The sequence below is a fragment of the Simochromis diagramma genome, unplaced genomic scaffold (genome assembly GCF_900408965.1).
Source record: "Simochromis diagramma unplaced genomic scaffold, fSimDia1.1 OVJJ01000293.1, whole genome shotgun sequence".
Classification (NCBI taxonomy): domain Eukaryota; kingdom Metazoa; phylum Chordata; class Actinopteri; order Cichliformes; family Cichlidae; genus Simochromis; species Simochromis diagramma.
Window position 1 is genome coordinate 20,444,766 of NW_024386801.1, and position 71,791 is coordinate 20,516,556.

At 39.2% G+C, this 71,791-nt stretch overlaps 4 protein-coding genes across 6 annotated transcripts in view; all 4 read right to left on the bottom strand.

Moving 5' to 3' along the window:
- Positions 1-943: 943 nt before the first annotated feature.
- borcs5 (BLOC-1 related complex subunit 5) lies at positions 944-6,226 on the bottom strand. The gene is made up of 4 exons (XM_040026473.1): positions 5,787-6,226; positions 5,357-5,500; positions 3,568-3,725; positions 944-2,698 (listed from the first exon to the last, which is right to left on the bottom strand). The coding sequence occupies exons 1-4, from the start codon at positions 5,842-5,844 to the stop codon at positions 2,465-2,467; spliced, it is 594 nt and encodes a 197-aa protein (XP_039882407.1). The 5' UTR covers positions 5,845-6,226; the 3' UTR covers positions 944-2,464.
- A 752-nt stretch (positions 6,227-6,978) lies between these two features.
- smc1b (structural maintenance of chromosomes 1B) lies at positions 6,979-22,584 on the bottom strand. Its single transcript, XM_040026471.1, has 25 exons — positions 22,382-22,584; positions 21,842-22,030; positions 20,986-21,098; positions 19,450-19,653; positions 17,752-17,990; positions 17,301-17,559; positions 16,697-16,837; positions 16,519-16,601; positions 16,163-16,370; positions 15,836-16,021; positions 15,484-15,675; positions 15,261-15,407; positions 14,558-14,695; positions 14,297-14,413; positions 13,806-13,912; positions 13,575-13,716; positions 12,963-13,108; positions 12,370-12,523; positions 12,116-12,214; positions 11,875-12,031; positions 11,035-11,189; positions 8,920-9,071; positions 8,544-8,613; positions 7,796-7,906; positions 6,979-7,701 (listed from the first exon to the last, which is right to left on the bottom strand). Exons 1-25 carry the CDS (start codon positions 22,488-22,490, stop codon positions 7,582-7,584), a joined length of 3,738 nt encoding a protein of 1,245 aa, XP_039882405.1. The 5' UTR covers positions 22,491-22,584; the 3' UTR covers positions 6,979-7,581.
- Positions 22,585-25,522: 2,938 nt separating this feature from the next.
- cpa4 (carboxypeptidase A4) lies at positions 25,523-30,758 on the bottom strand. The gene is made up of 11 exons (XM_040026472.1): positions 30,626-30,758; positions 29,790-29,871; positions 29,193-29,327; positions 28,987-29,085; positions 28,792-28,893; positions 28,437-28,538; positions 27,983-28,093; positions 27,708-27,798; positions 27,140-27,339; positions 26,167-26,251; positions 25,523-25,834 (listed from the first exon to the last, which is right to left on the bottom strand). The coding sequence occupies exons 1-11, from the start codon at positions 30,688-30,690 to the stop codon at positions 25,647-25,649; spliced, it is 1,260 nt and encodes a 419-aa protein (XP_039882406.1). The 5' UTR covers positions 30,691-30,758; the 3' UTR covers positions 25,523-25,646.
- Positions 30,759-48,144: 17,386 nt separating this feature from the next.
- Positions 48,145-71,791, bottom strand: part of LOC120730232 (copine-8-like) — a 90,574-nt gene continuing 66,927 nt past the window's right edge. For 2 of the 3 annotated variants that reach the window (XM_040026474.1, XM_040026477.1), the window contains 11 exons: positions 71,630-71,671; positions 70,720-70,795; positions 67,823-67,879; positions 66,226-66,287; positions 65,893-65,939; positions 62,732-62,913; positions 57,140-57,267; positions 53,790-53,892; positions 52,602-52,659; positions 51,790-51,863; positions 48,145-50,319 (listed from right to left, as the gene is read on the bottom strand). In XM_040026474.1, the coding sequence (XP_039882408.1) occupies positions 50,107-50,319; positions 51,790-51,863; positions 52,602-52,659; positions 53,790-53,892; positions 57,140-57,267; positions 62,732-62,913; positions 65,893-65,939; positions 66,226-66,287; positions 67,823-67,879; positions 70,720-70,795; positions 71,630-71,671 (1,042 nt within the window). In that variant the 3' untranslated portion in view covers positions 48,145-50,106. Of the gene's footprint in view, positions 51,470-51,789; positions 51,864-52,601; positions 52,660-53,789; positions 53,893-57,139; positions 57,268-62,731; positions 62,914-65,892; positions 65,940-66,225; positions 66,288-67,822; positions 67,880-70,719; positions 70,796-71,629; positions 71,672-71,791 lie in introns of all 3 variants that reach the window. The other variant, XM_040026476.1, reaches the window with a different exon arrangement.

Genomic DNA, 71,791 nt, shown 5'->3' on the forward strand with positions numbered 1-71,791 from the left:
TGCATACCTCAGTTGTAACAAGTGGCTATGTGAGTTACTTTTGCCTTCTCATAAGCTCGAAGCAGTCAGGCCAAACTCTTTTCATTTCTGACATTAATGCATTTTCACCCAGGTAAAATGCGTGAGCTTAGAGCATAAATTACCAGACTTTTGCCCATTTTCCTAGAAATGTTTTCTCTTCCTCAGAGAAATATAAACAGGAAATGGGTACACTCGCCCACTAGCTTTGGTCCAGCTCAAAATTGAAACAGCACTAATCAAAAATCTCCAAAGCAGCAGGTTATTGGAAGCTGTTATTGTTTCTGAGATTTTTTTATACAATAAAGAAGATTAAAAGTCAGATATTAAAACACAGGAAAGAAGTAGCATCCATTAAAGCTGGTCGATTGAGCATTTATGCAACAGCCTCTGTTAGTGATTGGTGTAACATATGTTTTGTTTATTATTATTATTATTATTATTATTGAAGTTCCTGCCCTTATAACACTTAATTCATTATTTTGCCTAATGCTTTCCTGCCCATGCAGGATTAGGATTATCATTGATTAAATGTAAAAAATTAAATTAAATTAAAGTTGTGAAAAACAGACATTAGAGTCCAAAGTGGTGTCTTTAAGTGCTTAATGTACTTTATCAGCAGTCTTCAGTACAGTCGATTTATTATCAGACACAACAAACTTCGAAATTATTAAGACAATTTCACATTCCCTTTTAAAAAGTGATTAACAGATTCAACTAATGCTATCGCTCTAAAGCACTACAAATGTTGATCAGGATAAATAAAACACTAGGGCTGCACAGTGAGGGCAGCTAAGCTTTAATCTTAACTTGAGGTTTTCATTGCTGTTAGACATGAGCATCCATCACTGTTAAAAAGGATATGACATAAATCAGTGTGTTATAAACTCTGTTCTAACCACAAATGAAGCTCTGACACAAGGAATGAAAAATAAAAACAGGTGGCCTCGCAGGAGCAGGCTGCTTTATTTATTTTTACAGTGACAGTGAGCATGTACAAGCTAACAATCATTCACTCTCAAGTCCTAACATCCACACTCAAACAGCTGTTTATGGGCAATGAGACACTCAGCCAGTGAAATGTGTTATACATGCACCACCTAGTGGACCAACATGTCCTCACTACAGCTGCTGCAAAGTGCTCAGGGCCACCTTAAAGCCAATTTCTAAATTAGTTTTACTGGCATTTACACACACACAAAGGTCAGTGATGCATCAACAAGAGAAAAAGTGTCTATTTTCTACCTAAAAGAAAATAAACTGTTGAGAGCATGTTACACGGGCACGTCTTCTTGACAGCTTTTTTCTCTGCTTTCTCTTCTTAAAAAAAATAGAGGCAGTGAACATGAAACCACATAAAATCCCAAATCCATCCCCTGTAAGGGTAGCGAACATGGCAACTACTCAGTAGATGAAGCCATCAAGTTAACCTGATCAGTTTCCCCAAAGAGATCAAAATATAGCAAACTGTTATTACATTTCTGCTTATTAACAGGTCAGCATGTAAACCTTTGGTGTGCAGACCAACAGTCAAAGTTAATGCTGACATTTGGTGCAGTGATCTGAAAGCCTTTTTTGTAACAGAAGTCAGAATCCAAATGTTTTGTGTGCACCTCAATTTACGTGTTTTTATCCTTCCTTACGAAACCTGAGCTATCAGCGTCTATATACAGTCCACAGTTTCTATTTTTCACATATTTTGATTGTGAACAGGCTTGTCACAGCTGCTCAAGCAAAAGCATCCATTTAAAGTCTCCCTTCCCACAAAAACCCAAGTACACAAGATTTCTGATTTTACTTCCACTGCACAATTTCAATGCTCATTATGCAATAATACTTCTTTTTGCTCTTTATATCCCAAAATGAAATTTTAACATTGCAAAGAATGCACACAAGCACTTCCGGGATGGGATATGATGACAAAGTAACTCAAACATCATGATTACAAACACACATTTGTAACGATCCAAAACTAACGCATCACAAATTATGGAGCAGGTGGCAAGTGTTAGGAGGCTGTCCACAAACCTCCAGATCAGCAGCTTTAGATGTTTTTAAGTTGCTCACATTCATATCAGAATCTTTAAAACATGCAAAACATCTCAACAACTCCCAGCTTGATTCCCTTGGGTCACGTGTACCTATGAATGCACCCAGAAGGTTATTGATCAGGATAGCTTGCAGGTGTGAAAATATATTTGCTGATCTATTGATTACTGGCATGTGTGTTCAGCAAACCCGGCTGCAATAAATAAAAGAATACACATAATTGTTTGTGACTTGGAGAACGAACCCAAGCAGCTGCAATCACACACAGCCAAGCTGCAGGCCTCTTTAAATGTTACAAGTCTTAGATTCTCTCCAGCTGGACAGAGCTGCTGTTCCTCCTGGATGGAGAGTTGCATGGAGACTCAGGTAGGAAGCAGCTGTGTTTATTTTCAAGAGTCTACTTGGTGGCAGATTCCCCATCAGGCCTCATGCTGAAGGGCTCCAGGCGTTCACTCTCAGGCAGCATGTTGTTGAGGCGCTCCATCAGCGGCACCGTCTGGTCGATTCCCATCTGGATGCGTCTCAGGATCATGGACATCTCATTGACCTTCTGGATCTGCTCGGCGTACTTGGCATACCGTTTCTGGCGTTCCTGCATTATACTGAACAAGGTTTCCACCGACATGTCCATCTGCAGAAAAACAGAGTAAACAGAGGTGAAAAAAACCAAAGTGTCCTTTTAATTTGATTATTTATTTATATTCTTTTAACTTTTCTTCTACGATATGTAACGATTTTAGATTGATAAGGAGGCCCAATTTTATTTTAATGCAAAGACTTGTACATGTTTATTGTTTTTGTGAGCAGCTGTGTGCTTGCACCGAATTGTGGTTCAGCATTACTGTTTATCTATTCATTAAGAACATTCCACTGTGTCTTTAGTTAAAGGAGGTAATAAAGAAAGCACAGAGGCTCCTTTCCCGAGTATTTAGGGAATCTGTCCAGCTCTTAATACAGCTGCCCTGTGGACATTTGGGTCACTTCTCTCAGTTAGGAAGCTTTCTAAGTAAAACAGACTATTCCCACCCACAACTGAGTTAATGGAGATTATATGGCTATAGGTCAAATCTGCAGAATGGCCTCATTCTCCTCACCTGGTCTTCTCCCTGACCTTTTCTTAGTGCTTTCTGTTTTACACCCTCCACACCTACCATTTAGCAAGTGCACACCCTGCAGACTTGTTCCATCTAACTGTATATTGTACATTTAATTGGGATATTTTGAGTTTATTTAAACATGTATGTGGTCTTTGTGAGTGGCTCCATAGTGTAGTGGTTTACACATGCACCCAACAAGCAAGAGATAAACGGCTCAGTCCTGGGAGGAGACGGAAATCCCTTTGGTGCTGCATCACAAAGAGCATCCGGAGTAAAAATCTGCCCTTGTAGAGAGAGCAGCCAGCCTGTGACAACAGCCAGCAGTGCTTATGGTACTGGTACAAAATATGTTTACATCCCATGTAGTTAATATAGTTATTTAAGGACTTAAAAACAGTCTTACCTCTTTGATCCTCTTTACAAGAGCATTCTGGTCGAAAGCCACAGCCTCAGCACACTGGTGTAGGTGGTCCTGGTACCGGATGCAGAGCTGCAGAACCTGAGCGGTGTCCAACCTTTCAAGACACACACTGCTGGGTGACGTCTGGCCACTCAGCACTCCTGTGGAGAGAAAAAGCAAAAAAACCCGACTTACTTGAACATGCAGGAACACGGTAACACTTGACAACAGTGTAACACTTGGTAATTACAGTAATTAGCAATGCACAGGATGTGACAGAGCTTTGCAGGCTGCTATTTCAGGAGTGTGCCTACACAGGAACTTTGGTTCATTATCAGCCTTCTAACACAGTGCTAATAGGTTGCAGCGGCATTCAGCTCCACTACACAGAATTTTAAAATGAACTGATTGGAATCAAGATGAAAACTCAGCACATGTGAAAGCTGAAAAGAAGGATGCCAGACAAAACGTCTGAAGAGAATAATGAAGGCGTACCTCAGGTGATCACAGAAATCCAAACACTGTTACACTGCCTTTACAGCTAATGTTGCAGTGCGAAGTTATTTAGTTTTCTATTTTTCAATCAAGCAAAAAATAAATAACTAAATAAAAACTGTGGTCACTATGCAGTCTATGTATTTCAGCTAATGTGTACGTTGCACCAAATTGGATTTGCTGCCACAGTGCCACTTGATAAATGTAAAAATACAACATAGGTCATATATTGTGCTACGGATGCATTTAAATGCATATTCTGTTATTTACATCAATTATTTCCAGGACCCAGTGCACCAGCATAGGGTCTGACAGTGAGTCCAAGGATTTTATTCCGATACCCAATGGGAGTGAGGTTGCTGTCACATGCACTCGGAGTGTACCTGCTCTCATCTTTTCACAGATGAGAGCAGGTACGCTACGAGATGGACCTGCCAATTCGGGTATTTAATGGCCAACGGTGCCAAGCAGTAAGCACAGGGCCCGCTAGAACATGCTGGGCCCTCAGGCTACCATCATGAAGTATGTTTCGCATTGTTTTTTCAGAGACATTCACATCAGTGGCCTGCTGGAGGTTATTTTGCAGCTCTGGCAGTAATGATTGGTTATGGACCTTCTACAACCCTGTCCAGTTCTCCTAGAGTAAGTGTCTGTCTCCCGGAATCTCCTCCATGCTCTTGAGACTGTGCTGGGAAACATAGCAAACCCTCTGGCAAAGGCACGTATTGACGAACCAACGTGGAGGAGTTGGACCACCTGTGCAACCTCTATATCTATCTATATATTTTTAAGAGAGAGAAATTGTAACAAATATATCATTATAGTTCTTTAAACTTACTTTGGGTCACCAAAAAGAACTAGATTAACTACAATGTAGTAAAATAAGGTAACATACTTGCAAAACAGGTCACTTCTGTCACATACTTGCAAAACAGTTCACATTCTGTTCACTACTGTGTATTTACCAATATAAGTCAAGATATAAGAAACACAGAAATCACTTTTTTGGCACAACATCAGTCCTTGTAAATAGGTATGCAAAGATCTGGTACTGTATTTTTATTTCATTTCATTGAAATCGGTCCAAAACTGACTTGGGTATGGGACATGAGTCAATCTTGCCCTGTGTTTACTCCACCATGCAGCAGCACACCGGGTGGTATACTGCTTGTTTTAAACTCTGGCCATATTTAATATGAGCACCCGCCACTAAAACCCTATACCCAGATCCTCTTTTACAGTCTCTTAAAGTGCCAAACAAAAATCCGTGACAGCACTCCGGAGACTTAAACGTTACCTTTCAAAAGCGGCTGAAATGTAGGTATCTCCTGAAGCTTGATGACATCTGGGTCGTTGTGGATATTTCGCATTGACTGAGTCCCCTGAGCCACAACCACAATATCATCCATCTTTGCCTTCTGTTTTGCTGGAGATGGCACCACTGCAACGACAGAAATGTAATGAAAACCAAATCTGAAGCACAGCACATGTGGAATATGTGTAACTTTTAAAAAGTTCAGTACCCACACAATTTGACAGCAGGACTTTCATTATTATATGTATACTACTAGTAGTGGTGCTACTACTGGAGGGTGCATGCAAATAGGATTTGTAATACCGATGACTGTTGGTGCAGGTGGCTTGACATTTAATCCTAACCTCAGCTCGGTTTACTTTTCATTAAAACTAACCTTAACACAGAAAACCACCACGGCAGACAGCCTTACCTGATGAGCTGTAATCGGAATGTTTGTGCTCCGCATCTCCGCTCTGTTCCGCTCCCATGGTGCTGACGTTAGGTTAGCAAACTAGCAGTTAGCTTCAGTTAACGTTTTCAAAAACTGGAGTTTCCTGCTAAAAACCAGTTTGTGCAGAGTTCATACGGTCTACAAACGGACCCTAAACAACTACTGGACTAAGTATGTAGGACCAGAGGAAGTAAAAGGGCTGTGGGCTCACCGGTTTAGGCTAGCTACTAATTGCCAGCTAGGATGTGTTACAAACGGGGTTACCGGAAGCTCGTTTGATAAATGAATCCCGAGCGAATGTTTTTCAATGTAGCGATTTAGCTCTGAATAATTAAGAAATATCTGCATGACAGCACAACAAAAATGCCTGTGAGCAGACTTCAATTCGAAACGAGGATACACTTCCGTAAATAGTGATCACGGGGTCTGCTTCTTAGCTGTAAAGTGCTCAATATTACCGCCCCCTACTGGTGGCCAGGTCGCATATACAGCCTTATTGTACGTATATTTATGTCTAAGGCTCTGCGTAAACAAGACTGTATCTCAACAAAAAATGTCAGTGGAGCCCCTACAAAGTGATATTTTTTATTTCAAGTTATTTATTTTGTAGTTTACTGTGAATACTTTCAGATGCAAACAGCCATCACAGAAATAACTCAGCTACTCAGCTACAACTTTTACTGTCACCTCACTATTATTAAGATCTTTTTATAACCAGGTCTCATTGCTTTTCAAGCTATGCAGTATGGAGTCTTTAACACTTTGCTACTTTTTAATATCTACAGTAAATTATATCTTAATGTTGAATCAGCAAGAATTTCAGTGAATCACAAAAATATAAATCACATTGCTGTGTTCTCAATTATATGGTAGCTGTGTGCATCCTAAATTCAATTTAGGATGCACACTCATAGATACACTCATAAAATTATGTTATGAGTGTATCTATCCTGTGCATACATAGTAAGTTATTTGCATATTAATGCGACAGATGGTCAGGAGGTTGATATCACAGTATCTTCTACACTACATCTTATTAGCACAAATAATTTGTCTGCAGTAGACAAAATATCACCTTATGCACCTTCATGGGCTCTGTAATTTGTACATGGCAAATAATATAAAACAACGATATTATGCTTTTAATATCATAACTCAATCCACAATGGTACTGGGTAATGGGTAGTAAAGCAGAATTTGTTGCATTTAAATGGGAAACACTTTTTTAAAAAGGCTGAAAATATAACAGCAACACATCACACTTATTAAACTTAGTGGATTTAATGAACAGAGCTTTTTCCAACTTCAGTGGCAACATTTACACCAATAACTTCAAAGTGCCTAATGGGAGAACAAGCACATAAACAGAGTCCTTCAAAGGCTGTAATGTGTGGTTGCTACATTTTATATGAAGGGTTTTTTCTTCTTCTTTCATTTTTCACCTCAGTTAAAAACAATTTGATTTGTAAGCAAATTAAAACACACAACCTTCTCATAAACATAACTTGAGGTCAAAATTTATCTGAAAAAAAAAAAAAAACTTCAGTGAATTGCAATTACTTTAAAGAACAAGAACTACTCTAAAACAGTCAAACATAAAGATCATCATTTGATATCCAAGATAACTCCACTGCCTGCACATTTAGTCTGGACAGTTCCTCTGTGTAGTCAAAATAGAAGAACACTAAGAAACAACCACATCCATTAAACAACGCAACAGGCCACTAGACAAGAAGAAAACATAATGGCTTCATGCAGCTGATTCCTGTAAAGCTCAATCCTGCCTTTTGTCGGAGCTGGGCTCTTTGTCAGTCTGCTTCCCATTGTCATCTTCAACCAGAGGATAGGGACGCAGGTCTAGGGTCAGAACGCAGCTGAACATGCATTCATCAAACTGCCAAACACAAAAGAACAATGACTCTATTGCCTGGCATTGTAGGAATTTAAACTTCTTCACTAATTTTCATAATTAATGAAAGCTATGTTACATCTGAATAGACGCCCAGCAGAGCGTCTGCCTTGGAGAAAAACTCCTCCTTGAGAGAGATGATGATGATCTGCATGTTCTCCCTGGACTCCTCTCTGATGAAACTGGTCACCTGGAGACAGTGAATATTTGCACTTGATATATCGCCCACAAAAGTTTCCTTTCAGAATGCAGTAGGCAAAATGTATTTGGTAAATATACAAAAATAATATAATCTGAATAATAATACATGGTTCTCCTGCTGCAGTGCATCCCTTTCTATTAGAAGCCCCCAATCCAACACCAGCTTATGTCACTGCTTCTTACAACTAAGAATAAGTTATTAGCATAATTATGTCCCATCCACAGTGCAGGTCAAACAGTTCTGCATTAAGGTGCTTCTGTGCCAAACTGAATAGTCCTTTAAATCTAGTCTTCAGTCTGACAGGCTACTATTCAAAGAGTACCAGTAGTGTGTATCTGTGGGTCAAGTTCCGTACCCACAACCACAATCATGGAGAAGACTGCTGACACTTTTTCCTGAGGTTGATCAATGGATATAATCAATATATTAATAGTTTCCAGCCAACTCCAAATCACGCCTAAACATGTAATATACACACTGGTCCACCGTGTCGATTTCACGTCTTGAAAGGCAAAGCGTGAAATAGACACGGTGGACTGGTGTGTCTATTACACGTTTTGCCGGGATACTGGGTTGTCCCAGTGGTGGATATTAATAGTGAATGTTTATGCAGCTTGACTCTTACCTTTCCAATGTTAGTGTTGTCCAGGGCTGCATCCACCTCATCCAAGATTAAGAAAGGAGCAGGCCGGAAGCTGAGAGAAGGAAACAGAACAGACACAGTATACTAGAAACGTGGGTCAGGAATATGGCATCACTTTGTGTCAGTCAACATAATCAAATACTGATCACTAGGGCTGCTCAAAAACCATAATCACATTATTTTGGTCAATAGTAGTTTATTATTTAACATGATTATTCTGCAGCTTAACAAGCGACATACATTTATTAAAATAAAAAAACAGGGTTTTCTTTGACCTTAAACTATAATTCACTGAAAAGAATACATTTAATATATGTAACACATTTTTCATGTATTCTACCATGGGGTGACTTGTTACCTGTGTATGGCGAATATGAAAGCAAGGGCTGCGATGGCTTTTTCTCCACCAGACAGGTTGTCCATGGACATGAAGCGTTTCCCTGGTGCTACACAGTTGTAGTTGATGCCACCCAAGTACGGCTCTTCTGGATTTTCTGCACTCAAAATGGCCTGGAGCACAAATCACAGACAGCCTAAATTTTTAATGAGGTTATATTATTTAAGGTAACAGCTTCTAAAATGCTCAAGTTAACGTTATGCCAGTAGATATACAGCGGCTTGCAAAAGTATTCGGCCCTCTTGAACTTTTCCACATTTTGTCACATTACAGCCACAAACATGAATCAATTGTATTGGAATTCCACGTGAAAGACCAACACAAAGTGGTGTACACGTGAGAAGTGGAATGAAAATCATACATGATTCCAAACATTTTTTACAAATAAATAACTGAAAAGTGGGGTGTGCGTAATTATTCAGCCCCCTGAGTCAATACTTTGTAGAACCACTTTTTGCTGCAGTTACAGCTGCCAGTCTTTTAGGGTATGTCTCTACCAGCTTTGCACATCTAGAGACTGAAATTCTTGCCCATTCTTCTTTGCAAACAGCTCCAGCTCAGTAAGATTAGATGGACAGCGTTTGTGAACAGCAGTTTTCAGATCTTGCCACAGATTCTCGATTGGATTTAGATCTGGACTTTGACTGGGCCATTCTAACACATGGATGTGTTTTGTTTTAAACCTTTCCATTGTTGCCCTGGCTTTATGTTTAGGGTTGTTGTCCTGCTGGAAGGTGAACCTCAGCCCCAGTCTCGAGTCTTTTGCAGACTCCAAGAGGTTTTCTTCCAAGATTGCCCTGTATTTGGTTCCATCCATCGTCCCATCAACTCTGACCAGCTTCCCTGTCCCTGCTGAAGAGAAGCACCCCCAGAGCATGATGCTGCCACCACCATATTTGACAGAGGGGATGGTGTGTTCAGAGTGATGTGCAGTGTTTGTTTTCCACCACACATAGCGTTTTGCATTTTGGCCAAAAAGTTCCATTTTGGTCTCATCTGACCAGAGCACCTTCTTCCACATGTTTACTGTGTCCCCCACATGGCTTGTGGCAAACTGCAAACGGCACTTCTTATGGTTTTCTGTTAACAATGGCTTTCTTCTTGCCACTTTTCCATAAAGGCCAACTTTGTGCAGTGCACGACTAATAGTTATCCTATGGAAAGATTCCCCCACCTCAGCTGTAGATCTCTGCAGCTCGTCCAGAGTCACCATGGGCCTCTTGGCTGCATTTCTGATCAGCGCTCTCCTTGTTCGGCCTGTGAGTTTAGGTGGACGGCCTTGTTTACAGTTGTGCCATACTCCTTCCATTTCTGAATGATTGCTTGAACAGTGCTCCGTGGGATGTTCAAGGCTTGGGAAATCTTTTTGTAGCCTAAACCTGCTTTAAATGTCTCAATAACTTTATCCCTGACCAGTCTGGTGTCTAAATCCAATCAAGAATCTGTGGCAAGATCTGAAAACTGCTGTTCACAAACGCTGTCCATCTAATCTGACTGAGCTGGAGCTGTTTTGCAAAGAAGAATGGGCAAGGATTTCAGTCTCTAGATGTGCAAAGCTGGTAGAGACAGACCCTAAAAGACTGGCAGCTGTAATTGCAGCAAAAGGTGGTTCTACAAAGTATTGACTCAGGGGGCTGAATAATTACGCACACCCCACTTTTCAGTTATTTATTTGTAAAAAATGTTTGGAATCATGTATGATTTTCGTTCAATTTCTCACGTGTTTACCACTTTGTGTTGGTCTTTCACGTGGAATTCCAATAAAATCGATTCATGTTTGTGGCTGTAATAGGACAAAATGTGGAAAAGTTCAAGGGGGCCGAATACTTTTGCAAGCCACTGTATTCTTATATATACTGTTTCCTGTATACAGTGTAATGTATAGTAAATCATCACTGAAGACTTATATACAATATAATACATATTCAATATGAATATATACAAAATTCACTGTTTTTGTTCCACATACGGAGAAGTAATTAAACACATTTTACAAACATAACTTTGAAGGAGAAAAGAACAACGAAAATGTAAAAATTGAAGAAAAAACATCAAAGTGAAGTTTGTCTGTCTCACCTGGGCGCTGTTGTTCCTGCAAATTCTTTTATAGACCTGATCGATTATGACAGACACGTGCTCAAAACACTGACTGAAGAGGTGCAGGCGCTGGGATCTGACTTGCTGAAACTCCTGATTACACTTCCTGGCTGCTTTAGTGCTGGCTTCAAAGGCTGAGTGACAGAAAGAGGAAGCTTAATCATCAGTCCAGGTGCTTCACTTAACACACTATAACATACAAAACGCACCCCTGTGATGAACTTCAACATGAAAAATCTGTCTGCTTAGACAGAAGCAGTCCTCTGTTCATTAATTAATCAAATAAACAGTTTGAATGTCTTATGAAAACAATATGAACGTATAGATAAACTGGTTCTGCTGATTGTAGAAATACACCAATCAGATATCACATTATGAGCACTTGCGTAATATTGTGTTGTTCTTTTTCTGCATGCAATGTAGCCCTAACCTGTCGAGGAATGAACTCCACTTGACCCCTGAAGTTGTGCTGTTGTACCACCAAGATGTGACCAAGAATCCTGACACCTTAAGGTTTTCAGCAATCACTGTTCCTTCTTTTGACCATAACCTGCTGACCACTACAGACGGGGAGGTTTGGAAATGCTCTGACCCAGTCGTCTGGCCATCACAACTGCTAAACTCGCTCAAATCTTTACACTTGTCCATTTTCCCTGCTTGTAACACGTCAACTTTGAGGACAAAATGTTCACTGCTCCCATTAGATAATCAGTTTTATTCAATTCACCTGTCAGTGATCATAATGTTATGCCTGATGGGTTTATATTGCACCAGCTGTTTCAGTTTGAGGTGAAAAACTCAACAGATTCATACAAATACCTTCCTTCACTCCCTGTAACTTGTCCTTCACCTCCCTCATTTTCTCCAGTGCTTTCAGGTTAGGGGCAGTGGTGCGCTGCAGCACTGCCTCTATGGAGGAAACTGACTCCCTCAGGTTCTCCAGGGAGGCCTCTACTTCCTGCTCAGCCTGCAAATTCTGACCATACACAATGGGTGATACTTGCTGGTTCTATAACCAAAGAACACCAATAGAGAATAAGTATGCTGCCCTGTTTTTCACCTTGAGCTCTGTCTCCAGCTCAGAGTAGTCAATGACTAGTCGTGCCTCTCTCTCATAGATGTCCATGGTGGCTGTAGTGCTTTCAGAATCTGTGTCCAGCTGCACAGACCGGACAAATCAATGATCATCTATACCAACACCACAGTACTTTAAACCTTTCTTTCAAATTATAATTTGAGCTGAATTTGATAAACAGTCCAGGACAGGAATGATCAGTCAAGTCAGAGTAGATACCAAACATCTCTGTGTCCTACCTGCACCTCGCTGATTTCATTCAGGCTGCCTGACAACAGGCTGATGGGCAGGTTCTGGATTTTGCAGGCCAGCAACAAGTTGTGTCTAGTCAAGCGCTTTTGCTCTATAGCCGTCTCTGTTGTCATCACCTCTCGCTGAAGCTTCGCCAAATCCCTATTTGGCGAAATAAAGAGAAATAAAGTCAGAGAACAGAGTCCATGACAAAACATGATACACAAGTCAAGTTTTGACATGGACTTATATGGTAACTCATGGCATTAGGTTGCTTAGGAAGAGTGATGGTGGAGAGAAAACAGCCAATTATAACACATTATTGTTACTGGAAACAAAGCTCAAAGAAACTCATTTCATGTATATTACTGATGGAAAAAATTACTTAAATGCATCAAAAACAGAATATTTTTTTAAATAACAGAAATAAAGGCATATCAGCAACTGTAGTGGGTTAGATGCAACTTTTCTGCTACCTAACAAACGGGAAACCTCACAGCAACACAACAATCAATACAATCAGCAGTGGTGCAAATGGTGACAGTAATAACTGCACAAAATGTCAAAAACAGTGGCACTAGAAGCATTGCAGAGATGTTACCTGTTCATCTCTTGAAGGACTTGAGTTTTTTGATCCAGCTCAGCCTTGGCAGCAGCCACCTCACTTTTCTTAGCTAAAAGCTTGTTCTTGTGCTCAAGTAGCTTATTCTGACCTTCCTCAACCACTGCCAACAACTTTTGCTCTTCCTGGAAGGGAACACAAGCGCTTGGTTGAAAAATCTGGAAAAATCGAACTTAAGATCCACAAAGGCAACAGCCAGAAATAACCACAAGTAACCAGCACTGTTGCCTCATAGCCAGAAGGTCCTGATATCAAGTCCACCATCACCCCGGGACCAATCTGTGTGGAGTTTGCATGTTCTCCCTGTGTTTGCGTGAGTTCTCTCCGGGTACTCTGGCTTCATCCCACAATCCAAAGACATGTAATTAGTGGGGTTAGGTTAACTGGTAACTCTGAATGTTGAGTGTGTAGGGTTGTCTGTTTGTATGTGTAAGCCCTGTGGCAGACTGGCGACCTTTTCAGGGTGTACCCTGCCTCTCGCAGGGATACCCCCCCCCCCAGGATAAGAAGGGGAGAATGGGATGGATGGAAAATATATTGCTATGAATGTTTGTCATTTGCTTTATAACAACATAAAAAACTGAGACTTACCTTTCTCTGCTCAGTCATAAATTTCTCTTCCTTACTGATGGTATCCTCCAGTTTTTGGACCTTCTTTCTCTGTTGCTCAAGCTGTTTTTGTTCATATTCAATGCATGTATTTAAGCGGGCATGTTGACTCTCAAACTCCAGCCTGAGTTGTTTATCATAAAAACCCATTAAAGATCTGGCTTTTAAAGTTCGTCATGTGACACAGAAAATACTGGTGTGTGACTGAAGTACCGTTTCTTATCAAGCTCTGTCTGCTGTTTCAAGCGCTCCTGCTCAAACTGTCTGATGCTGTCCACTCCGATCTCAGCGCAGAAGTCAGAAAACACCAAGTTTTCTATCTAAATACAGAGAATAGAGAGGATCCATACAACATCCGATATGTGCAAGTGTAACCAGCCACAAGACAAACACTGTATTTGGAAACCCACCATTCTAGCAGACCGTTAATAAAGTTACTCACTGAACACTTCAAATTCCATTTTGCTTTTGTAAAAGTCTGAATCACTTTACAGTGTTAAGAATTAAATGGGCCAACATTCATGAAGCCAGCACAAAACACTGCAAAAGTTATAAGTTCTGTCAATTGTTAGGATTTACTGATTAAAAATACTGAAAAACTGAAAATTCAGAGACAAAGAAATTTCTCCAACAATGAATTCACTTGCAACAGAAGTTCAATGGCAAACATTTCAATCTAAGTCATGATATGTTGAGAGCAGCACCTGGTCAAGCTTGTCTCTGATCTCCTTAATCTTTGCCTCTTTTGTCTTCACACTCTCCATCTGCATCTGAATCTGAGAGTCCAGGTTTGCCAATTCACTCTCCAGACAAGAAATGTCCTGAAAACATATGACAGAGTAAATACCAAGAAACTGTAAGCTCAGATCATTTCAACACCTGTGTGAAAAACACTTTTGCGCCCTATTAAGTCTCTAAACTTAGAATGATTGTGGCATTCCAGAACATTTTATATCAGATCATACCGCTTGGCATTTAGGGATATTTTTCTTCTGAAGGTTTTCCAAGTCATTTTTGGAGTATTTGAGGCGGGTTTGAGCACCCTGAGCCTGTGCAACGATCTGTTTCAGGTCCAGCTCTTTTCTCTTCAGCCTCATCAAATCCTGTTACATAACCAAAACACAACTTGATTCCTGTGCATAAAATACAGTGTGTATAAACCAAAACAACAACAAAAAATACAACAATTTATTATATTTCAGAGTTCTAATTTCCTTTTCTTTGCACTAACACATGCTCACAGATTTCAAACACATAGTGAGAGGAATGCCTACTTGTTAAGCTGGTAGTTTAGTATATTTATCAGTTCTCCTGGTTGTAATAGAATAATCCTTTATTCCCCCACAAGACGAAATTTGGTTGTATCAGCAACCAAATTTAATATCCCAGTGACTACTGAAATTATCATCTATCTTTAAATATTTAATTGCTCTGTTCTCTGGTTTTCATGTTCCAGTCCTAAAACATCTCTGCATGCTTGAAAAACGTCTGCAAAGGATATCAGAGTAGATTATTATTGCTGTGTTCACAGCTCCTCCAGCTAGCGTTCCCTCAATTAACATTGAGACATCCTTCAAATAATGGACTGAGACGTCAAAGGGAAGAGGACAAAGGAGGAGGAGAGGAGGCAGAAAACAGAGAATAAGGAGAGCACTTAGTGTGACTCACGCGTAACTCAGTGGTCAGCTGGGTCTTGCGCTCCTTCAGCTGCAACACGTCCTTCTCTTCCCAGCAGCGAGCTTTAGTTCGCAGGTTGCTGGAGCCTCCGGAGATTACGCCTGACTTTTCAAACATTGTCCCTTCAAGAGACACTGTCTAGAGTAGACGTGACAGATTAAATTTTTTTATGGTTCTCTCTCAAATTAGTGGATCTCAAAAGAGGAAAGTTTACCTTAAAGCGTTCCTGTCCATCAAAGGCCATACTCCTGGCTTCTTTGACTGTTTCACACACAAGAGTGTTACCACAGACAAACTGCACCACTTTCCTCAGCTGGGTAGCAACTGTGGTAGCAATAACCTGCACAACATCCACCACCATCTTGGCACCAGGCATCTCCCTCAGTCGCTCGTTCAGTGGACTCAGCTGTGCACACAGAAGTGATGTTAGGAACGACAAATTTATACTACTTGGTCTACTTGAACTGCACCATTATTTCTCAGGGCCTTTTATAAGGTTTTCCATTTTTAACAAACCCAAAAAGCCAAGCTATGATTTAGAAAGCACAGCTTGATTTTTCCCTTACAATCAAGTTGTCGATGGGAAGAAACGTCTCGCGTCCCCTCCGCTCCTCCTTGATGAAAGTGATACAGTCGCGGGCTACTTTTTCTGATGCTACGACGATGGCATTCATGTAGCGGCCAAACACCTTAGTGACAGCCAGCTGGTACTTCTTATGGATAGGGCTGCACAGGTCGGACAGACGGCCATACTGAAACAGCACGTGTCACAAATTAGTTAAGAAAATTGTACAGGCAGTGCTAGTGTTAAGAAAAACAAGGTACGTTAGGTGTTATGTCCCGAACCACAGTTTTGGGGAATTGCTGCAGCCTCACTATTTACTGCTTCTCACCACAGTTTCCGGGTAGAGTCTGCGGAGCTTTTCTAGCAGCTCTTTGTGCTGCAGCTGCCTTTTGTTCTCCTGTTTGTCCAAACAGGCATTCCCCAACTCCTCCATCACCTGATTCAGCTCCTGGTTCACCTCCTTAGTACGCTGGTGGCCCCGCTGAAGCTCTGCACTAAGGCTCTCCTCCTGCTGCCGGTACTCCTCAAGGGATGACCTGAGGCATACAGTGCTTTCAAAACAACATATATATCTAACGAACAACTATATAACATATATTAATACCTCGCTGAGAGTGAAAAAAAAAGAACAAAAACAGCACAATTTCCTTTTAGCGTTTAGTGGTTGAGCTAAACACAACATACTTGCAGGTCTTGGTGTACTCCTCTAGCTTCTCTGCTCTGCATGTCAAATCTTCCAGCTGTGTTTGGTTGTACTTGATAGCGTTCTGTGATGTGAAACAGAGGTAAGATTAGACTGAACAGCTATTTTATTTATTTAAATATATCAATGCTACAAAAAGAACTGTGTCATAGAAAGTACCTCAACTTCCTTCTTTCTGCGCTCGTCAAAGGCTATCTTTACCCAGTCTGCTTTCACCTCCCAGTGAAGCTTCTCTGCCTGCTGGCTGAGGACAGCCCCCTGCTTCAAGGCAAGCTCCTTCAGCTCTTTGTATCGCTCTGACTGTAGCATAAAAAAAAATAATAATCATAACAGAGTCCCTATATAACTATAACTTTTAAATGTTACTTCACCAGCCGGGCCCACATCCTCATTTTAGGTTTGACAGCATTTTTAGTAGATAAGGGCAGAAGACTTGAACATGAATTGAGGCTGCCGTTTGGGGAAGTGAGTCACCGCCAAAAGAGACTGGCGGTGGCTCTCGTGCTGGGCAGATCCCCCTGTACTAATGAGAAGTGAAAGAATTGAAAAAGGGAGGGTGGGGCATGAAAACGACAACAACAGCTTGTAGAGCCGGGGGGTCATATATAGATCGAGAACCGGAAGGGGCATGCTGGGAGGTATAGTCCCGCTCCTAAAATTCAGATAATTTATCTCCAGTTATCATTGTTTCTTTTAAGGCATGGTGTAGTGAAAAGTACCTGACACTTCAAACAAAAATTAGCAGGAATGAAATCTAACAGACCTGATCCATGTCGAGCTCAATGTCTCTTCCACGGGCAGCTCCCTGTTCCTGGACCTGCTTCTCATAGTTCCTCCAGGACCTCTTAAGTTGAGAAATCTCCTGCTGATGCTCTTCCAGCTCCTGCTCTTTGGTTGAAAACATCCTCTGACTCTTCTTCAGGGCATCACGGAGATCCTCAGCCTTCTTTACGTGATGAGACGTGTTCACTTTCGCTTTTATGTATTGGGACCGAGACTGGGACAGGATTTGCTCCTGTGTGCTGTGTGAAAGAAAGAAATGTTTCCAGTTTACTTAATTTAATAACAGATTTTTAATTATATCTGATTTGATTTGGATTAAAAAGGTGTCACAGTGGCTTTCCTGTAAATAAAAACAAAATTAGTGAAATGAAAATATAATGCATCCATTTATAGACCTTCAAATTTGAAGCCATATACGAAAAATAACACACCAGATCTCTTTGTCAATGTGTTGCTGCTCTCTTGTGAGCCGTCCGTGTTCTTTCTTTTGAGTTTTGACTGTCTGCTCCCCAATCAGCAGTTTACTGTTCATTGCAGCTGCAGCCTCCTGTCTCTTCTTCAGGGTGTCACTAAGAGCACTGATGCCCTGATCATTATGGTAGAGCTCAGCGAGGCTCAGCTGCAGGCGGCTTTGGTGAAGTTCATCCAACAGTGCCTGGTATTTCTGTGCCTGGAAATATGAGCAAAGATGAATAACGGCAACTCACTGTGAGGAGGAACCGCATTCTGACGCAAAGGCCCGCGGAACATCGCTAACCCTCTCATATATCGGATCGAAAAAACTGTTTATTGGCAACTATTCTCAGAAACATGGAGGTAGAGATTCTATCAACCACACCTGACTGTATTCATGGGGCCAGAGCAGGCTGGGTAAGGTTAAATGTGGATTTGGTAAGACTGTAGGGCCGTTCGATATAACGGTTGACGACATGAAAACGTCTATCGTTTCATTTTATGCTATCGCTTGTTTCATGGTGTCGCAAAATAAACTGTTTACAGCAACATTTTTTCATCGTTTTGATGGTCACTGTAGAATTTCTTAAACTTCTATCTTTCTCTTATATTTAATATAACCACACTACGGAAGGACAAGCGACTGTTTTTACGCATTGTCGTTGTTTATTTTCCACATAAACCTTTCACAATAAAGCTGATGATCCTTTTGAGATTTTTCAAAATAAATTGAATCACATGAAATAGTATGTAGAGTGTTTACAGACGAGAAGCTAAAAAGAACCGTCAGGTGCTAAAAAAAATAAACCTTAGAACAGGCTTTTCCCCGCAGCACGCCATGTAATACGTACTCACAAAGAAAATTGCGGCCGTTTCAACTTATTTAACACTCGACTCCAGGTACACAACGCCCAGCTGAAAACACTTCACGCAAGTCAAGTTGCCCGAGATTCACAGAATTTACAGAAGATGTAAAATTTTTGTGATCTATATTGTTGTCGGGACGATAAATGTCTTATATCCGGATATGAGATTTTGGTCATATCACACAGCACTACAAGACTGTAATTCACATTGGGAGTGATGACACACTGCATCAATCCAAGGTCACTAAAATTAGTCGGTGTGTAATTTTGCTAAATCATTGCCATACTCTGTAGTTTTCTCTAGTGACATCTTGAGCTCTATGCTCTCCTTATAACTGCCTTCTGAGTGGTGTCTAAATATGGGCTTCATGGATAACTGGAGAAATTTTGGGTAAAACCTGGTCATGTTAAATGGAGTGATTCAACAATTAGCTTTACTCCTCATTGTAATGTTGGCTTGGTAATGGTGACTATGAAGATGTTTCCAACGCAAATGAATTCACACAGGTAATACCAGGGAAAACGTGAATTTGCAAGGATGTGAACACCCCATTAGATCTCACAAGTTTAGACTGGGAGAGGAAAACTGTTCTTCAACATCATTTGTGACTTTTGGGGTGTTTGTGTTTTTTAAAGTAAAATAAGAATGCACATTTAAGCCCCTTATTCAAGAAGCAGCAATAGTGACATTATAATCTATCTGCTGTCAGGCACGCTTATGCCATTTGTAGGCGCATGTATCTAGAGACTCCACATTTGGGGATGTAGAAGCATGACAGAATAGAGAAAAATAATTTCTTGGTATGCTACCTCTATTTTTTCCTGAGACATCTGTTTCCTCTCGACAGTAGCAGATTTCTTCTTGTTAAAGTGAAACTGAGTGTCTTCTTTGGCCTTCAGCAGGGCCTCTTTCTTCTTGTTGTATTCTGTAGTGTATTCTTTGGACTGACTGATCGATTCCAGCATCTTGGTTCTCTCCTTTGGGTCCTTCAAAGCTATGGACTCCACTGCCCCCTGGTGAGAAGCAAGAGGAGTACAATCTTTGTAAGACATCTCTTACCAACAGTGCCAGTTTTAAAAAAAAACTCTCACATTTAGTTATTTATTAACAATTAGATGCAAATGGCCTGGTGAGCTTGTTTTCATGCAATGTCTACACATATCTACACATTCAGCATTCAGATAAGGATTCATTCCTTGTCTGAGTGTCACTGTGGATGAACAGCTTGTGCCATTCAGGGTTAGGTTCAAATTTCTACAGTATGCCAAACAAGCCCATTAAGTATAGCCTAATGATCTTCTGGGTTTATGATGCATGCATCCCCTGTGCAATACTTGGAATGGTTTACAAACAGGGGAAGAAGGTAAGAAGAATCTGAGGGGAAAACATTGTCCAGCACTTGTGCAGTAAATTGAAAAATACAAGAGACAACATCACCACAGATAACTGTTTCTCCAGTGTGCCTCTTCCACAGTGTCTGCTGCAGACACTATTGTGGGGACTCTACAATAGAACGAGGCAGACATCCTTCCTAAGATGAAGGTTTCCGAGTCCAGGGAGGTTTACAGCACAGAGTTTACACTCAAACCTTTGCATGGTCAGCTACATCACCAAGAAAGGAATGGCTGTATGGCTATGACTCCTCAGCATGATGCATCACAACAAAATGGTGGATGAAAATACCAGAAAGAGGAAAAACATAATTTATCACATTCTACAACAAGCCCAAAGGAGGTGTAGATACCAGTGCCTACACCTTTTTCATGGCTCAGCACCCTGAATTCAAGAACGGCATCACCACAGCATGGCAGGCCTTCCTCACTGAGCTCTCAAAGGAGCTTGTCACACCACATATGAGAAGTCAACTGGAAAGTTGCCCCCAACTGCAAACCCCGATCACTGAAGCAATGGGAAGGTGTGGGTGACAAAAGCCACAACTGAGCCACAGAAAAAAAGCAGACCCACTTATGGAAGAGTGTAGGGTCCAGTCTCTCATGCATCTAAGGATTAATGCAAGGGTTAATGTGACAGTTTACTGTTAGCAATCTTCTATGTTTGAGTAAGTATTTTTAGCGTGTTATATTTGACTGGTTATGTGTTAATTAACTTCTTATTGTTTGTAAATCACTGACCCTAATCCCTGCACCACAAAATATGCCATTATATGGTAAATACAAACACTTTGGGGCATATTTTTCAGTTTGTTGTACAATACTGCAGTCACCACAGCTATAATGTGAAAACTGACAAAAAAAAAACACTACAGCAAACAAATCTGGCAAAGTTATTTTTTTTTCATGTTGACTTTCAGTAAATCAGTGAAGTGCAAGCCTCTGGCACTTTACCTGGAACACCAGACAGTTTTGAGCTTTAGTCAAAATGCCAATCTTCTCAAGCTCCTCCACATACTTGGCAAAAGTGACACGTAGGCCATTAATGTGATACTCAGAGGAGTCCCCTGAAAAATACAACAGATATCAAATGAAAATGACTGGATTAAAAACTGTATCCTGAGGTAAAACATGAATCAGCCTTGGGTGCCAAAAACCTGATTACTTCTAAAAATCAAACAAAACACTTAACCTCCATAAATCACACAAAGAAAATTATCAACAGCCACGAATAAATTTTTTTTGTATTTTTAGGAAAAACTCGAATCATTCCTGTCTTAATGGTTCTTTAAGTTACATGTGAGAATAAAGTATAAATAATAATAAAATCACATCCAAATTATTGCTCATTATACCAAATTATGAAAAATGTAACCACTGTGAATCACAACTAAAGGAACACTTGGGATAATAAGTATTAGGTAAGATCACTAATCATGCTATGCTGGTGTATAATAGTTATAACTGTGTACTTTGTGCATGCTTATTATCTGATCATTGCCAGTACATAATAATAAAGGTGGTTGCTGCTTTATTAGCATTTTCCATATAAATCTGGCTTCTTTATGAGTCAGCACCCAGCTGTCAGTTTATATTATCTTTTTTTCTTAGATGATTCTCTTATCCTAGATAAATATTGAATGTTATTAATGTGGTAAACTTATATTAAAGGACCATCATTATATATGAAAACATGCATAAACAAATATACACATTATTCGCTATAATTTTAATTGAAGTTTTACAGTTGTTATTTTTGGCCTTGCATATGCTACCCCCAGTAAGAAAAAACTTGGCAGAGTCCACTGACCTGCAATGATCCTACAAAAGACCGTCTCTTCCTCTTTATCACTGCAGTACCTCATGGCCACCCTGGCAGTGTTGGAGACGGGCTTACCAACATGAGCTCCATAGATCAGGTCTTTCAAGTGCTTGACTCGGAGAGAAGAAACCCGCTCCCCCATGACAAAGCTTAGGGCATCCATCACATTAGATTTACCTAGTATGATTTAAAATCATTGACATAAAGTTTTCAATATGAATTTATTTTAAATAACCCAGCTCTGGTAGGATGACCATACAGCTAGCCTGACTTTTTAGGCAAAGTCTGTTAACATAACAGGCAGGATTTAGAGGTTGTTCAACTATTTTCTGTATTCCTTACATGAAAAATATAATTTCTAAGTAGATGATGTAGTTCTTAGGACTACATCATCTACTTAGAAATTGTATCTTTACTTAGCAAACCAAAAAGAAAGAAAGATATACTCCGCAGGCTAGCCGCTAGCTTAACAATTATTTACCATTAGCTAGCTAGCTAGAACAGGTCACCAATAAAAACTTTACTTACCTGAGCCATTTGTGCCAATTATGCAATTAAATCGCAAGAATGGCCCAATAATTTGTTTTCCTCTCCATGACTTAAAGTTTTCAATATCTAGTTGTTTTAAATAACCCATCTTTGTAAGTGAACCCTGAAGCTAATCTGAGTGTCTGAGGCCAGGCCCTCTAATGTGGCAGACAGGACGTGGAGAGGCGGGAAACTACTGTCTGCGTTTCCTCACATTAAAAATATAATTTCTAGTTTCTACTTTTAAACTGAGTCAGCCTCTGATCTGTTGTTGTTTGTTTGTTTTTGTTTTTTTCATTTTGTTTCACATGTACTTATATATGCTTTATTATTACAAAGGGCTACTAAAAGTATGAAAAAAATAAGAGGCAGGTGTGGGGGGGAAATTCAAAAGATTTTCTACATTAAAATGCAAAATTTATGAGGGAAAACTATCAAATGTATAAGGAAAAAATGGCAAATCTTCAAGATGAAAGTGGCAAATTTATAAGAAAAAAGTAGGAAATTTGAAGTAAGGAAAGTTACAAATTTTAGAGTAAAAGATGGCAAGATTTACTAGAAAGTTTACAAGACATTTCTAAGAAAATCCTCTCTGGAAAACCACCCAAGCACTTAACACTATAATTCCTATACCATAAGGCTTCAGTTTATCATTTATTGTGGTCCATGTGAGAAAGCAGCTAAAGATTAATTTTATAATCTGTCAGTTGTTTCTCGCTGTACCAAAAATCCCATTTCAATAGCACAGAGGTGTAACCAGCGATATCCTAGCATCTGTTCATACTGTAGTAGTTTTAGATACACAAAAGCTATCACCTCATTTTAATTAGTGGGTTATTTTCTTATGAATAGACTGTATGTTTATAACAGTGTGATGATTTTTAGCTAAAATCACAAGTATTTTTTTGTTGCTAAATCCAGTTGAAAAGCATAATCTAGTTAAGTCATCTAATGTTGTAGAGCAAACCCAGTGTGCAAAGAGATTAGGTTTTCCTGACCACAAAAATGCTATTTTTGGAATTATTCCTGACAAATTTAAAATTTTTATTATAAATTTGTCACTTTTTTCTCTGAAATCTATACCCTCACGCACTGTCCCTTGTTTTTAAGGCCTACCTTCAGTGGCCTTAATTTAACCACCACTTAATCTCCATGAACGTGTATTATGAAGAAACCAATTCACTTGCTCAGTAGTTGGCTAGTGAGTGATATAAAACTTTGTGTGAAAGGTTTGGCCTCAGCTTGGTATGGAGGCCATTTGTTCCATAAAGATATCGTAAATATATGCATGCTATAAAGCTGCTGAAACAACAGCTAGGTGTAGTGTCTAAATCATATTTAACGTCATTCCCTCATTACCTTGTGTGTATTTATAGTGTGTGTCTGCCTGTGTTCCTGGTCATGTCGTTTGTGTTTCTCCGTGTAAGTCAGTGTTACTCCGCATCTCTCTGCCCAGCCTTCTTCGTGTCATCTCTGTGTATTCCCCGCTGCCCTTATGTTTTCAGATTTGTCTGTTAGTTTTTCTCAGTTTAGGTTTATGTTCAGTTCTGCCCTCACCTTGGTTTATTGTTCACTGTAAATAAAACCTCACTCGCATCTCCACCACCATCTGCATCTTAGGTCCTCATTCATTCCACCACACGACTGCTGCCCCTGTGAACGGTACTCATGGCCATTGATCAGTGGGCTTTGATCAGTGGCTTTGGGTCAGTGGTTGTTGATCAGATAAGATCCCAAAATCTCATTTTACCAAAATCCTGCTTCTGCTACATTAGCTTTATTTACCTGCAGTGGAAACACCAGTTTTGGTCAAAGCCATGGTATTGATAGGATCTTGAAACACTGTGTGCACAACTTTCATGTTACTTCCAGGTAAGTGAGACATCCTCATTATTTCTTAGCAACAGCAAAACCCTGAGAAACTAAAAAACCCTTTATGCTGGTGATGCTATCGTCAACCAAATCCTGTGTTCATTTATTTAGATAGTTCTCTATTTGTGGTCAGTTTGTGTATGTGTGTGTGTATGTGTGTGTTCACTTATACAGTAGTTTATTTATAATGCATTCACATATTTTCCTGTTGGGCACGACTGCAGTTTTTAACAATAAAAGTTTCAATACCGATATGATGCCCAGAGATGTATGAGCATAGACTCTGCAGTCAGTTGGTGTCTGCTCTATGCATGACATATTTGACTGATCTGGATAGAGTCCTTACTAACTTCAAGCTGGTGTTCCACAAAATCAAATTGCAGCATTATTTGAAATGAGATCTAGTCTAGACTGTTCTGACTGTGTGTGGTTCTTCCACATGCTACCTGATTGTTAAATGAATAAATCGCTAAATTGTAAAAATATCCTCAAAATTCAATCAGTCAGTTCAATAACTGCCAACAAACAAGAGTCAAAAGGAGGATAATCTGTCTGGTTTATTCTGCAGGAGATGTTGTTAAAAGTCTGATCTATAGCTCCAGCTGATGACAGGACCTGAAGGATCTGCTGCTAATGTTTTAGTACCAGATACCTTTAGTCCATTGTAAGGAACCTATATAGGCTTGTATCTCATTTTATATGGGTTCTTTAAATAAATATACTGAACTTAATGAAATATTCATTAAATGTAACTTATATTTCATGAACAAAGAGCATTCTTTAAATATATGTCCAAGAGTCTATACTGAACAGTGGTTCCTCTAAAGGCTTTTCAAGGATTCTTGATGGATATTCTGATTTCTGATTGTTTTAAGCCATCTTTTCCACAACTACCCTCAGATTTGCTATGGAAGCCTGTTCAAAAAAGGGCTTATGATGATCTGAGTTACTAAATTGTTTAGTTAAATAGGAGCAAATCACAGTAGTGGCATAATATCTGAAATAAAATAGCTCAAATTTTATTCTGTGAAACTGAAATGGATTAAAAAAAATACTATCTTAGCATTTTGTGTAAAAAATGTCAATGTTAAAGACTGAGTGAATGCTTAATTTCTCTACTTTTGCTAAACCCAGCCAGTAAATCAAAGTAAGGTCAGATATAAATAACTGATCATAACTGCCTCATTTCCCCTCACACAATTAATCTTTGCACTCCCAAATTATTCTTGTGTAAAACTATTTCACTCAAAAGAAGGACTACAAGGTCTGCTGAAAGACAGATAAAACGGGTATGTTGGGTTTTTATTGGTCTCACAATGATAAAGTCGAGGAAGCTTTAAATTCAAAGCTGAGTCAGCCAATTTTTTCTCCTCTATCTGTGGTTATACAGTCCTCAATAAGGATGGTCACGGACATACTCCATGATATACTTCAAGGCCAGCCATGTCTCTGAGGCAGTGGGGATGATCTGATCAGCTGGCAGGATAAAACCGTAGCGGCCAGTGTCCCTCAGCTCGAAGGCAAAGGAGTATTTGATTCCCGAATTGTAGGACCAGTCAATGCTACCCCCGCTGGCTTGATCTGAGCACGAAAAAATATAAAAGATGTATCACTAGCAAGAATACAAGAACTCTTATTAATACTGCTAGTCATAACAATAGCTATATCACTTTTAGTTTTGATTTGGGTTGTTTATTAAGCTATAAAACATAACGTGAAATGGAAATGAAAAAAACATAGGCACAATAAATAAATAAATAAAAATAACTGTGCTTGCACTCGAGCAAGTATTTATTTTCCTAAACCAATTATTCTGCATGATTGCAGCTCCTCGATTCATTTATCCATCTGTAACTTTAGTATTGAAGTCACTGTGTACTGGTCTGGTTAAATGAGAGAAAAGATTTACTTACAGATGATATTGCAGATGCTTCCGACCTGGTAGGCGGTGCCATAGAGAGACGTCAGTTTCTGCGCTGCTGCTCTGCCAACAGAATGCTGCAGAGAAGCAAAGCGAACAGCACTGTAGCGAAGAAGCCGTATCAACTCCTCTCCCTTTATTGGCATTGCCCTTAAAGCCAACTTTTCTCACTTGGTTGCTGCTTGCAAACAGAAGGACTGAAGAGCTGCTTACAGCCAGAGCTGTGTACCTAACACCACAGTGAACTAAACGTGGAGGTAAAAACGTCTCACTTGCCCATCAGCTAATTTGATTTTTTTGAGACTTTAGGAACTTTGACCATGCTCAAAAATCAAAATACTTGATTGATCAGGTAGAGTAGAAAAGTGTTGTGTAAGAAACAGTCCATTTACAGAGAATACACATGATAGTGTAAAATCAGGGGACTTTATCATCAGTTGAAAGTGACTCTCCTGTTCACGAGTTTTACAGTTCATGGCAGCTTGATTAATATAGCCCAAAACCACAAATTTGTGTCATGGGGGTTTAGTCATGTATGAATAACTGCAGGATTATGGGTCCATTAGGCATTTTTCTCAGACTTCATTTGCAGTGCTGTATGAATATGAAGCAGAGTATTGCTGAAAAAGAGCGTACCTGGCTGAGTTAAGGCAGACAATTTGTCATGTTTAGTAGTGATGAGTTTATAATTCACCTACCCCAAAGCTAATTATTCACATTCACAGCTATAAAACTTTAATTAGGTGGAAAATTGCAATCCCCAGCTGAATGATATCAACAGTCAAAAAGCAGCCTACAGGAAGACCTCAGATCAGGTTATCAGACCAGAATCCTTTGTCTTTTTGACAATACGCATAACTCACAGATGACACTTACTTACCTCTCGCACGTATAAGATTACTCTTGAAAACATTGTTTAAGCAATGGCAAACATTTCGAGCTTGCTCTGTTTTCTGCTTTCTTACCAGCTCGGCCTGATCGTTTGCGCTGCTACAGACATAGCCGTAGGGGTACATGAGCAGCTGGGAGTAGGAGTGGACAGAAATGAAGGCCTTGAAGTTGCCGTGGCTCTGGATCAGGTTCACCACGTTCTTCACCTCGATCTCAGAGTTAGCCGAGGGGCCGTGGTAGGAATCGGAGCAGGGGTAGCTACTGGCACCGGGGCCTGGACATATCGCAGAGAGATCATCATAGAGCAAACGCTCACAAATGACAGACATATGTCAGAAGTTTTTTGTAACATCTCATTAGAATGTAAGAGGGCTTAAGGAATTTCACTGACATGTTACAAGCAAACATTTTTGAGTGAGTCATTAGGTATTCCACAGCAATCCGGTTCATTCAACTACAACAATTCTAAAGTCTAAAGTGACTACAAGTCTAAATCCTTAACACACGTACCAGCAGTTAACAGTAGTAGTAGTAAATGATGCTATTCAGATTCTTTTTGATAACAAGTAAAAAGAATGTGATTATTTGCCCGGCAGATAATTGACAAAATCATGAGATGCATTCAGTTTTTATAATACTGACCACCAAAGCCTGCGTCCCAGTTCCTGTTTGGATCGACTCCACGGCACGCATAGCCAGGGTTCACAGAGCGGGTCTTGCGCCACATCCGATCCTGTGTTTCACAAAACGTCATTCGGTGTGAATCATCATTTCTTTTTCTCTCTCAGATGATATTGATGGAAAACAAACACAGTTCTACTTGTTTCTGCATGACTAACATCTTGCTCTTCTTTCGAGTATCTACTCTATATATGCGACACATAAATAACATTATCTGAGGAGTGCCAGTGACGTACATTGGTGTGGGAGAAAACATAGCCATCAGGGTTGGCAGCGATCAGCATGTAAATATCCATGGTGTTCAGGAGGGAAGTGAGGGAGGCGTCGGTACCGTAATCCATGGCAATCTAAGCAAGGATGAAAGGTTTTGTAGAAACATAGAAAAAAAGACACGCTTTCACATATTACATATTTAAGATGAAGCTTTATAAATAAGGTAAACAAGGTCTGCGAGAACAGAGAAGAAGGAACTGATTAAAATAAGAAAATGATAGGAAGGAAAGTGAGGCCCTGTGCACTCAGACAATAACTCACGCTTTTTTAACATAAACATCCAGTAATATACAGTAAAGGAAAAAACTTAATAAGTACAGAAAATAAATTTGGTTCAAAAGCACAAAGTTCTAGCAAAAAATAAGTCAATTATGATCATTTAAATTCAGTTTACTCAGTTTAATTGACATCTTGCACCTTGTTGGCGGTCCACACTCCAGTAGCCTGAGTAACCCATTCTCTGGCGTGGATACCAGTGTCAACCCAGATAGCAGGACGATTGTAACCACCGGTGCTGAACTAAACACGAACACAGATTCAGACATGCTTTTACATTTTGCTTCTAAAGGTGCAGTCAATCACGATTAACACATGTAGATGTATGCACAAAATAAAGCGTATCCTCTCTTTACCCAACTGTGTGAGTGACTTGATATTTGATACCTGATTAATTTTATTAGATAGTTAATATTAGCTATATTTGTCCACATTTTTATAGAGCTCAAAAGTGCAGTGCTGCTGCATTCTGTGAGGCATAACCAGAGTATCTTACCTTGAGCACATACATGGGCCTGTTCTCATAGGACACCCCAATATGCTGCTTGGTGATCAGGTTAGGGTAATCGGCCACCAGCGTGTCCATCCAGCTGTAAATCTGCATAGATTCAGTTCTGACATTAAAACACACATAGGTACACACAAAGTTGACTGGATCCACTCATGTTTTTTTTTCTCTAGAGCAGCATACTGTATTGAGATCATGATAGGCTCCAAAGTTTAAGCTCCTGGTGCTGCGTTCCTTCATCTGGTTCGCCTCCATCTCAGCTTTCTCTTTGTCAAGAAGTTCCTGCAGGTGACAGGCAGGAGATTAAAAATTCACTCTCTGTGCCACCTAGTCTCCCAGTGGAAATCAACTCTATGTTAATACACAACTGTGTTTTGAGGATGACAGACCTGGACGTTTTCAATCATGACGGTGAAGGGAATGTTGTGGAAAGTAAGGTGCTCCTTCACAGGGATCAGACTGAAGCGGGCCACTCGGATGTCCACAGGGAGCTCAGTGGAGACTGGGTCAAGCCAGAAGTCCACCTGTAAACAGATGCACAATGAGATATCACACATGGGAATGAAGGAACATGCTGCGGGGAAGTCCTGTACATGTTGCATCTAGCATATTCCATAATAAACTAAATAATTTAGAAGAATTCAAGTGAAGATGTTTCTCCAGACAGAGTGTGGTGCTGTAAGATCTATCATCTGTAGTTGCTTCAATCTTAAAGGAACAACAAAATATCTTATTTAATAAATAAATAATGGCAAGGTTAATGTCTGGGAATTTAATGCATTAAAAGGTGAAGTCCAAAATGACTGCAGGGCCAGAGACGAGCACCTAACTTTCTGTGTTAACCTTTGACCCAGCTGAACTTGATTTGCCTTTTGCGCTGCTAGAAAATTGATGAGAAATCACTTGGCACAAGCTGCTGAGAAAACACGAACATCAATTTCTGTGCTGTTTACCTAAGCTGTGCGTGTGTGTTTGCGTGTGCATACCTCCCACTCCTGCACCGTCTCCAACGCCTGCAGGAGATGGATCTGTTCCTCTGACTTCACATTGACCCGGATAACCTGATCTCTGCACATCATTATGTTAAGTTTGTAGTTAAAACTTTTAAATGTTGAAATGTGAGCTAAGCAGAAGAGAAGAACTTTATTTATTGGTTACTGATATAACAAGCAATTACTGGTGCAGCACAGGTACAGATCGTCACTATATTCCTTAATGAGACTGTAGCAGAGACTTAAGCTTTCTCTTAGCATAAGCTGTGGATTGTGCTACCATTTGAATAACAGTTACAGATACAAGAACAGTGCAAGACTGCATAGCTGAAAATCTCCTCCACATAATCTACCAATTGATACCCTGGATTTAGAGGGATATCTGGTTTTAAAAAGGTTTGCAGTTTGTTTTTTGAGAGGATAAAAGACATGACACAAAAGTTTAATGTAAATAGGTATTGGTTTCTTTGTTAGCAATTCTGCTATAACCTGCAGAGTTAATGAACAGAAAAATACTTGACATTTGCAGCCAAACGGAGGATTCCTCTCTTGTACTGGTTCTTTTATTTAGAAGAAGGTACAGTTCAAAAAATGCTTTCAACTTAACCACAAATAATGGTTATTCAGATTATTGTTGTTGAACTGTGCACTGTTGTTATTGCTGTGCAAAAGGTTAATAAGAAGTTCCTGCCAAAGCAAAAGGGGACCGAACCCTAAAATGTTATTCTGCGATTCCATTTTAGTCACTTTAAACTCATAGTAGGAGTACTAAAGAATGACCACATGAATTATTAATAAGTAAATCATGTTAGTGTGCACTTTAAACTTACCCAGTGAAGCCCTTCTCAGCTTTGACCGCAGCCACAAGCACCAGCAGCAACCAGAGGCCTTTCATCTCACCTGTATAGTTCTGGACTGTTCAGAGGAAGCAAGTGAAGCACCTGCTCCTCTGCTCTCCTAATATCCTGTGGATGCAGGTGGGCTGTTCTCATGCGTGTGAGTTAGGTCACGCTACTGATAATGACACAGCTCTACTGGAAAAACAGCTATTTTGAGCAAAGAACATGCTGAGTAAGCACTGATCAGTCTTTTCAGTTCTCAGGAGCAGATAGTGGAAATTTCCACAGATACAGTATGTTAGTGGCTTTGGTGATTTAGTCTGTTCTAATTATACACTCTAGTCATCATATGCAGAGCGTCACTTGGAAAGCAGCCCACAGATTAAGGCACATTAACTGTCATTATCTGAATATCACTGTTCTGGATCATAGAGGTTAGTCATGAATAATAAGCCTTTATACACACAGACTGACTGAATGAAAAACGGTTCAGATTGTGTGACAGATGATGTCTTTCTGGTTTTTTTTTTTTTGGCCTAAAATGACGTATGCATGTTGCTAATTGCTGTTAGCAGGTTAGATGTGAAAGTTTCAGTCAAAAAGTAATCCTTCATTGTTACACTGCACTTTTATTTCTTCTAGTTTTTGAAAGGCAAATACACAAAAAACAGATCCAAACTAATTATAGTGATTTGCCATATTTCCCAGTTTATTGTAATGGAAATTTCTTTATTTTATGTATTGATCACTTTAGTAATAGTAATATTACTTTGTCACTTAGTTATATATACATATAGAATAGCATCACAACTGAAGTTATGCTTATCACATTTCCACAGCGAGGCCATTGTGAGTAGGCCAGAGACATCCAGGCGCCATGTGTGCAGAGGGGCTGGATTGACAGCGTGGGGCCCTCATGCTCTTCTCTGGAAGCAGGGAGGCAACAGCTAAGTTGCCTCCCAGTCGTAATTCTCTTTTGGAAGGGAAGGTTTCACGGATGTAAAGATGCAAACACCTGATCCATGTTTACTTTTGTCCCAAAGGCAGGACCCTAGAGAGCTCAACACAGCCAAGCTTTCTTTGGCTTAACTGGCTTAAAAAAAAAACTGAAACTCCAGTTATCACAATCTTTATCAAATTTTCTGTTTCCTTTCTTCTTTAGGTTCTTTGTGGGCTCACAAGAAAATGGGCATCTCATGACTCTTCTTCCATTCCAAGTGATCCCTGTGAGTGCCCACATGATCAGAAGATGGGAAAATAGTGATAGAAAAATATAAATGATAAAGAATATAACAGTAAAATCAAACACTGTTGCAATCCTTTCCACGCCCACCCCCGTGACATCACGCTCCAAAGCCCTATAAGACAAGATACTTTTTTTCACCAGAAAACCAAAACGAGTCATACCTTTAAAACCGGTCAGAGCGGGCACGCTCCGTTTTGTGTAACTATTTTTAAATCCCTCTAGAACCGCAACCACATAAACTAGCGCAATAATTTTGTTTTGCATATGAAATCGGAGGAGTCGTACTTACATTTTATGCCATCAGCTTGTCCTAAGTCAAGGTTTCCTTCCACATATAGCTTTGCAAAAATTGCATAAAAAGCATTTGCAACAACAAAAACATAATACTCCAGAAACACGTTTTGCCGATCCGATCAGCTGTTCATTACACTTCCTACGTTGGAATAGATGTCAGCAAGAACTATGCAGGTTTTTTGTTTTTGTTTTTTTTACCTTCAGGGCCTTATGATCCTGTACTGGTGTTTGGCTTTATGCTTTTCTATATCGTTTCTGGGATGCTTAGAACTCCAATTGCACTGCTGGAAATAGTTTATTTTGATGCACATGCTGTTTTTTTGTTGCAAATTTGCATTATATTTATTTTCGGTTTTACTGCAGGATATAAAAATGGGTGTATCTCAAAAATAAAACTATGAAAACGATTTTCAATTTTTTTTGTAGTTTATTGCACTTTTTTGCAATTTACGTAGTTACTATGGACTTAATGCATACATATTATTAAAATTTGGGATATAACGGTTGTATGATGTATAGCAACTTGAAATGATCCCAAAAATGTCAGTACAGCATGTAAAAATATAAAGATAAGCTCTGGCGGACTTGGCTCTATGGTCTGAAAGAAGACACCAGAAAAAATCTAAAATTTAAAAGACACATACTAAACACAGAGACTAGAAACTTAGCTTAACATTATGTGGAAAGTTCCGCACAGACAGGCTTTTTTTTGCATCAGCCGGTTTAACAAAACGACAGATTAAGTAATAAATACTTGAATATGCACAAACTAACCAGCAGATGGCAGTGCATTACTAGAATAAAACAACAAGGGAAACTACCATTTATAGCTAGGGTGAGTGATGTCAGGATGGAATTACCTTCAGTCTTAAATTATTCATCTCCAGCTGAGGAACTTTTTGTTTTTGTTGTTTTCACCAGTCCTTGTTTGACTTATAGCATAGTTTATAATGTGCATTAAATGAAAGGGCAGAGTTGTAATACAGCATAAAAAAACAGCAACAAAACTGGTATCCACCTTTTAAATGTGAATACTTTGTAAATATAGTTGTATTGCATTTTATTTGATTTTTAAAAAAATCATTGTAGTAATTGGTAGATTGGTAGATAAACAAATTATGAAAAAATACATTAGTTGCAGACTTGAAACATCCACATCATTAAATGTAACCAGCTGATGTTACTGAAATGTATCAAATTAAACATCTCCAAAGTACTCATGGTAGACCTGAAATATAGGTCAGCTAATTAATTTTCAAACATAGTTTACGTGCCATCCACTGACCTATTTCAATGGCCATCTTACTCTGGTAATATTTAATAACCAACTCCTCTTTTAAGAAATCAGGCTGCGATATTGTTCCTGAGCATCTCTCCCAGCATTTCTCGAGTGGGATAAACACAATCATATTTTATTACTGTTCGCAGAGGATTTGGGGTTTGGCATTAACTTATTCATGCTGATATCCGCAGCATTGATATCAGGCTGTGCATCACACAGCCTCCCTACTCACATCAGCTGCTGTGACATCCCGCCAAACCCTTCCTGACTCTCAGAATTAATAAAAAGAGGTTTTAACATGTCACTTCCCTTCCATTTCACTCCCAAACAATCCCACGAGACAACGTGAGAGGAGGGGGTTTAATAGGTGTGGGAATTGAGCTGGGACTTTCCATCTTTCTTGCTGTGGAAATTATTTATTGCTATTCCTGCCATGTGTGTCTAAAACTTTAAGGGGATCTACATGCAAATGTGGGTGTAGTTTGCTTCCCCATCTTTTTGTCCGCTGTCATTTGCTGCTAAAAGATATATGAACAAGGCAACTCCCAGCCAGCTTGCTCTACATGAGCTCCTTTGCTGGGCTATAAATAGATCCATTGACATTGCATCCCATGGGTAAGCAGCCTCTCAGCATTTCTGAGGTTCACCGGTAAATTGATCATTATTTATTTACTGTATTGCTCATTTGTACATCTCATTTATGAGCAGATGTCACAGAACATTTTCAAATGGTAATGAGTCTTTTTGATGTCTATTGTCGATGTTTACCATTTACAAAAAATACAGCATGAGAAACAGTATCACAATACTAAGAAATTTATAATCAGACTAATCCAATGTCAGTGGGTTTTTTTTAAAAAAAAATTCTTTAGATAGTCTTGAAAACTAGGGTGCAAAAAGACTACATACACTCACCAATTGCATCATTAGGTAACCCTGTTCAACTACTTGTTAGCATAAATCTCTAAACAGCCAATCAAATGGCAGAAACTCAATGTATGCTGGCATGTAGATACAGTCAAGATGTTAGGCTAACGTTGAAACCGAGCATCAGAATGGAAAAGAAAGGTGATTTAAGTAACATGCTCAGACGGGCTCGTCTGAGTATTTAAGAAACTGCTGATCTGGTGTGATCTGATTTCCCACACAACCATCTCTATGGTTTACAGAGAATGGTCAGAAAAAGAAAAAATATACAAGTTTGTTAAAAATTCCTTTTTCATATCAGAGGTCACAGGACAAGAGCCAGATGGCTTCAAGTTGATATGAATAGAAATTCAAGTAATCACTTGTTACAACCAAGTTATGGTCGGTCAACCAAGATGATTGTGAAAGGAGTCCGATACAATGAGTCAGTGAAACTCACTTCAGACGCTCTGTAATTTAAAGATGTGAGAATGTAATCGAACTGCTGATCAGAGGGAAAGTGTGATTTATAGGATACTCAAGCCTAACATTAGCTGGCATAATGTTAGCTTATAAATCAGATGTTTTTGTGACTTAGCGGGTTGTCAGCTGTCTGATGACAAGAGGGTCACATGTCTAACCTGCTGACAATAATTAATTAAGACAATATCAGGAATCAGCGAGCACATTTATGAATGTTTTTGCATGCATGAGCCATGACTTCAGTTCAGGAGATGGGGCTCGAGGTGAGGAGGAAGAGGAAGACGTGTTATGCCATTTGTGTTTTCTCTTTCCTTTCCATTTTGGCTTCTTTGGTGAAGGGGAGCCTTTTCAGATGATAAAGCCGAGATAAATCAAGATGTGATCCATCATATCTTCCCTCTGAAGGTGCAGACACAAATTAAAACTTGCCTAGAAGTTCTCTCCTCCTCCACCTTCGGCGTACTACATGTGTGGTCGGTTTCTAGCCACATCTCGGCTGCTGTAGTCAAGACAACGGGACAACGTGGTGGCTTACGTAGACCAGCAAGTGCGTCTATGCATTATTATTGTTATTATTAGATAATTCTAAGCTTATGAGAATGCAGCTGTTCACTGGAAGATGTAATTACACACTCACAGTATTCTGTTTTCTATTAAATAACCTGAAAGTAAAACTGACCATACCTTTAAATCTTGTGTTTGCAGTGCCAGTGTCGGTCTGTGTTTTCTAATCTCGGTCAGTTTTTGTAGTTCTTCTGAGTGCTCTTTGTTGTCACTTCCTCTTTTACATTAGCACATAGTTTTCTTTTCTGTCTCGGTATATTGGACTTCTTGTTTTCTCAGTATCTACAATATTTACACCTGTTCCCAACTATTGCAATTTAGCCTTGTGTTTGCCACTCTATTCAACCTGTAGTGTATCCTGTTGCCTTTCCTGAGTTTCTCCTCATGTCTCTCTCCTCTTTGCTTTTGCATTGCCCTTCTGGTTATTATTGTCTTTCAGTTCTAGTAGATTTTTTGGACTTTTATTGGTGGATCTCTTTTCACCTTCATTAGATCATTAAAGACACCTGTATTCTTTCTACTTTCCTCATCTTACCCTAAAGCAAAATTAGTTGGCAGTTGGCAGTGAAAAAGGTTAATAGCACAAGCAATATTAAGTGGCACTTTAAAGTCCCATCTACTTCTCTATTTACTTTGATACTGAGGCAGAGCCAGTCAACATTTATTAAGCTGGAACCATTATTTATATTTATCTGGCACAGAAACTGATATCTATTTTTTTTTCTTTTTGTTTATTTTGTTCTTTCTCTGAATAGCAAACTGTTGTAGGGAAGTCATGTTTTGTGTATGAGTGTGTATGTGGGAACAACAACGCTAGAGAAATGGATCCAAAAACTTCTGGAAACATAATAACGGATGTAACTCCAGTTCAAATTAGCTTCACAGTGGTCTGTCCCCTGCTCGCAAAGATAATCACACAAAAAAGGGGAAAAAAATCGATCATTTTTCCATCAAAAGTTCTTGTCCTAGATCTACACATTATTTTTCTGTTCGAGAATTAATGAAGGATGCATTAAGGTGCACTCAATCATCAAGGTGCTGCTGATTTGAAAACATCTATTAATGTACTAAATATAATCAAACCTCCAAAACAGAGACGCAGCTTCTTTGTTGACAGGAATTTCTATTCACATCGACTTTGTTTTTAAAAAAAATGCATTCAGGCGTTTACACTGATCTGCATAAAGATTTTATAAGCTCTGAAACCGAGCCATATCTCTAGAAAATCCTCTATGGCACTGTCACATTTATATTCTCCATTTTTGCCAATTGAGTCTTGATGGAGCTGTACATCTGTGAGACATCACAGATGTAAAGTCTGGCTCTGCTAGCTTGTTCTCACTAAATGAGGACGAACTGTGAATGTTAACTGTCCCAAGGCGCATATTTTAATGCTGAAAATCAGCATTTTCCCCCCTTTTAAATGTTGTTACTTCTGCATACTCAAGGCGACATATCTCCCCGAAGACAAACTCATTACCTATCCCTCCCTGTCAAGTGTCTGAGCTCACAGCGAGCTGACAAACTGTCCTTTGGGCTGCTTAACTCTGTCAAGATTCCAGCACATATTAGGCTTGTTTTTCTTTTTGTTGTTTTTTTCATTGCTTCACTGCTGCCCAGAAATCCCCAAGATACATCCTGCATCAAAACCATTTAAAATCTATCTAGTATTGGACTTAGATTCCTCAGTCTGGATTGGATGATGGGGGACTTCACTCTGTGTCACACTCCGCATCATTGCATCATGCCTTGAGATTGGTTCATTACATAATAGACTAAGAAAAGACCACAACATCCCAGGAAGGCCTCAGCATGTGTAAAAATAGATTGGTAGGCACAAAACAATCTGGCAATTTTTAGCAACAAACCGCCTCCTCCCCGCCTTCCCCCCACCCTCCCAACCTCCATCCAGGTCTAAGAATAGCAGCAGAGACGTTTCACATCCATACTTAGCCTCATACTTGCCAGCACGCTTTTACCCTTGTACTTTCTGAGTCGAGTGGACAGACGCTGCATTCTGCAGGGTTGGTGTATGTTTGTGCGCTGGCTGCAGGGTTTTCTGGGTGTGTCATCAAAATTTTACGCACACTTCCTTATTCCATTACTCATCACCACCTATTTCAGCACGCAGGCATCTCGCAGTTGATAAGCTTAAAAAGGGGGAGCGAGGGAAATAAAAGTGGCGAAAACGGCAGCTCAGAGACACTTGTAGCTCCGCATATTGGATCAAGTCATATTAGGCTCATGCTGAGCTTGTTCAAGGCAGCTTTAGAGTCTCAGCACTCATCGCAATCAGTCCCCATGGTGAGAAAGGCCCGGAAATGCGATTCCCTTAGAGGTGCCTATAAAAAAGTCATTTTTAGTGGGACAGAGCGAAATGGGGATTCCAGTGAAACTGTGAAAACTATCTTTGGGGAAATGATTTCTTAATTTAGGTTATAATGTTGTGAGATATTGTACTATTTAATTAGATCAGTCAAATAAGTATCCTCTAAAACACTTTACAGCTTACTCAGACTATCAGTCTTGCCATTCTTATTAAAGGAGCGATCTGACGTTTGGGAAATATGCTTATTCCTGTTCCTGCTGAGGGGAAGATTGGGAAGATCAACATCCCTCTTATCCCACCCAGCAAAAACACAATGAAACAGTGCTGAAGATGGCTGCGCCAGAGGTCTAAACAACATTTAGATTTAGTTAAAGAAGATAAAAATCATCTTCTCAGGGGAGGCTAACTGCTCCATCATGCAGCCCTAGCGTAATATGAGACCAGCAAGTTCTGACTGTCACAACAGCTCTGCAGAGCAACTCAACATTTAGACCATGAGAGATAAGAAACAGAGTTTACATGCAGCACTGTGGCTGTGTAACCACAACCACTCCACAGCAAAAATTCAGTCAATTAAGTGTAAAAAAAAAAACCCAAACCAAACAAAAACAAAAACAAAATAGAGACATGCTTGAATTTATTTGAAGCAAAGGATTTCCCAATTTGCTAGAAGAAAGATTGGAGAGAAGAGACTTTGCTGGCGGAGTTTTAATTGAGGATCCATAGGTGTATCCTTTGGCATTTTTCCGTCCTCCAAGTACAAAAGGTGTGGCACACAGGTGCAATATACAAACCATATCCATGGTGAGCGTAGGACTCTTTTTATTCATGCTGTTTCAGTTATTTAAGATTTAAACTTTCAGTTTGTTGGTATGTGATTTTAAAAAAAATCTATCCAATTGTACAACACTGAGAAGTGAATTAAAAGTAAATATAATTTGTCATGTCACCATTATGCTGAGATTGTGGCAAACGGTGGTATTTTGGCTATTTAGAAAACAAAAAACCAACATATTTGTGCCAATTGTGTCAGAGGCTGACATTGCTTTAAATCATGGCTGGAAGGCAAAGGTGTCTCATTTCATTTAACGTGCGTTCCCTCGAATTCTCTCTCTCCTCGTGTAACTTTCTTGCCACTTTCTCTGCTCGTGTCTCCAGTGGGTAAGGAGTCAAGGGAAGGATGTGCAATTTGGGAAATGTGAAAGGCGGGACGGGGTTATTTTAAGTCGAAGATGGGAAAAATATAAATGCATGGGGTAGCTGCTGGGCAAAGAAGAACAGAAAAACAGCTCACACATGACACATAGTGTTGTTTTGTGATGGGCCACTTTCTTGTCTACCCATAGTAGGTTCGGTTTGGGCTTACTGTATGTAGGCATCTAATGAACTTTGCTTTTTTTAAAAACCAAATTTAACCAATTTTAGTCTTGATAAAATTGGTGAAATTTGTACCATTTACATATCTTTTAGGCCCTCGATAAAGAATAATCTTCAGTGGGTGAAGATGAATTAGTGAATGATTAGAATAATGCTGGATTCCAGTCTTTGTAAAAGCTTAAAAAGACTACATTTCAAGGGATGTCTTTTTAAATGCAGTAAGTGGCATTAAAACAGTTATGAATGGAGGTGACCAGGAGACGGATACAACAATAAATGTCTGCAGCCATCTGTAAAACATGGTGGAGGCTCTGTTGTGGTTTGGGGCTGCATTTCAGCCAGTGTTGTTGGGAATCTTGTTATAAAAGCTGAAACGTACTGTCAGAATTTAGTCTACAGCAACACCAACTGGAAAGCATCTGACTGACAACAGCAGAGAATTGAACAAAAGCTAACAACATTCACCCTCAAAAAGCCTGGGGGACTATTCCTGAAGACTACTAGACAAATGACGAGAAAGCTTGCCTAAGACAGTTCAGGCTGTGCTGAAAAATAAAAGGTGATCACACCAAACACTGACTATTCAATTTACTGAGTTAAATCATCCCCATCATACCACAGAAACCGTAGTATCATGCCTGCAAGGTATGTCCAAATCAGCCTATTTTACACTTACAAATCTTTAATCTTGAAAGTCAACTCGTATTCCTAACCTACATTCCTTCTCCTTATATTTAATAATACGTATTATTATTACATTTTGGTTATTTACAACAAAGTGAGGTAACTGACTACAAACCAACTGAAAGTTGACCATGAGGAACAAATTAAATTCTCAACTCTAAAACAAGTTTTCATATATTTAAGCTGAAATACTATATGGCTCCAGCTGCTCACTGTGTTGATTTCTTATTTTCTCTGGCACTACCTACAGAGTCTGCAAACATTAAGTGAACTATGTTTGGGTCACACAATAAATATTGGTATGTTATATAACTCTTTGTGCTTTTTCTTTTTCTTGTTGTGAAGATAGCTGAGACTTATTTAAGGTTCTGCTGACCTTCCAGTTTCATTAATAACTGCTTTATAAGGTATAGATGAGGTGACACAAAACCCTGAACTAACAACTAGTAAACGCCCGAATTAACCACAAATGAAAGAAGTCAAACCTCTATTAACCTCTAATACTTAGACTTTCTAAAAGAGACCATTAACAGTCATTAACAGTTCCTAAATAACTTCACCTATAAATACTTCATATAAGACTTTAGAAACAGTTATTCCATTGTCCATTAATGCACTTATATCCATGTTTATAAATGACGTACCGAGGAGGACTAATGCTTTATAAACAATACCTTACTAATCCTTAATATTGTGTAGTATAAGGCATTAGCTTACTTTTTTTTTATCATTCACACAAAATTCTAATGCCTATAATGGTGATAAAACTGAATCCTTTATGGATATCAAAGGTGATATGTGCAAACATGACTAATATCAAGTCATATCGAATGTACTGTGATTCCTACCAGTAAATTATACAGAGTTCCAGTCACTGCATTTCATTTCCTCTGGCTGTTATTTTTCTTCTATTTTACATTATTAAGTTAAGTTAAGAAATGGATGGTTAGATATTAGCCTACCATTATTTTGTGTGAGAGCATCTGAAAACACCAATTAAAGCTTCTGATTATAGCCTCAAGTGGGAGGCGACCATAATAGTATAATATCTCATCATGAAGTTAAAAGTAATATGCAGATAAACAGAGAGAACAGATAGCGGCGGCGACTCATTAAAATCTTGGAAAGAACAGAAACAAGGAGGAGAGAAAAGTGTACTAGCTGTAATTAGCACAATGACACTTGTTACAAAGCAGCCCCCGCTCTGAGCGTGTCAGATCACTTCCAAGCAGCATCAAGCGATTGTTTTGTTGCTGCTCTGAAAAGCAGCAGGAAAACAATTCCTATCCATCAAGGCTGGCGGTCTGCAACCACTGGACATTTTCAGTGGATCTGTCATGAGGCATTTGAGTGAGAGCATGTAAAAACTGGACTAGATAATAAAGCAGAAAGCCTCAGACTTATAAGAGAAACGCTGCACTGTATATTTTAGACAGGAACCTACTGCACTCTCACACAAAACACTGTCTCTGCATTTCTTGCTGGATGACCAATTCAGCAAACCACTGATTAAGTACTGTAGCACACAAAATAAAACAATATTCACTGCACTGCACATTGTGCACATTGTGGAACATTAATTTAGAGGTCCGAATTCCTTCATTATGAACAGAAAGTTCCATAATGTGTTGGTATTTCAGCTATTTAAAAAAAAAAAAAAGCCATGTCATTTCTTTGGTCTTTTGACATTCCACGTGGTACAAAATAACAAATTAGAGAGTCCATAAAATGGAATAGCGAAACAAAGGTCATTGTCACAAAAATAAGAGGGCATTGATGAATCGTTATGCTGTAAATTCCATATGGGCCACCAAGAGAAGGAAAATTCCTCAGTATCTGATGAGAAAACATCATTAATCCCTTTCAAAATCCTTCAGATCCAGAACAGGAAAATTCATGGGAGTCCAAATATAGTCACGTCTTATTGGTTTGCTCAGATTGTCTGGTATTACTTTAAAACTGAAATAAATTTCTCTTCTTTGTCCCTCCCCTAGAGATCATTATATACACTATATTGCCAAAAGTACTTCCTACTCTGCCTTCACACACATATGAAATTGAGAGGCATCACATTCTTAATCCATAGGGTTGAATATGATGTTGGCCCAACTTAGCTATAACAGTTGTAACTCTGGGAAGGCTTTCCACAAGGTTTAGGAGTGTATTAATGGGATTTCCCCCCATAAATACACTGATTTTACTCATTTTACCAGAAGCACATTTCTGAGTTCAGACATTGTTGGATGAGAAGGCCTGGCTCCAAGTCTCCACTCTAATTTGTATTGGGTTGCAGTTTGGACTCTGTGCAGGCCAGTCCAGTTCTTCTACACCAAACGTGCTTGATTTGTGCACTAGTGTGCCGTTGTGTTAGAACAGGAAGGAGCCATGCCCAAACTGCTCCCACAAAGTTGGGAGAATGAAGGTGTCCAAAATGTAGCATTAAAAGTCTTCCACTGGAGGCCAAGCTAAACCCCTGAAAGACACCCCCACATCCCCATAACTCTCACTCCACCAAACACTTTACACTCAACATGATGCAGTCAGACAAGTACCATTCTCCTGGAAACCACCAAAACCAGTTTCATCCATTGGATTGTCAGATGAAGAAGCGTGATTCGTCACTCCAGAGACGATATCTCCACTGCTCCAGAGTCCAGTGGCAGCATGCTTTATACCACTGCATCCAGCATTTTGCACTGTGCTCATTATGCAGAAGCTCTCTGCACACTGTTCTTGAGTTAATCTGAAGACCTCAGGAAGTCTGTAGCAACTGACGAAAGTTGAAGGAAATTGGCAAATCCTGCACACGATGTGCCCGACTACCCTGACTACACTCTGTCATATGTCTGCTATTCAAATGTTTTACATACTAACATGCTAACTAGTTGCGATTATTTAAAACATCCTGCTGCAAGCTGCTAATTATAACTTATTACAACCCCAGTTTGGTATTATTCTTGTGTGAGGTGACATCAGCTGTTTCGGTAAATGCTTTAAAAGGACATTTCATGAACTTAACTTCAGGTTTATTAACATAATTATTTGACTATGTCAACCATTTTCTATGCTTAACCAAACCTTTTTTCATTCATTTTTCAAGTCCAGGGCTCCTTTAAATTACAAGTTTTAGTAAGAATTAGGCTGATACAACACATAGGGTACAAAGTAATCAACAACTGTATTTGTTGCACATAGTTTGTTTCCTGGTGCTTAAGGCTTAATATTATCTTATATTACAAAATAATACCACCCTTATCTTTCCCACAGCTGGCTAGTCCGTTATAGTTTTTACTGTAACAAGGATGCAAGGGCTACACTCATTTCTTCTCAATATTCAGGCAAAACGTTGCATTTCTGAGCCACATTTTTTGGACTCCTTGGAAGCATTTCAGCCTGTTACTCTGCTGTAATGCATTCAATTTTAAGATGAACACTTTAAAGGTGTAATGGTGAGAATCTATTCCAGCGTGCTGGCTCTTTTGATTTTATTGGCAACACTGACAAGGACAGGTGTCCAATAACAGAGTGGGTTCAGTAGCTTCAGTTTTGTGTTTTACAGCAGTGTAAGAGGTGTAGGGCTTACTTTTTAGGTACATTATGTAGCATGTTTAGGAAATGTTTGTGAAACAGTTTGTGAAAACTTAGTCATGTAGGCATCCCAGGCTCAATCAACATTAATACAAATGCTAGCTTTTTGTTTTTCTGTAAAAATATTTTTTCTACACTTTATTTTGACAAAATGGCATTATTCAATACATTGGAAAAATGAACCAGTTGGAGAAAGATGCTAATGCTATGCAAATTAACCTTATGGATCTTTAATTTGATCAACGCCGGCTTCCTGAGAACTTTTGAGGAATTCTAAATTGGATTTTCAATCCAATTTTATTTTATTTCATGCATATAGCCCCACTTCACAACTGTTTGATTGAGTCAATTTATATTGCAAGGTAAAGAGCTTACATTAAAGAGAAAATCTCAGTTAGCAGCACTTTGTGAAAGTGGTAAAGAACTCCCTAACAAGAAGACACTTCTCCCTGAACCAGCCTGAGCCTATAGCAGCATAAGCAAGCAATGGTTCAGGGTCACCTGATCCTGTACTAATTATTGATGATTAAAAAATCAAAAAGGAAAGTTTTAACATGGGTTACTGGTTTCCCAAACTGGGAAGTGGTTCCACAGGAGAAGCTCCCATAGACCATGTAATGGGGTCTGATTATTCAAAGCTCTGTACATGAGAAGATGGGTTCTGAGCACACAAACAACAAATAAACAAAGAACAAGCTTAGATAGGGATATTTATTTAAAGACGTCAGTTGTTACAGAAACAGTCATTTTTATCAGTAAGTTGTTTGTGGCCTTTATGTTTCCTGTTAGAACAGTAAAACCTGTGCTGTCTTGTAACATCACTAAGCTCGAGAACTGGTTTAAAATAATTATATATCAATGGAGAAATCATATTTGATTGGCCTTGTGTGCCACTACAAGCATCATGCAAAATTGTGAATCACCCCTGATGAAATAAAATGGGGCAGATGAACAGTTTCAGTATTATCTCACAGTAAATAAACATGGCTGCATGATGCCACACAGCACTATCCCCAGCCCAATGATTCTGTCCTCTCAGCGAGACAGACCATTTTTTTGTTTTTCGTCTAGTTTTGTTTTTTTCTGTTTGGATCATACACCCTGTTATTCACATCACTTCAACCACTGACTCTGAGTGAACAATGCCGAGACGAGTCTGACAGAGAAGTGGCCGTGCATCAATGTACTGACAGATAAAACTAAAAGAAAGAGAAGAAAAGAAAAGTAATCAGAGAAGAAGAAGGAAACGTCTGAAGGCATTGCACATTTCCAAGACTAATCAATTGACATTTTTAAGGCAAAAATGTTTTCTTAAATATTCTGAAGTAACGCACAAAGATGTCACAGTACAATTTTTCCTTTAACCTCACAGGTGCATGTCTGATAGAGAAAAAAAAAAGTTGCAGACATGCAGTTTTAATCCATGCTATAAAAAACATCAGGATAAAACAGGATATTCATCACAAGCATTCAGTTAAACCACTTTATCAAGATAATTTACAGCAAACAGAGTTCATGTTATTTGTGCAGATCACATGGGCGTTCATGTGGCCTGGCATGCTGACATGCTGCTGCTTTAGCAGAGTGACGTGGATGCGACGATGAGCAGTGGGAGGCAGCGAGGTGTAAGCCTACTTCATTAAAGCTGGTTTGTTTACCAGCAGTGATTTTTTTTCTGTCCTACACAATAAATGCTTTTGATTGTTACTCCTACACTGACACAGCCTCACAGAATCAGTGATTTCTGAAGTCTTCTTCTTGAGGGCAAACCTATGTATCCCAAAGAAACGATCTACATAATCTCACATGGGATAGTGTTAAAGTCATTTAGTTGTAGAATGTGATATTTTATTCTTGAGGACTTATGGAATTAATGGAATTTCTTGAGTTTAAGACACTGTTGAATGCTCACCTACGTACGATGCATAAAACATTTTTGTCAGTAAAAACAAAAAAAGAAAAGAAAAATCAACTAACCACTCTGTAGTTTGACAACTTTAGAGTTTCTTCCCAGTGCTACTCTCACCCTTGCTGAAGCAAGGGTGAGAGTAGCACTGTAATCTGGAACTGCTGCTATTTAAGATTTCTATACATCCTGTCACACCCATTGACCAAGAGTTCATTTTAAATGGTACCTATTATACTTTTACAAAGGTGGAAATAATACGTAAATGAGCAAATAACCCGTATGAGCTCAGCTCTTATCCATAACATAACCAGCTATGCAGCTCTGGCTTTGAAAAGGTTCTGCCCGACTGTTGTTCAAAACTTGTTTTTGTGAGGTGCAGCCAGTTAGTAGAAAAATGTGTTAAAGGCATAGTTAAGTGTGCTAAAAAAAAAGGTTTCTTTCTGACCGAGGATAAACAAGGTTTTTAGCTGTGACTTCGAAGCTGCTTTCACACAAAGAAAAATCCTACTTTAATAGAGTCCAAGATTAAAATATGGACTTAATAAAACAGGTTCCCCTCTAACTGAAACTATACAAACTATATAAACTTCATATATTTATGGCCCTTTTATAAGATTGTGTAATGAAAGAGAAGTCAAGTTACATTTACTTTTCACTAAAATCAGAGGCTGATTGTTAGGGACAAACAAACAAAAAAAGCACTACACCTCCCATAGTTATCATTGTATATTGTGCTGTACGAGACCAGAAAGCTCAATGGGCGCACAGAGTACAAGGGTCAGAGCATAGCAAATGGTAATATCTACATATGAATATGCTGAATTAACAGGCAAGAGATGAGGCATTTGGTCATTTTTCTCCCATTTGTTTAATTAGTGAAAATGTCAACCATGCTTCCCATGCTAACACTTTTAGTAGGAACCTGAGCCATTTTTAAATGATCTTTAGCTCTGCCAGTTGGGCATTTCTGAGGATTTCTGCACTGATACTAAAAGAAAATAAATTGGTAAAATTATTCTCTATCATGTGCAGATTTTTAATAAGATCCAGATTTAGATTTTTTAAGAGTTGCCCACAAATTCTTGAAAAATAAAACAAAACACAAGCTGCATTTCAAAACAGAAACAAGAAGAAGGAGGAAGAGAAGGAAACCCTTAATCTTTATACAACCCTCACTGTTATGTAAGTGTCATGCATGTTTCATACACAAATACATGTACTGGATGTACAGTATATACGAGAGAGTGGGCGTGAGATGAAGCTCACATCTTGTCTTGATAAATAAATAAAAAGGCCATGCCTTGTGTTTCAGGAAGAGAGTCACAGAGTGCCGGCAGTTTGCTGCAAGTCAACTCTCCAGAAAACGTACGCACAATATATACAGATTATACTGTATATTTACATGTACTTATAAAAAGACTGTTCCTGCCTGATCTGGTCTTATCTGGTTCAGGCTGACGTTGCTCCAGTCTTGAAACTAGTGCTACATTTTGCAATTCAACATCCCGACTGTTGTACGGGGTCCCCGCCATCCCGTCACCTCTCCCCTCCACGTGGAGGGACCCTATTCAGTCAAACCGAATAAGCGTTTTTATCCTGGGATGAGATGCTACACTTAACAGTATTTCAGATTTGGCAGAAAAACGTTGCTACGGAGTGGATTTGATCATTAGCTTTTAAATGTCTTGCACACATTAAACACGCATCACTATCTAACAGTTTGCTTATAAAAAATACAGGCCTGTCGTTCATAATTTAAATATGAATAACCTACGTATAAACATTGATAAGGCCTGTTAGTCATGATTTAAATATGATTACAGGCCTCGGTATAAAATGTCATACTTAAATGAGCAGAAAGAAGCAGCATTACACATACATTATACTGACCAATACACAAAAAGGCAGAAATTTTGTACAGTGTAGAAACGTCTAAGAAACTGAATTTACAAGCAGTTCATAACATATTATATAACAGACATATTCATTAAGCATCACCAGCCAAGAAGTATATCGTTATTTTGAGGTGTGAGTTTAGAAAAAAGTGTTGTAAACCTTCTTTTATATTTATTCCTTGACTAAATATGGCCCTACCACACACATAACTCTACACTACACGTCTCAAAAGTATAAAGAAAAAAATGCTTTTCTTTGGACATTTACATGGATTAAAAGGGACCTCTGGACAAGGTGGTTGATGCTTGTCTAACAGGACATGGTTTGTGCTTTGCTTTCTTATACCCATTAACAGGAAGGCCGAAACGTATCTGAAAGTGACAGTGCAATAACCTGAAAACTAAGCTCGATTCATATAGGCTTTAGCAGTTCTGTAGCTTATTTCTTTAGAAAGGAGAGCAGCTGTGGTTAGCTTGGATTCACAGCAGTTGCAACAGATTGCAACAGTTACCTACTTGTTTGTCCCCCCGTGACCGTGACAACGACAAGTGGAAGAGAATTGCTGAACAGATGGACGGACGGACGGCTGGACAGATCTACTATTAGGTAGAACATTTTTTAAAAGTCTGTCAGAATCAAACAATGCAAACAAGTGCAGTTACTATTGAGAGATATGGTAAATGGCCTGTATTTGTATAGCGCTTTACTTGGTCCTGAGGACCCCAAGGCGCTTTACACTATACACAATCATCCACCCATTCACACACTGGTGATGGCAAGCTACAGTGTAGCCACAGCCGCCCTGGGGCGCACTGACAGACGCGAGGCTGACGGACACTGGCGCCACCGGGCCCTCTGACCACCACCAGTAGGCAACAGGTGAAGTGTCTTGCCCAAGGACACAACGACCGAGACTGTCCGAGCCGGGGCTCGAACCAGCAACCTTCCGATTACAAGATGAATTACAAGACAAACGCCCAACTCTTGAGCCACGATAGCCCCAATATATAGATATATAGAATACTTGCTGTATCTAAGCCAATGGTATAGTTGGATTTTTTAAGTACATCAGACATTATTATTAATATTATTATTATTGCTACAACAGCCAATTGCTTTTTGGGCATTTATTTACCAATAGAGACAAATTCTATATCCTTTTTTTTTCTGATGAAGATAACCGAAGACTGATGAGAGGTGGAATATATTTTAGTGTGACGTATCAAAGACACTATTTCACAGCACAGAGGGGTCCAAAATGTATAAACAGGGTAAGGGGGTCACTTTCTTGTAGTGTCAATGTCTTTCTATGCAGCTAAGGTGGCTACAGCTAATATGGAGTCCAGCAAGCCAAAGAAGCAAATTAAATTCCTTCCAATTTTAAGCTAACTTTTATTAGATGCCATGCTGACTGTTCTTGCTAACAATAAGTATAACAAAGAAGCAAATTTATGTAACTTATTAGCAGCCATGTTGAAAAAGAGAGAGTGTTAATTGAAACCACTGCTGTGAATCTAAGCAAAGAGCAGCTGCTGTCACCTTTAAAGCCTTCAGGATGCGAGTATTTGATGATGAAACATGGGTTTTCTGTGGAGTCTGAATTTAAGGAGATATATGAAACTTTAGCACTTTTAGTTACAATACTGATGCACAAACATGGACCCAAACACTGTTGTTACAGTCATTACTTTGATCCATGCTGACAGTTGTTAAAAGAAAAGCAATCTGCACTTTTACCTGTTTTCAAATTCAATTTCATATCAAAAGTGTGTTGCTACCACAAAGGTGTGAGCCATCTAATCTGATAGCAACCAAAATGCTATACTTCCCAACGTACAGTTTGGCAAATATTATGTATACGTGGTGAGAAAGGTAAAACTGTGTGACGGACCACAGACTTGCCAAATATCACTTACAACACTTGTTGTTTTTTTTAACAATATTTTTTGGCAATACTGAACAATGTGAGAGGTAGAGAAATGTAAACCAAAAACCAGAAATGCTTCTGAAGTACAGTGTTGTTTCATGAAAATAACAAGAAATGTAACAACACAGTCAGGTTCGGTAGTGAAATGTGTGTTTTTGACTTCTGGGCTTGGAGAAATCCACGTTTCCATAACCCATTGTGCCAGTAATGTTTTCTGACAAAAAAGTAAGGCTGGTTCAAGTCCCTGTTGCATTTGATTTGACCAGACTCCCAAGGAGCACAGCTTCCTTTCAAGTCAAGGCAGGTGGATGGAGCAGACGATAGGAGCGTGGAACGATTTCCGGTGGGTTTGTTCATGATGGAACATGGCAGTGGTGGTGGGGCAGTGTGTGGTAGGGACAAAGCCCTGAGTGCAGGACAACAGTGCATGCTTTATTTTTCATAAACTGGCACATGCTCTATTTCTATTAAAAAAAAAAAATCATATATATATATGTGTGTGTGGCACTGGGGCCTAAACATTTTTGTACAAAGTCAGAATCTCCTGTTTCTGTAGCTGAAAAATAGGACTCTGAAAGGTATTCACATTTATTTGTATAAATTTCGTCCTGGAAAATAAAAGATCCACTCCACTCCTCAGTTTTGTAAACATTTATATATCAAGTGACATGACTTAGACAGAGGAAGTGGAAATGGGAACAGCTTGGATTCAGTCTGTCGAGTTTCTTTCCTGTTTACTCTTCCTGGTGCAGCTCCTTGATTTCAGACCACCACCACTGCCCTTCAAAATCCACACCTTTTTGTCCAGTCTTCTAAACAGGAGAAGCACTCAGGGCTGTCTTCATCACCCTTCACAGCCAAATATTCCCAAAAGTGCAACATGCGAGACGCGGGCAAAGTTTGCCATGTGCTTAGGAGCTTCCAGTGAAGAGTGAAGCTTAAAGAGAGGACAGTAGACCCGGCTGGCCAATACTGGGGTGGAAGCCATTAAATTCGGCTTACCCTTCTTGTGAGAAGGGGGTTGATAGCTGGTGGTGGACAGGGAGTGTAAGGAGGTGGCAAGGGACCAGGTTTGATCCCCCGGGTTCTCATGTAGGACAGGAACTGGTCGGGAATTTCAGCCAGCACTTCTTTAGCCAGACGGGCCATGCTGAGGATGTGATTTCCTCGTCGGTCAATGTAGTCTCTGAAAGGAACAAACTGAGAGGGGAAGCGAGAGGAAAGGACACAAGGAAAGGAGAGAACAGGAAATAAAGAAATCAGATATAAGTAATGTAAAGAGAAATAAGAGGCGGAGAGTACAGAATAGGAAACATGGACATTGAGAATAAGAGAATAGTAAAGAAAATGACAAAGATGAAAAGTAAAGATAAGACAAATGAAGACAAAGAGGAGAGGAGAGTATTGAGAGTGGAGAGATATTTTGCTGCTATTGTTAATAATAATCATCATTACCATTGCATTACTAATATAATTTACAGTATTGATATTGCATTCAGATGTTTAAACATCTTGGTACCCAATCAGCCTTTATTACAGGTGCAGTTATAACCACTTTAAACTGTTGGGTTGAATCTATAATCTTAAATGCTTTTGAATGCTTGTTATAATCTTAAGTGTGTATGTGCTGATTCTGTTGATTTTGAGTCCACTTTGTACAGAGTCAGAGTGGCAGGAAACTGCAGGCTTGCAGAGCGTTTGCAGAAATGAAACCGAAAGCAGAATCTAACTGCAGGTTATTCTGAGGAGCTGGTTAGACAAGGCTATGTGAGTAACTCGAGTATTCAAATTGTCTGTTATACTTTTATATTCTTTTATTAAGCTTTTAGTAGAGATTCTTGGTTAAAACATTTATTCAATTTATATTACATCTATAGTTTTAGTAAAAGGTTGACAGTGGCCTCTGTTTGACTGTGAGCGTTAGTAGGTGAGAGGTGACACAGAGTGCCACGTAAGGTCGTGAGATATCATGTTTGCTTGTAATTGTGGGCTTGGAGAAGCGCTCGCTCACTGCAAAATCATTGTCTGCGGTTTTGAAGAAGCGCTAATCAGAAAGGTTGACAGGAAACATCTGTTATGAAGATGAAGACAATGTTCTTTTAAACTGTGTTAAAAGTCATTGTGGTTTTGATCTGACCTATGTATGAAATGTATCTGTGACGTATGAAGGGGCGTCATTAATTCAAACCCTGATGCTATAAAAATCTGTGTATGCTTTGATTAAGTCGAAGATCAATCCCTGTCTGCGTACAGAGTGGTCTTCCCACGCGTGTATTCATTAAAATCAATTGTTTGACCAAGCTCTTGTTGGACCACGGTGGTTTTTACTCTCCTTCCTCAATATTTGAACCTTAACAAGAGGAAACAAAGAAAAGGTGAATATAGGAAATGAGATGTGGACAAAAAACAGAAAACGCTTATGCAAAATTATGAAAAAGAAAGCAAAAGACAGGAAAACAGAGAGAAAAATATTGCACGTAGAGGAAGAAATAAGGGTCGAGACAGCGGAGAGAAGACAGAAAAACCAGCAGACTCAGAACAAGAGCACAGTAGAAGGTCAAGCACAATGACCCTTTCCCATTAATCATAAATCCCACATTTCTCTCAACACTTTCTGCTGAGTGAACAGCCTTCCAGCCAGTCAGCCGTGTCTTCGGGAGTATTCTGTACCTGAACAATGTCCCTCTCCGCGTATCGTCCTTGGGATGAGATCCTCTCTTCGTCCCCATCCAGCTCAATCATTTCTGAGGAGGGAAGCGCATCAGTAACACCCCATCAGGAGGCTTGAACAGCCACGTCAACGTTGCGGTGAGCAAACATGACACACGGTTTTTGTGTTTCAACCTGCCAACGTCATTAGCATGCCACAGGCTTACACTTAGAGTGCTGATAGTCTCAAATGGGAAGGAGTACACAGAATTTGCACGGCTGAAGCCACGGGGCCGTGAGTTACACATAGCTGTGCACATAAGAGGAACGTGCCCGAATACATGTAAGCACAGCCAGCAATGAGCACCACAGGGACATAAAGCGAATGCGCACTCTGACTTCATATGCGTGCTAATCCCGTTGACTCTGCAGGCTCATTGCTCCCCGTGAGTGAGCTTGTTTTTCTTTTCTTTTTTTAACAGAGGACTGCTCTGTGAATTGTAAACACCAATGTTTCAGGGAGGAAACACAGCAGAGTGATGTGGCCCTTGCGCATTTAAAATAAAGAAGAAGAAGAATGGAAAAAAAGGAGTGCTGCTGGACTGAAAAGCGAGAATTTATCAAATCCCCTTTACCTCGGCTTCTGTGAAGGAGGAGAGGGAGAATTAAGGGGAGGGTAAGCGGAGGAGTGAAGAAAAGAAAAGCTGCACGAGGAAGGGCTAAACCATGTGGGAGACAAGATAGGAAGCAGAACGAGGGGTGAGGGCAAAAGATTACTGCATGCTTTTAAACACACACGTATTTGCACACGGACACACATTCAGCCTGCTTACCATCGAATTCCGCTGGTCCAACCCCAACTATTATAATAGACATGGGCAGAGACGAGGCCTGTAAAGGGTGGAAAGTGACAGAATAACCACATCAAAGGCGGCGAAGAAGCAGCGTTCGTTCTTTTCACCATTTGCTATCTTAAACCGTGCAGGCTGCCAGTGAAATAGGCCTGCAAATTACCAACTATACATTAACTGTTACAGTCCAAGGAAAGGAAGCTCTATAGAAAAAATTAAATACCATTGTTAAGGCAGACGGGGCCTTACGTCCTTACTCCGCAGCCGGTTTTCTAAAGCCCCTCGCCTGGCGACATCTACGGTTTCTAATTTCATGCATCTGCAACCTAAATCTCTCGAAGCTTGACAGCTTAATAATGACTCCCATTTACATCTTCCTCTGCCCTGAGCTCCAGCTGAACTCCCGGCCTGCATAGCAATATTGTTTATTAAATCTTAGTTGAGTGGGACAGCAAAGTACAGTTGGATTGATGAAGGATGAATGAAGCTTTTTCAGTGTTTCATAATTTCCTGGGTTATTAGATGGACGCCCAAATTGCTTGAGATATGAAGGGCATTGATCCTCCACGGGCTAGTAAATAATTACTCTCAAATCACACTTTACAATAACATTACATCACACGGGGGGCAAAGTGGAAAAAGAAGCAGGAGAGCGGATGCGCGTTGAGGCCGTGCGAAGCATTAAGCCCAAGCAGCCGAGGCTCCAAATATATGAGCTCGCCCAAAATCGTTACACACATTAACTCTGATCACTCTAATTAGAAAGCAGAGTTATTAGAGCTGAACATAGCAGCGTGGGGGGGGGGGGGGGGGGGTAAGGGACGTTGTGGTGACCAGACTGACCCTCTCTTCCATTACTTCCCTCATTAGTAAAGATGAGAGACAAAGAGAGAGCGAAGAGGCAAAGATAGCAGCTGCACTGCTTTTCGCCCTCTCGCTTTCATATTAGATGTTTGTTAGTTTATTAGGCCTCTATTGGGGTTTTAATCATACCTTCAGGGTTCCTTGTGAGTTCTACAGTAAATTAACTGAACGATTATAAGCACACATTTCACGGACTGCTACAGTAGATCACGTTTAGTAACCCACTGTGTGCTTACCAGTTTAAATAAGTTGAAAACATTTTAAAATATACATAGACCAGAGGTTAAATGTGAAGTGCTACTGTACATTTACTATGGACTCCTTGGTCTGCGCCATGTCTGTGATCACGCCATCAGAGATGATGAGCAGGATGAAGTACTGTGAGCCGTCTGTCACTGCCGAGGCATACCTGGTGCGCAAAGAGATGATGTGTCAGAGGTCAGGCGATCCAAAAATGACAAAAAACTGCCCCAAAAAGCAACTTCTGGGTGGAAAAATGAAGTGAAAGTCAAAGCGCCACAAACTGCAGTTCCTATAATTTCCACATGAGGTCGTCTCCAAAAGCTTCTCTGTTAAAGTCACCAAGTTGAAACCATGATGTTTGAATCATGTCACCCTTTATAACAACTGCATGTAACTGCATTTACTTTTTAGTACCATTTGAATCCTAGTAGGCCTGAAAGTTAGGGGCATGGCCATTTTAACAGGTATGCCAACACAGAGTCTAGTTAATACTATTCCAGCCTCACCTCTGTTAATTGTAGCCACTAAACTGGAGTCTCATAAATGGCTTGCTATGTCCTGCTTCAGTTTCGGAGAATAAACCTATACAGTTTATGGACAATGCTTCTTACATAACCAAGCTAACTAGCATAAGCTAATAACATAGCATTTCACCATGGTAAATGGCCTGTATTTGTATAGCGCTTTACTAGTCCCTAAGGACCCCAAAGCGATTTACATATCCAGTCATCCACACATTCACACACACATTCACACACTGGTGATGGTAAGCTACATTGTAGCCACAGCCACCCTGGGGCGCACTGACAGAGGCGAGGCTGCCGGCATGGCATCCTAACTGTAACTGCAAGATGAAAAAATGCACTTCCATCATTAACAAACTTTATTTCTTTATTTTTAATCCTGTTGGTATTTCATTAGCATTTTTTTCATCTGAAGCTGATTAAAGTCTTAATATGTACTGCACTTACCAGTTTATGTGTCAGAGGGAGCAAGTTTATGGAAGATCCAATTTTATGAGAGCACAATATTAACTTGCTGGAGCAGCCCTTTAAAATCCCCCTGTCTCAAGCCCCACACATTGCCCTCAGCAATCACCTTATTAGATAAAATCTCATATTAGGTTATTATCCCTCAGAGATCAATAAAATTATAATCTTATTTTATGGAAGACAACTGGACCAATTACAGCTGCGTGTAGTTGCCAGGCCCAAAAAATTACGTAAAAAGTGAAATAGGCATATTTGAAGGGCATGGCTACACTAATTAGTTCGAGGTTTGGGGTATTTAACACACAAAGCGCACAAAAACTGGTTTTCATTCAAGTATTTCACACCTATTCTCAATGAAAGCCAGACTTTTTTCCAACGTTTTTTGTAATCACAACATTTCTAAATATTACATTTCAATGAAAAGTATTTATTAAACTTTTATTAACACATTCACAAACAATGATAATATATATTAAAGAATACACATTTATATCTGTATTTAATTACATACTAAGGAGGAGTAATGCTTTATAAATGATTAAGTAAACACTAATGCCTTACTAATGCTTATTAGTATGTGATTATTATAGCGTATAACATGTTACTTGCAGCATTAAAAGTTAATATAGAGACCCAATTAATATACAAAGATAAATACTTTGAAATATAGTTTCATGCAGAACAAGTTTATTACATTGACTTCATAACAGTTAAAAAATACTGTTAAATATGATGGATTCAGCCAATGCCTGCAGAGGTTTTCGTTATATGAACCAAAACTTTTGAAGTGATGTGCCATGGCATTTTGAGACCATATATTAAACAACACTCTTAGGTGAAAACAGTCAAGCAATTAGTGATTTGACGTGACTTGATGCCACTGTTTCTAAGCGCCATCTTCCTGGATTTCAGTCAGATGCTCCACACAAGTGAGCAGTGAACAATGCATCTATTCTCAGGCTGAGTGGGCGGACGACGCTCGCAGAGATGGGATTTGAAAGCCGATGATGAAAGGGGGGGGAAAGTGCTTGTTACAGTCAATCTTGAGGATCATGAGACAAGATCTGGCAATAGGGGATGTCAGGTGGGAGTTGGAAGACACAGAACTAGGAAACAGCACATAACTTTCTATCGGTGATTTTTTGTGTGAATTGAGTAAGTGCAGCTGACAGCTTCTTTCAGTATCTGCTAAAGGTATTACTTGTTTTAAATATTTGAAAAACCTTTATAAGAGCATATTTGCTGATCCAGTGAAAAGTCAACTTGGTATGTCTCACGCTGATCTGGTTTCGAACTCTTTAACACTGAAGCACTGGAGCATAGGGAATTTTCTATTTATGGCTCTTAGGATGGCCAGAAAGGGATTTATCTATTGTATATCTGTGAAGCGGTAGGAGGTGTGACATTTCCTGTTATTCACAGCAGTGGCGCCAGCAATCATAATCCTGTATGCACTGAGCTTATAAATGTTATTTTAAAACTATGTTCAAAAGAACAGTTTAAGAACTTTAAGTCTAATCTTTGGATTCAGTAAATGATTCAATCGATGGCTTTTTGGAAAAAGAAAGGAAACTACTCTATACGATAATTATAGTTATACATTAAAAGATTTATCGGGCAATTAAAATTTGAAAAAAATAAATTAAATTCAAGCTTTTCTGTAAATTTCAATCATTCTGAATACTAATCAAAAACTTTATATGCTCAAATATTTGTCTTTACATGACTTTACAGTAAGAGCGTGAATGTTTTTCTTCATTTTTTGTATCTTTACCAAATTACAGATCCTGATTCATTTTGATGGTGGCAATGACCAATAACATATTCAGGCTTTTATCTTTGATAGTCTGACGCAGATTTCAATGTGCAAAAGAATAGCCGTAAAGAGGGTTGATGAACCATTTTTCAAAAAGATATATCCAGAAAAGTATTAGAACCTAAAATTTTTACAGCACTCATTATATATGTTTTAACAACTGAGTAGCAATAGTAGTAGTGGTATGCCCGTGTTTATTTCAGAATGATGGAATGAGCCGACCATCATGAAATTAGAAGTGATGCTGAGCCTTGTATAAACTTTTGACAACATGAAGATGCAGAACTTCGAAGTTGATTTCAATTATTTTTTATTTTATCATCTGTGCAGGCTAGAAGCAGACTTCTGCTGAAAGCACTGTGATGACCACTTTGCATGTTCAAACCACCACAGCAGGTATTGATTCCTCTCAGGTGATGGTGCTGTTAGCACATTTATCCCCATCTTTTCCCTCCACTTAAAGCTGTAACTTCACCAAGGCTGATTAATCTTTTAGGAATCTTTCCTGCTGAGCTGCACAATTCTTGGTGACATGGTGCTTAATGACATTTACACGTGTCAGACCACATGTTTCACATCCCTCGGTGTATTTATAATGGACGTACCTGGCCACATGGTTAATAACAGGGGAGAAGTGGGTGGGTCCATAAAGACGTACACTCTTGAGACTCTGGTAATAGGCCTCCATCACACCCTCAATACCAGTGCAGTATGGGTTCTGTGGATTACCATTCTGCACAAAAACACAAAGATGTGAATGAGTTAACAATAAGACATTCAGATATTTCATCTGCACAAAAGGCCCTTGGAAGATTTTAGAGTCACTAATAAAAAAAATCAAATATGCAGTCTAAGTCATCTTGTCACAGCAAAAAAGAGCCTTAAATTTCTACTTAACATATTTAAGACAGTTGGCAGTGCAGTGGATAGTGCTACTGTGTCACAGCAAGAAGATTTAGGTTTGAACCTGCCTGGGGATTGTCTGCAGGGTTTGCATGTTCTCTTTGTGGGTGCTCTCCAGATGCTCCCGTATCCTCCCACAGTCCAAAGACAGACACGTGAGGTTAATTTGTGATTCTAAATTGTGGATGAACAGGTTTCTCTCTCTCTCTGTGTATTAGCTTTCTTGCCTGACAGCAACCTGAACAGTGTGTCTCGCCTCTATGTCAATGTCAATTTTGTGTTATCCCTGTAACGCAAAGTGTACTGTTTTTGATACAGGAGTCTGTGAGTTTTTGAGACCTCTAAACCATTAGATTTTTTCCCCCTGAAAACCTGAATAAATAAATTGCAAAAAATGCCAAATGTAGCAAAAATGATACCAATTAAAACTCAGCAGGTTCTCTAAATTCTCACTTTCAGACAGTTCTTTCTACACTTAGCTCTCGATGATGTCAAAAAGTAGATTTTCTTAACATGTTAATCAAAGTAACACAACTCTGGCTGTAAGCCCCATCCACCTGATGTTCAGACCTCCTTTGTAAGACAGGAAGTCATTCAGAAAAACATTAAAGGAGGAAGGGATCTTAAGGAACTGCACTAAGGATCAAGAGTAGGAGGATAAAAACAAAAAGAGATGCAATTTAACGGGCGATTTGTAAACCTGCGTTTACAGGAACATCAAATGTTAAATGCCCAAAATTAATTACAGATTATATTGACATATATTTCGTTGATATGTGTTGATATGTTCACAGCACCATAGGCTAAACGTTTACACATCCTGTCACCTTCACTGATTTGATCTCAATGTTTATTCAAAGGCACTCGGTGTCTCGATTGTAGCATGTATCTAACATCAGGCATTAAACTAAATGAAATCATATTGCAAAGTGTTTTGATATTTGAAGACACTTCCTTATTGCTAAAAGGAATAATAAAAACATCACCATGCTGCAGGGAAACAAAATATAAAGTTGTATTAAATTTGATCTCCCTGGACTGGGACAGAGTTATAATTAATTATCATAACGAACATGTTCGGATGCAAAGTGTCAAACAACAGGATTCCCTGTTAGCATATTGAGAGACGTGAAAAGTGGTCACCCCGGGGCCAAAACATCGATAATACTCCAATATTAACACCAAGTGTAAAAGATCTTTTAAGGATGCAGAATCTCAGCTAGACTTATAAATTACATAGTTTAAGGAACGCTTTAATCCTTCTTTTGCATCAGTTCGGTAAATGGTATCCTCAGGCATGTTGGAGCTACAGTGTTGGTTATAAAAAGATCAAACATGATGATAATTTGTATTAGACTCTGACATAAGCCCATCCTCTGGCTTCTTCCTCTGTGTCTCCCACATCTGTAATATTAAAATATTAAATCTGTGCCTGGTTGACTGCTTTTGGAGGCCCAAAAGAAAGTCGCAAAAAAAGAAACAATGCATTATTTAAAATACCCATATGTTTTAGGCTTTCAATTATCTGAGTAAGAAACCATCATCACTAACTCTGCTTGGCTACCCATGAGTACGAACAGTGCACATGAGACTCCATTGTTTTGTAAATGGAGCTTGCATAATTAACGTCAGATTCAGTGGTGGCCTTCTCCCACTGTGGCTACACAGCTGTAGCCTTCCTCTTTAAGAGCTGACTCAGTCAGATCCTCAATCGTTAAATTAATGCATATGTGCCTTTAGGGAGTAACCGATGCTGAGCAGCTGTAATGGCTGTAAATGCCTCTGGAGCAACATCTGGAGGTGAGAGTCGACCAAGAAGAGATTATGTGCTGCTTGAGTAATGGTCAGGATGTCTACAGCCCTAGAGCACTTGACACTGGCAGAGTGGTATAGACAAATGGATGAGTGGAATAAGGAGAGATGAACAGTCAAAAGCACAACTATTTCTACTCAATATGAACAATGTGGGATCTCAACCCTAAGTTTAAAGCTACAGTAGGTCAAATCTTCACTGCTGCATGTCAGTAGAATGCCCCTACCCATTTGAGTGCATTACCTTGTTGTCAGCCCACTGTATACCTCAGCTGTCAATGCTGGGTGAGAAGCGTATTTACTCGGGAAAAGGCTGTAAAACTTTGTGGAAGGAGTCAGATACAGATCAATGAGTCTGAGAAGCTCACCTCTGTCCGATTACAGCAAAGCTAAAATGAGTTGCTGAGAACATGCTGAAGTTTTCTGTCAGTAAGATGCTCATATGCTGTGAGAATGTAATCAAACTCTTTATCAGAGGGAAAGTATGATTTTTAGGACACTTGACTATAACATTAGCGAGAGCAATGTTAGCTTACAACCAGCTGTTGTTGTTTAGTCAGCTCTTTTTTAGCTGTTCAGGTCACATGTCTAATCTGCTGACAATATCGTGGAATAAACTTATGCACGCTGTTAGAGCCCTGACTTCAGTTTAGGAGATGAGGCTTGATGTGAGGAGGAAGAGGATACTATATTTTTTAGATACCACTGGCATTTTCTTATTTTTTGCAATTTAATTTCTTTAGTGAGAGGGACTCCTTCTCCAAAGGTAAAACAGAGCTATGATACTTTATATCTTTAGTCTGAAGGTGCAGGCACAAATTGAAATGTCAGCACGCAAACTCCTACAGCCTCTCTTCTCCTCTGCCTTGTTTTGTTTATGGAGCCATTCTATAGCCACGTACATAAAACACAATTAGTCAGAAAGTAGAAGTTCTTCCTGCCGACTGTATTTATACACGGTGGAGGGATATGGCAGCTTCTACAAAGTACAAACCTGCTCCAATCCATTTTAATGAATTAATCATAGGTTTATGAGAAGGTACCAATTTCCTAGACACAATTACACACAAATCGATGTAAATTTATTAGAATCCTTTAAAAAAAGAAATCTCAAAAAATTACTGACTGCACCTTCAGCGACTACAATACAAATGAGAGGGTCTGGGAAAAAAGTGCAAAAGTTACATCCATCAATTCCAGACTTGAACCTTTCCCAGCTGACACTGACAGATCATCAGTCCATCGCAGTGCTAACACAGAGGCAGACACCCAGACATGCACAACTGCAGCCAATAAGGAATCACCACTGAACCTAACTGGAGGAGATTCATGAGGTAATTCATGAACCAAGAACCAACCAAAATCTTCATGCTGTGAACTGACAGTGCTAGTCACTGCACCACAGTTACAGTTCAAAAAAGTCTTAACGTTACCAAATTTCATAATGTTGATGGTATAAAACTAAAAATGGTCCTTAGAAGCTGACTGTCACGGTTCTGGGTCATGTTGACCCAGCTTTCGGTTTCTCGTATTTTGGTGTTTTTCTAGATTATGATTTATGTTCTGATTGATCAGTGATACTGTTTTGATTATGATTATTATTTAGTAGGTTTTGGTCAGTGTCAAGTCTGTCTCTGTCCAGTCCGTGTCTTAGTAAAGTGTGTTTTGTTTCCTGTTTTACTTTGAAGGTTCTTGTTCCTGTCTGATGTCAGAGTTCCAGCTTTGCTCTCCCTGTCTCGTTAGGTCTTATTCCTCCCAGCTGTGTTCCCCTTCTGTCTCTAATTCCTTGATGACTCCCTCAATGTATTTAAGCCCAGTGTGTCTTTGTGTCAGTGTCGCATCGTTAACGTCTACTCACCCTCACGTTCAGCCAGCCAGCCAGCCTGCCTGCCTGCCTGCCTGCCTGCCTGCCTGCCTGCCTGCCTGCCTGCCTGCCTGCCTGCCTGCCTTGCCTGCCTGCCTGCCTGCCTGCCTTCACACAGCCATGACACTAACTAGACATAGTGCAAATTAACTGATTTACTGTCTTTGGTTTAATAAAATAAAATGCAGCCTACAATCTGCCCATTTTCAACAGAAAAAAGATTGATACAAAGAAATTAAACTACAGTTAAAATACTTTGTCACTCTTGTATGACTAACAGTGGCCTTATACAAATAATAAAAAAAATAAACTTGGCATGTTATCACACCTAAAAACAAACTCACTTGGCTCTTTTGGCTTCTATCTCCACAGTGCGCAGGCAGTTTGGATGCTGTGTACACGTTTTTGGACAGCAGCACTGACCACCCACCAATATATTTGTTCACTGTAACACCAAGTATGTAAGAAAGTGCCTGTTTGAAAGTGTTTTTAGTTGGATTTTCAAAAAGTTTTCTTTTTTAACTTGCATGCAGTATTACGTTATGTTTTAGATGTCGCTTTAGTTTTCTTGTGGTCTCAGTGTGACTGACAGACTCCTCCAGCTGGCACCAAAGATATGAAAAGATTTGCTTTCGCAGCCGTATTCAACAGCAGTTTGAGGACAGGCCAAATCTTTTATTCTGCCAGTTCTAATGATGTTCATCAAATCAGCACTGAATTTCACAAGACCCGTCACAAAGCAAGGCTTTATTTCCTTTGGTCAAAAACATTGTTTGGTTGGAATCTCACATAACACAAGATTTAATTATCAGATGAATTGTGGCTTTGTGAAGGACTGAAAACATCTCCAGCGAATGCCTCACTTCTTGCCCAGTGTCAGATCCAACAGACTACAAAAATGACATGATTTCCAGAGGATGAAACCACGCTCTTTGACGGTTCCTCACCTTGTCAGGTCAAGTTTCTTAGTAACTGATTATCATATAATTCACAGATGGACTGGCACTAATATTAAAGACACTGTTGCTTCCCATGCAATTTAATTTATCCTGTACTTTGATATATTACCAAATAGCAAACATAAAAGTATATTTGTGTTAAGTGCTAATTAAGAAATGTTAGCATACTAGCACGTTACACTGTGAGGACCAAAGCAGATGCTAACATTTAGCATGACACGTGTCATTTTGAACAAGCAGACATGTTAACTTTAGCTCAAACCGAGGCCATGTCTATGCACAGCTTTAAAGAGTTGGTAATAGAGGCTTAGATCCTTGTTTCACTTTATTATTTAAAGTTTCATTACTGCCTAAAGAAAGGTTTTGCAGTGTTAAGACTAAAACCTTAAAACGTTACTCAAATGGAACTTGGAATCCAATAATTTCCCGTGTCAATTATTAAGCAAACAAGAAGTAAACAATATACTGTCAGTCAACCCGTCATCATTTTTCAACATCTTACTTGGAAGAAACAACATAACGTTTGCATGTTTAATCCAGGTTTAGACTGTATGTGCCTAAACATAATACAGAAGAAAAAATGGAGCAAAGCTTTTTTTTTCATGTATGTATCTGGACAAATGGATGGCTGGATATGAAGAAAAAAACGATGTCCTCACCAGGGCAAACTCATGTGAGACCCGTCCATCTGGGGGAAGCTTGGCACCAAAACCCAGCGCGGGAAACATCTTGTCGCTGTCGTAGTCCTGGATGATCTCACCGATAGCCCGCAGTGCCATGGCATAGTCATTTAGCTGGTAAGGGCTCATGTAATGGAGTGAGGTGGGCTGGGATGGGTTGCCTGGGACCCGAATGGTTCAACAAAATAAAACACACATCAGCATCACACTGTAATTATGCCTGCTCCCCCTGGGCTGTGAGTCATTATGAAATAAAAAGGAGGAGAGAAGGTGAAAGGGGTTAAATTGCAGGCAGACATTTCTGCAAGGCACAGCTGCACTGGAGGAAGAAACAATCTCAGTGGCTGCCTCACACCTCAGTGGGTCATACAATTTCCCCAAATATTACAGGATAGATAGGCAACATGAAACGTACTGTAGTCATTTTAAACTTACAAGATATTGAGCCGATCCTTCAGAGCTTTATTCCAATTTGCACAAACTAATGAAATAAGCAAAAACTGACAATATTCTTGTGTATAAATTTCAAAAGCCACTCCTGACAATTAAATAATCAAACCCAATAATGGCAAAACTGGTATTAAATAAAGCCCATCGTAAATTGTGTCCTATTTATTTAAGAATAGCTACATGAAAGAAAAGTTAATATAACGACGAGAGCAAAGACCAAAATCATGTGTTATTTGATTTTTGTTATAATGTGAACATCAAAACCAAAAATATTTACATTTTCTCAAATTAGCTCGTAACTTATGGACCCTGTCAGGCAGTTTGGATTCATTTATTTACCACATAGATCTATTTTTAAATAGTTCAGTAATGAACTCTTAAACTATTGGCTCTTTCAACCTGAAGCAAACATTACTGAATTTAATCATAAGCAGCTACAAAACTGTAAGGCTAAAATGAAAAACCTTAGGCTCTATGGACTGGGTAGAATTTAACAGCCTTGAGAACAGATCACAGATATTATAAAAGAAGCAACAGCACTCAGGATGAGGATAAAGACAGTGGCCTTTCCCACCTGCACATAAAGACCCAATTAGCGGGCAAAACAGGAAACATGAGAGCCAATCGTGTTTCTTAGTAACTGATTATCATATAATTCACGGATATAATTCAAGACACTGTTGCTTCCCATGCAGTTTAATTTATTCTGTACTTTGATATATTACCAAACAAATGTAAACGTTTGTACAAATATACTTTTACATTTGCAAATGTAAAAGTATATTTGTATTAAGTGCTAATTAAGAAATGTTAGCATACTAGCACGTTACACTATGAGGACCAAAGCAGATGCTAACATTTAGCATGTGTTGCTGCACTAACGTGTGCACATAACATACGTTCACAAGAGTTTGTTATGCTGCTCACTATCATGGTGAAGGTTTTTGTCAAATCTTTTTTGTTTCATGGCATTTCTGGCCTTTGTACAAAATCTTTTTGTGGACATTACCAAAGTCCTGAAGCTAATCTTTATTTCAGTTATGTTCCAACTGTCACAACTACAGTCCTCCCTTATTCATTTTCTTGCGGGCTTTGAAAGAATTGTCCAAATAACTGCTTGAATGTGTTACCAAGACAGCGTATGTGACGCGAGGCTTGCTTTTTGAACGACTGTCACCATTACAGAGTGAAATTTGAAAAACTGAGAATACTGATAAATGCAAATTTAAGACTAAATAACAGCCTTACACCAGTGAGCCAGTTATATTAATGTTGTTGAAGCTGCGCTAAAAAGTAGAGTGAAGACTGTACTAGAGCAGCGGTCCCCAATCCCCGGGCCTCGGACCGGTACCGGTCCGTGAGTCGTTTGGTACCGGGCCGCGAGAGTTGAGGCTCAGGTGTGAAATGTGTGGTTTTCAGGGTTTTTATCGGTTTTCAGCGTTATTTTGTTATCGTTTTTATCGTTAACTCGGTTTTCCTGAATAAATCGTACCGGTACTAGTTTTATTTTGTTGTATTTATCCGCGACACCTTAAAGGCCGGTCTGTGAAAATATTGTCGGGCATAAACCGGTCCGTGGCGCAAAAAAGGTTGGGGAGCGCTGTACTAGAGGACCTATTCTAGGCCCCTTTCAGCTTCAGATTAATGCACATTGAGGTGGTTCTCCATCTAACATTTGCAACAGCAGGATGGTGTATGTGAGCATGAATCCAAATAACCGACAGTATTTGGAAGCTGTGGCGGCGAGGAGGTCACTCATACTATAAATCTTGCACCCCTTACAGGACTATGCAGTGACACATCTGCCAGATAATAATAATAATGATAATAATAATAATAATAATAATTAGAAAACCAAGGGTGCTCTGTGGCCCAGACGGACATGGTGTGTTAGATTTGGGTCACAATAATAATATTCATTTGAAATGAGTTCAGCGTTGGCTTTGGGTTTGAGAAAACTTGTAGCCTACGGCTTTGTTTGCGCAACATTATTAAAGAAATGAGACAGTTGTAACAGTCTGGAACAACCTGTTTTACAAATAGGATCAAAGAAAAACTAATGAAGATAATATGCATACATTATAAATAGATGCATCACACCACTATTATTTTACAGTGTGGGAGCTGCTTTGATGGCAGCACAGAAACTCATTAATATCTCTTGTGGCAGAAAGAAGTCTCTAAAATTGTATAACATATATTGACTCACTTAATCATCTTTTGCTGAAATGAGAACATTACTCATCCCTGACAAAGTCATCCGTGCAGAATAGCTCATTTTGTTTGTCTGACGTTAAGTTGTTCTGATAAATGCATTGTGGTTTTCCTGTGGGTTTTATAAACCGCCACTACATGAACACAACAATCTAAACTGAAAATAAATTTGGGCAAAATGTGGGAGTAATGGCTTTCGTTCTCCAGAGAGGCAGAAACTTTTGGCTAACAAGTAAAATCAAGCTGAGCTCAGAGATTTAGAGCAACAGATAGCGTTCTAATAATTATCCAGCTTTCAGCTGTTCTATCTTCTTAGTCAAGTTAAGGGGTGAAGAGCCATCAAATGAGCGGATAAGCAGTCTCTTAAAGGTTCAAATCATATAAAGATCTGATCGTTAGCCTGCAACATTTTATCTGTTGATACACTACACTAAAGAGATTTCAATAATATGTGGGCAGAGCTTTAAAACACTCACCATTTGATGCTGTGAAATCAATTGCCACTGTGAAATTAATCTGAGTCCTACAAGAAATAAAAGAACAGAATAAATAAGTCACATGAGGAGAAACAGAGAGCCATCAATCGAGCCAGATTATATGATAGCATGTTTCAAAGCACGCAGCATGAGCAATTAAGCAGCAGGTTATCGGCAGCTGTCTGTCTTCATTTTGGAAGTGGGAGATAAAAGGCAGCGGCAGTCCTCTCTGCTGCGTCTACACTGCTAACTCCAGGCCATTCAGAATTTAATGATGACATTAATGTTGCTGCCTAATTGAGTACTGTATGCTCTCAATTATTGTGACCTTACCCGCCTCTGATGTAGTCCAGGAAAGACAGCTCAGTGTCCACCAGGCAGGACAGCAGAGTGACCTGCAGGCAGACATGTGCGCCAATTAGACAGGAAGTACTTGTGCAGTGTGAATCTGTCACTGTAGCGCCTGATTCTCTGATGAGACATTTTTACACCACTGATCAAATGTTTCTAACATTTATTTTTTAGGGCTGTGATCTTTTCTTTGTTTTGCTCCACTGTGGTTTTTATGCTATTTTATAATTCTAATAGTATTTTATTAAGCTAAGACTAAATAAGACTAAACACACCAACACATGCAGAGATGACATAGAGAAAATAAACCAGATTAGGATTTTTTTTATCTGCGTGTGTGTGTGGGGGGGGGGGGTTTCTCTTTTGAACCCAGATGAGCATGTAACATCACCACAAAAATTCTGCACTGGGAGCTTCATGTCAAGCAGCTCCCATAGAAGCAAAGTGCAGGTGGCTCAGAACTTTTTCAGCTCATGGTACAGATGACAAGGTGTGTGTCGAGATGCCAGAATTAAGGTAAAACCATAAAGGAGAATCAAGAAGTGCTGAGAGCGAAAAACCCCACCAAGGCAGCTTGTTCTCAAGGCAGTATTTACTTTTAAGGAAACTGTCTTGTATTTTCTATATGTCGATTTTATTTTCTTTGTTCTTGTAGTTCAGTAAAAATAATGTAATTTTGGTCAACTTGAAACAAAGACAGATGTGAAATGTTAGAGTGAGGTCAGAGGTCAAATATGATATGATATTTTAATGTAAACTATAATGTGATATTTAGAGTCCACATAAACCAGCAGCATTTCCTACATGTTGGTAACAAAAACAAAGTCAGCAGAATTTTAAATGTAGTTTTAAACATAAAAGACATTTTATGAGTTTTACATGTTTGACCTTGAAGAAGAAAGAAAGAAGTCCAAGTAATGTGATATTTAGGATCAGTATATATCATTATATAATTCTCTATATGCCAATGTTTTGTCAAAACAAACAATGGCAGTAAGAAATAGTTCAACCATATATATAGTATCATTATATAGACTTAGACCTTGAAGGAGAGGTCAGAGGTCAAATGTGAAATATTTTAAAATTGTTATCCAGTACATTCCATATGAGGACAATACACTTGTAAAAATTACACTTTTTAAGTTATAAGGCTTTTTTAACTAATAAAATATTAAGTTGACCTTGAAAACAGTGGATGTAAGCCGATTCTTAATGGACTGTTAATATGACGTTTGCACCACTGTAAGGAAAATATGAAAAAACAAACCAAACATTTCTGAACATTGAGGGGGATATTTGAGAAAATAACCTGAGATAAAATCCTCTATACATCTCACCAATAAAAAAAAAAATCCATTTTTGATAAGGCACTTTAATCCTTAAGTTTAGCGATGATAACAGTAAACATCAGATGCTTCACGCACATAAAAATGAGGATGGCACTGTTATGATATTGCAGAAGAAAGGTTTTAGGGAACATTGGAAGTACAGAATTTATATGGCATTACTTTTGTATCGGTACATGGCATGAAAGTTCAGACAACATATTAGGACAACTTGAGTAACAATAACAGCATACCGTTCCTGAGTTTTGGTACTTTTTCTTCTTCTTCCCTTTCTTCTTTGGATTTAGCACCTGTGTAGAAATCAGTTTGAATCATCAAAACAGATTATTCCATAAATTAAAACACATGCCTTCTTAAAACTAAACATGTCTGAATCTCCATCAGCACACTGCAGTGGGTGTTACTGATGGAAATAGCTCTGTTTACTCTCCCTCTTCAGATTCATGTATTCCAAATGCCACAGGACACTGCTTCCAATAGAGGCTTCCAACAGAGTGTACACACTCCCCAAACATTTTTCAGAACATGTTCACACACTTCATTTTGTATTCTATTACTTGTCCTCTGCTCAAGGAACAATTGATTTTCTCTGTTTTGGAGAAAATTAAAAACTGAGCTAAGGATTGATGAAGCTGAAGACAGCACTGGTCTAAATGATTTGATAACCCCCAGTTACATCACACGAGAGTGGAGAGAGCACCCTGCTCTCCCCACATCTATTCTCCAGATTATGCTTCATAGTTTTACTGACTCTTAACTTTCAGTGATTTATGCTTAGCTCGAACACAGCTGATACACCAGTCAGCAAACTGCAACGAGGACAACAGGGAAGCACAGCCTTTTAGGGAACTTGCTTAACAGCGTGCACTACACATATTAGTGAGTTCCATCTGGATGGCTGTATATCAGCCTGTTAATCACTGTAATTAAAGAATCCGTGTATAATCCCTGCTATAATGCTCCATTTCAGTCTTTGGAATACAAATGAACACAACAATAAAGTGAGTCTTTTACATTTTAGATTATTATGTGAGCTACAAATAAATAACAAGAGCAATCAAGACTGTATAGAAAAGACTATTTCTACCATTGTTTTCTTTTTACAATTTGCTCGTTCAGATATGATGTGAAATTAGCAATTTTGTCCTATCAAGCAATGCTGAAGAACTCTTGCCAAAATTGTTGGATCCAGACTAGAAATTCACTTCTAACTTGCTCTAAACCCCACCTCACGATCAAGCAGAAAGATATCCTTGAACCCTGAAACAAACCTCCTTGGGACAGGCAAAAACTGCTGAAAACTATAGGAAGATAATATACACTCCCACTGGTGAGAAATGACACTCGAAGGTGGCTCTAGAAAATGTTGACTCGGACAAAACTCAAACATAACGTAAAATATGCAACTCAGAACATGTGCACCTGGTATTATAAACTACCGGATCAAGGTGATGCATCGTATCCTGACAAACCACGAGCGTAAGATCAGTCAGATTCCAGCCTCTGATGAATGTGTTTGTCTGGTTTTATTCATCTAGCTTTCTGGCCCCAGGAGGAAGAGAGACAAAACTTATGTTCACATTACACAGAAAAAATGACTTTTCCTGACTTTGAGCCTGTGCTCACGCTGCAGTGTGTGGGGGAAAACTACTGTAAATGTTCTTCTGTACGGAAGCAATGCTGTGATTAAAGATAGAAGTGAGCCTCATCCGACCCACTTCAGTCCCCACAGACCTGCAGTTCTTTACTCTAGTATTCCAGTTTTTCATGATAATGTCAATTATTTTTATTTAATGACTTGATGTCATTACTTAGCTGTTTCTTTTTATTTAGTGCTTTGTAGCCTATAAAATTTTATTAGATCGAAGTATTTACTTTATTTGTCATGGCACCAAATTTAAAGTATTAAACCTTAATGGCACTGAGGTTGAAAAATACAGCTGTCCTGAGCATGGCATGAACTAAATCATTTGTTTAAACTGTGTGACCACAGTTGGTTTCAACTTGAAAATATAGCGTGAAAAATGTGTACTTTAAATCAGTGAAAAGTGAATGAATCCAACAATAATTTTCTAATCTTTTGTAGACTGACCACAACATAGAAGCTTTCCAGATCACATGTCCTCCTGGTATTGCTCTAATTATTGTGCAGCTTCTGTTGTATACTAACTGTTGTACAGAGATTATGCTATAAATGCTTTGAAGTTGCACAATGTGTCCTATATTCAAGTGAAAAACTACGTGCGTTTGAATTATTTCCACTTTTTTCAAAGCATTCTCTTTGTTAAAAATGCCCGATCTCCTGCATGGACTAGTTAAAATGTTTGTGAGGATATTTTTTTAAAAACAACTTGCCTCGGGTATGTTCAGTTTGAAAATGGGGCACAGCATTTTGCTGTTTCCAGGTTGAATGACATGTTTTATTTAAATATTGTGCAACGGCATGCAACAGTGGGTAACAGTCTCTGAAGCACGTTTTATTCTCGTTCAGTGGGTGTATCAGAGAGTATTACCCTTACAGTGTTGACACGTAAGCTTTGTAAACCCCTCACATTAATAATATGTTAACACCGCTCTACGAGCTCAAATAGCTGTTTGAAGGTTCATGTTTTGGTTAGATATCTGGATCAGGTGACCCTGAATCCTCCCTTAGTTATTCTGCAATAGGTGTAGGCTGCTGGAGGATTCCCATGATGCACTGAGTGTTTCTTCTTCAGACACCTTTCTCACTCACTATGTGTTAATAGACCGCTCTGCACTGAATCATGCTTGTTATTGATCTCTGTCTCTCTTCCACAGCATATCTTCTATCCTGTCTTCCTTCTCTCACCCCAACCGGTTGCAGCAGATGGCCGCCCCTCCCTGAGCCTGGTTCTGCTGGAGGTTTCTTCCTGTTAAAAGGGAGTTTTTCCTTCCCATTGTTGCCAAAGTGCTTGCTCATTGTTGGGTTTTTCTCTCTATGTATGTATTGTAGGGTCTACCTTACAATATAAAGCGCCTTGAGGGGACTGTTGTTGTGATTTGGCGCTATATAAATAAAACTGAATTGAATTGAATTAGATATCGTGATGAGAGAATAATGAATAATTAATATTATGAAAGGTGTGGGGAAAAGGAGCTGGATTATCACCTCATAGACGTGGAATTGTGACTGGCTTCTGGACATTTCCCTGTAGCTTGTACTGAACTCTCCGATGAAATCGTGGCTGTAAGAACACACACAGAGTCACATTAGGCCATTGCTAAAAACAGGAAACACTGTAGTAAAGCTGTGTCAGGAAAAGTAAAAATAATAATAATGACAAGAGGAATGGTCCAAATGCCTGCTAGAGAATAACAGATTGGATCAATTTGTTTGTAGTGTGCATAATATTTGAAGTCTTCTTCAAGGAGCAGGACTATCACTGAGAAGCTCATTGGTTACTGTAGGCGTGGGTGTAGAAACCATTTATGTAATTTCACAGAGATAATCAGCAGAGTTGGAATTCAGGGTCAGATATTAATAGGAGCTCAGGGCAAAACGCCCTTGAAATGTCACAAACTGTGTATGAAATGAACAATGGAGGGGCAAACTGTGCCCCTGAGTACTGGGAATTCACTTGCTTCAAAAGATAAACACGATCTTTATTCCCTGCCTGACACCATGAAGGTAACCATTGAGAGACAGTTCAGAAAATATTAATAATTAATGTGTTGTATATTTGAAGTAGAAGGGAGTGTTGTCACGTGCAGGGCTCTGCTGAGATATTTTTCCGCAGTGTCTACTCTTTAACAGTAAAAAACAAGAGTGTGTATAAGGACATCCATTTTGGAGAGTGGTCTGTTAGCAAAATCCCAAAAGCACTTCCCTACTTTGCACATATGCTCTGATGTTATCAGGGCAGCTTTTTTGGATTTTAAGAACACACAATAACAGTCTCGCTGGTATCTCTCTTTTTAGAATGTAGTTTTAATACATTAAATAATGATACTGCATAAATTCATGGACCATTGCACCACACACTGTAGCTTTAACATGCAGGAAAGCATTGCTCTCTCACCCTCCATCTCTGTCCCAGTCGTACACCTCCACCTTAATGCTCCTGTGCAGAGAAACAAGTGGATTGAGTGAAATCCCATTAAGAAAAATCAATCAGCACCACAGATTTACTATTTTTCTGTTTATAGAGCTGGCCACTGGTCTGTGGAATGCACAGGTCCTC

Bases quoted from the DNA above. Each gene is read 5' to 3' on its own strand.
- borcs5 (XM_040026473.1), bottom strand. From the start codon at position 5,844: ATGGGAGCGGAACAGAGCGGAGATGCGGAGCACAAACATTCCGATTAC. The intron at 5,501-5,786 runs GTAAGGCTGTCT...CTGTCGTTGCAG, and splicing joins TTCCGATTACAGCTCATCAG to TGGTGCCATCTCCAGCAAAA. The intron at 3,726-5,356 runs GTAACGTTTAAG...TTCTCTCCACAG, and splicing joins ATTTCAGCCGCTTTTGAAAG to GAGTGCTGAGTGGCCAGACG.
- smc1b (XM_040026471.1), bottom strand. From the start codon at position 22,490: ATGGGTTATTTAAAACAACTAGATATTGAAAACTTTAAGTCATGGAGA. The intron at 21,099-21,841 runs GTCAGTGGACTC...TGTATTTTTCAG, and splicing joins CTTTTGTAGGATCATTGCAG to GGGACTCCTCTGAGTATCAC. The intron at 15,408-15,483 runs GTAAACTTTCCT...CGTCTACTCTAG, and splicing joins ATGGACAGGAACGCTTTAAG to ACAGTGTCTCTTGAAGGGAC.
- cpa4 (XM_040026472.1), bottom strand. From the start codon at position 30,690: ATGAAAGGCCTCTGGTTGCTGCTGGTGCTTGTGGCTGCGGTCAAAGCT. The intron at 27,340-27,707 runs GTCAGTATTATA...CGATATGTCCAG, and splicing joins CTGGGACGCAGGCTTTGGTG to GCCCCGGTGCCAGTAGCTAC. The intron at 26,252-27,139 runs GTAAGAAAGCAG...GCTTCTCTGCAG, and splicing joins CAAACGATCAGGCCGAGCTG to CATTCTGTTGGCAGAGCAGC.